The sequence below is a fragment of the Chamaea fasciata genome, unplaced genomic scaffold (genome assembly GCF_029207755.1).
Source record: "Chamaea fasciata isolate MVZ Bird 193981 ecotype frontalis unplaced genomic scaffold, bChaFas1.0.hap1 SCAF_1, whole genome shotgun sequence".
NCBI lineage: Eukaryota > Metazoa > Chordata > Aves > Passeriformes > Sylviidae > Chamaea > Chamaea fasciata.
Genome location: NW_027094086.1, coordinates 40,059,725 through 40,131,813, shown reverse-complemented (window position 1 = coordinate 40,131,813; position 72,089 = coordinate 40,059,725). Strand labels below are relative to the sequence as shown.

The 72,089-nt window shown below is 38.9% G+C and overlaps 1 protein-coding gene across 1 annotated transcript; it reads right to left on the bottom strand.

The window, feature by feature from the left end:
* Positions 1-19,437: 19,437 nt before the first annotated feature.
* Positions 19,438-65,814, bottom strand: ATP6V1H (ATPase H+ transporting V1 subunit H). The gene is made up of 14 exons (XM_066181405.1): positions 65,688-65,814; positions 64,195-64,321; positions 56,614-56,716; positions 55,124-55,213; positions 49,923-50,036; positions 47,046-47,150; positions 45,935-45,988; positions 43,702-43,799; positions 42,044-42,236; positions 38,896-39,074; positions 37,951-38,076; positions 35,685-35,786; positions 31,143-31,256; positions 19,438-19,788 (listed from the first exon to the last, which is right to left on the bottom strand). Exons 2-14 carry the CDS (start codon positions 64,296-64,298, stop codon positions 19,728-19,730), a joined length of 1,443 nt encoding a protein of 480 aa, XP_066037502.1. The 5' UTR covers positions 64,299-64,321; positions 65,688-65,814; the 3' UTR covers positions 19,438-19,727.
* Between the last annotated feature and the right edge of the window lie 6,275 nt (positions 65,815-72,089).

Below are 72,089 nucleotides of genomic sequence, written 5' to 3'. Positions count from 1 at the left end.
ATCCAGCTCATGCTTGGACTGATGCTTCGTTATTATCCTCCTCTCTAAGAGGACAGAGAGTTCAAGACCATGTTTTGTTGAAGAGTCCAAGAAAGCTTTCCTCAACTTCAATATATAAAACTCTGCCTTTATTGAGGATGACTTTGAATTACTACTTTACCTCTAAAGCTGAAAAGAAACCGGAAAAAATATCTTTGAGTTATTTTGGGAATAGGTGAGTCTGCATTTATTCCCAAAAAAGAGCAGCAAAAGTAAGTGTGCAATTTCTTTCTGACTAAATCTTAACAGGCTGAAGGTAAAGCAGGGAAAACAGACTTCTAGCAAATGATTTTGAATGCCAATAGAGTTTCTTGCTCCCAGGAATAATTTTGTCTCCTTGACATCCTTCACTGGGCTGTGTGGAGGCTACCTGCCAGTGTCTCTCCCACACACTGACACAGAGATGGCTCCAGGAAATTTGAGCATACAGGGATTGGGAGGAAACAAAACAAGAGTTTCTTCACTCAAGAGGTGGTTATACTGCAGGACTTCATCATAGAACTTTGTGATTATGAAGAGACCTGGGTTCAAAATGGCTCTGGACAAATTAATACAAAACCAATTAAACCTGAAGATTATTGAAGACAGAGTTTGGTGCACACAGAAATAAACCCCCTCCAGAAGCTCCTGAACTTTACTGGATACTGGCAAAGCACTCCAGGATATTACCAAATTTACCCTGCCCTTCCCCTCTTCTCTGGCTTTCTGAGATTGCTTGGTCTTCCAAATGGACCTTAAGGCTCATCCTTCCTCACAGTCCCATGCTCTTCCTCTCTGCACTACTGCAACCAGCCAGGAATGCTCTGGAAAGGCATCCCAGCCTGATGGGAATAAACAAAGTCACTAAAGGAGCCATAAAATCACATTTTACTTATGACAACATAACTTCTCCAAGCAGGCTGATCCTACAACAGATCAAAGTTCTCTGAAAAAAAGATTTGCTTCCCAGAAAAAAAAAAAATAGATGACAACTCTCACAACATAATTTTCCAAGTCCTGACAGGAACCCCTAGATAAATATTGTCCTAAGTCACTTGTAGCACAGTCTTCTTCCCAGAGTGATTTGTCTGAAGAATAGGCTTAAAATATCCACACAGCTGTTCAGTGCTTGGGCAGCGAGTTACAAATATTTATTGATTTAGCTTTCCAACAGACTCAAGTGTTCAGCCTATTATCTAGCATGAAAGTATGTATTTTCCTCTTGAGTCCTACCAGGAAAGCAGAGGATTTCTGTCAATCTAGTTTACTGCTATTCTCTTTCCTCCATGGCTGTTAGTACCATTGAGACTCATATGCCAACCTTGTGCACAAGGATTAATTTTACCCTCTGGCCTGCTACAAACACAGTGAAGTTGGCTGGTGCCTTCCTAATGGACCTGCTTATTCCTCAGAGTACTCTCCCAACTAAACATAACCCAACTAAATATTTGTAACCAATATCCTTCCTGAAAACTGCATACATACATATTTTTATGTGACTGAAAAACCATTACAGGGAGAGGTACAATCCAGAAATGCCACCAGACGATTTCCCATACAATTCATTTTATTAACTCCAGCTTTGTTCTGTGCCAGACATGAAACCATGAGAGCTGGTTTCCTAAGTACCCGCTGTACTTCATAAAACCAGAATGAAAAAAATAAAAAAACCCACAATGATGGTATATTTTTCCTCATTTTAAAAAAAGGTTCAAGATGAACAGATAATCAGAAAATTTCCTTTGAAACTACTGCGTTTTCATTGATTCGATTTCACAAGCTCCCTGTCCATTGTACCCTGGCAGACACTGCACAGTGCATGTTTATGAACCTATTACCTAAATCTGATGTCTTACAATCCCTGAGGATTTGTCCACATAAGTTTAAGACAATGTTTATTATCTGTAAGTACCTTAAGGATAGGGGTTTTAAATTACTCCCAGCCACATGTAACTAAATTGGCCAAAAAAATTGCTATGCTTTTATGTTCAATTCATCATACACCTAATTTTAGTGCTGTTATCCACAAAAAGGACCTGAAGATGCTTCGCTTGCATTCACTTATTAGGCAAAAGAAACATGATCCTGTTGTTTCTGCACCTCTGTCACCTTACAAAGTCCAACCAACCAGCAATATATTATTGAAAAGAGAAAGCCAAAATCTCTTTAAATCTCAATTCCCTTGTTGCCTTTTTTTTCAATTTTCAACTTTATTAATATGCCTACTTTTCATCTTTTAAATAATTGGCCATTGCTCAATTGCAAACACACCTTTCATCATATGAAAAGCCCAAAATCTCATTATGCCCTCTCCTCCTGCATCCATGGAGAGCAGCCCAGTAGGCACTTGTTAAATCTCTCCTTTGAAGTACTATTGTTTGGATGTCATGGATGTCTCTTCCAACCTGAGCTTATGAAAGAGACAATAACGCTTTTCACTCTCTCGTTTCCACACAATTTAGAGACAATTTAAAGCAAGGAAATGAGAAACGATAACTCTATAAATTTGAAAAAACACAGATCTGGACTGTGATCCCCTCTGTGATATCAGTTTCTGCTGCTCCTGCTCCTCACAGCACTCTGGGAACTCTGGAGTTCAGCCTCCAGGCAGAGAGGAGCCCAGGGAAGCTGGTTTTATCCCCTCAGAGACACTGACCCCCAGCAGATGCAACCACAGGCAGCACAGAGTTGTAACAAGAGTGCTGCTGTCTGGCCCTGCATCTGCTCTGCTGCAGCTGGGAGAAAACACTCACCCTCCAGCATTCCTTTGCCACAGCCTCCCTCCAAACACAGAGGCAACCAGCACAGCTTCCAGCACCCACGGGCTTAGGTGCAGAGGCAAAAAAAGAGCCAGAGGGTTGATGTGGTGTAGCCCTGGTTTGTGCCTGAGGTGTTTTGGTTTTCTGGAATTCCTTTCCCAGGGAATTTTCTGTAAACAAGAGACATGTTTTTGTAACTGTAACGTTGTTTACATTCTTTTCCCTAGGAGGGACTTCTTCTTCATGTCCCTCTGGTCTGACCAATGTGATTGAAGAGGTTTGTCTTTGTTTCACCAATCGAATTGGTCTATGTAGAATATTATATAAGGGAGACACATCCCAAAAATAAAAGAGTCATTTTCAGCCTTTTGAAGTTGGAGTTTTTGTGTCATTGTAGTGTACAACAGCGTCAGCATGGCATGATTTGTTACATTGCAAATTCATGCACATTGTTCATCTAACACCAGCCCTGTGCACACATAGCTGTGTCAGGTGCATCTCCTGGAGAGGAACCACACCTCCCTGTCCAATTTCTGCAAATGCTTTTGGCACCTTCATTTATCAGTTCAGCCACAAAGGCCATGCCCACATGTTCCCAGCAGGCTCACCTGCCACACCACCAGCCACCACTTCCTATGCTTGCACAGGAAGAGCTCATGCTGTAAATACAGCATCTCCCCAGCATTTTGCCACAGCAATATAAAATGGTTGCAGATTCCTCCAGTAACTCGTCTCAACCCTTTTGGAGTTCTTCTGTATTCCTGGATTTTTGCTATGCCTTCGTTGTCACAGCCTTTATTCTCATGCCTCATTTATTTGGTTTTGTACCTACAAAGTTATTTTGTTTACTTCAGTCTGCTTCAGTCTCCATGGTCTTTTGTGCAGTGCCAAATTACACCTGAATATGTATATTTAGATACATATAGATCATATCAAGATGTATATATATCAAGAACACAAGAGACTTTCATACAGAGCCATCATAGCTAGAAACTGAAGAATGTCTTCTCTCAGGTATTTGGAGCAGATAAACTGTTAGGCGAATATTAGACACCTGTTTTGGGGAACTTCATTTTGAAGAGGAGTTTGAAGACATAAATTAATGCCTAGTTAAGGTGTTAAGAGTAAGATAACCCTTGCTCTAGCGTTAAATAGGCTGTAAATCCCACTAGAAATGTATAGCATAAAACAGAGTGTCTTGGTTTAGATAGGTATCTGCCAGGGAAGATTGGAGTCTGTCTCCCTTGGAATGTAAACCCCTCCCCCCCCCCCAGCAAATTATTATAAATTTGCAATTAAAAGGCTGTCAGGCATAGATTTGGGGAATAGGTAGAGCAGTTCTTTACTCGGGATATAAAAATACAAATGCTGTAGTACAGAAGAATAAGCAAGCAAACAAACAAACAAGAAATCCTAGAAAACTCTGACAGAGTCAGAAATAAAACTTGATGCCCTGTTGGTCAGGGTGTTGGAAGCAGTCCAAAGTAAGCCCTCCTGGAGTGGCAGATGTGGTTTTGTTGGAGTAGAGATGGTGCCGTCGAAGAAAAGGGTCCAATAATGGTGAGATGGGTCTGGTCTTCCTCCAGGGATCCGGTGGAAAAATTGGACAGCTGGTGACACTTGTGGCTCTTTTTACCTAGGTGAAGATGGTTTGGCTCCTCCTCCCTGGGTAGAGCATCTTACAATGGGATGATGTAATGTGTCATGTCATTGGTGAGCTTTAATGGTCCATTAACAAAAGATATCTCCATGGGGGTAGTGGAACAATGAACAGAGATAAGCAACACTGAACCATCTGATAAGCAACACTGACCCATTTGGGCAGAGATAGGCAACACTGCTCCACCCGGTTTCAATAGATGGAATAGAATAACATTTTTTGGTTACAAAACCCAAGACACAGAGAGAATAGTAATTTTTTTTCCAAATAATGATAAAATAGAACAAGATTCTTTAGCTTGAAGTCCATAGTCCATGTCTTCTTACTTCACTGTAAAATTTAAATCATAAATTATCTTTCAAAATGTATATGGTGAGCATATGTTTAAATTTCCCATTGAATAGTTCATTTGGGTTTTTTCTCTCTTTTTTTTTCTACCATTTAACAGGAAACAAAAAACCCCAAACTAACTTCTCTACAAAAACTTATTATTCCAAATTTTTTGGTGATTCATTAATCCCCGTTCTGCATTTTCAGCAGAATTAAATTAAGAAAATATATTCTCTCATTCAACTAAACAGAGTATTTGAGACCTGACCAGGTAAAATACATGTGCCAGCATGTTTTTCCTCTGTATTTCAAAATGAGTAACAAAGTGATAGTGCTTTAGTAAACCTCAAAAAAAAAACCACCCAAAACATAAATCACTGGTTTCAAAAGCACTGGAAACTCAGCAAAATAAACATTATTCTGTAACACTGAACTCCCCATCATACAAAACACAAAGAAATGTAATTCTGTGAAGAGCTATAGGGAACTTTAGAATTTGAAATTTTTTTTATGAAAAACACCTCAATTTAATAGGGAGATGAATAAACTGGAGAACCAGAACTTTCCTTTCTAGAACAGAAAATCAGGGATGAATTTTGAAGACTAAATAAGGATTATATTGCTAAAACTCCGTGGAAAATCATTTATTTCACCTTTGCTATTAGTGAGTTTCCATATTCAAGAGATATTCAGAGAGAATATGGCTTCAGCCTTAAAAAAACCCAAAAAAATCAAACCAAAATTGAAACCACCCCCCAGTAAAAAGCAGATTATCCAGCTCATTGTACAAATGCAAATGAAGCCACCACTAAAGAGCTGTGCAGAGGATTCAATTCTCCTTTTGACCTTAGCTCTTACATGCAATTACCTGCCTTGTTTTAAATAGTTGTTCCCCAGCCAGTGAAAAACACCTGCTGTTTCCATAGATGTTAATCCCTCTGCAGCCAAACCAGAGCTCTGCTGCAACAGCCTTTTCAGAGAATATAAGAATTTAGGATGCTGTAGACACCCATTTTCTTGGGCAGCCAGAGTTTACTCCCTTCCTAAATCATATATCATATCATCTATCATATATCATCTATCATATATCATCTATCATATATCATCTATCATATATCATATATCATATATCATATATCATGTATCATGTATCATATATCATATATCATATATCATATATCATATATCATATATCATATATCATGTAGGTATACCCCCAGAAGGATGGGATAAGTCAGACATGGCAAAGACACCGCAGAACCCTGGAAAAACCCTTATTCCCCTATTTTGTGCAATTCAGGTCACTAAATATCACAGAAATTCTGAAATCAAAAATGCCAGAGGCTCCAGGGTGAATTTATTGACGTTTTGTAAATATTTGTGGACATTTTACTTTAAAGGGGTTTTCCCCTAAGGGAATGGAAAAGTTTTTCCATACTAAGGGAATGAAATAGGTATGCTATAGCAAGGATGGGAAGGGGTGGTGGTGGCTAATGAGGTTAATAATGTGTTGGCTAGTGGAGCAGCTCAGTGGGATGTTTCCCAGAGAAGTTGTGGATGCTCCGTATCTGGAAGTTTTCACAGAGTTTTGAGTAACCAGGTCTAATGGAAAGTGTCCCTGCCATGGATGGCAGGGGACTTGAACCAGATGATCTTTAGAGGTCCCTTCCAATCCAAACCATTCTGTGATTCACTCCGTTGGCTTTGCTCAGTTCATGAAGACTCACAAAAAACTCAGGAACTGAGCATCCAAGTCCATCTGCTAGGACTCAAATCTCAGTGAAGTACCACAAAATAAAGAAGAAACTGCTGCTTTGCAATCTAAAAGGTTAAAAACCTCACAAATTTGCAAGAAAGGCCAGTGTGGATTTCTGCTTATGGATTATTGTATCCTTGTGGCCACAAATGCAGAGCTGATACCTTTTCCACAAAGAGGGAAAAGTGTGTAGTAACCAAAAATTATCTGAATGGGTCTTTTTCCCTCCTAACGCTGAGATCTGTCCCCCACCAAACTAATTCAACAAATTAACATTTGTCACTATCCATGACTGTTAGTAATTCATCCTCTGCTGCATTCTACACACCTAAAGAAAGAGGTTGAGCAGTAAACTGCTGTCTTGAACGTGATCACAATTTTTTTTAATGGCCAAACAGCTCATTGCACATGCTCAAGTTCTGATTATAAATAAGAGTGCTCGACTTCTAAACACCCAGGCTCTGCAGCTAATGGAGCACATGAGGGGTGAGGGGCCCTGCTCCAGGCAAACACAGGAGATGCTGTCAGTGCACTCAAGGCCAGGCAAAAAGGGCAATGGCCCCATCGGGGCAGGAAGAAACTGCTGCAATAGAACTAATTTGCAAAAGATTTCATTTCACATCTGAACTCACAACAGATACAAAAACAGGTTTTTGTGTCTGGGACTGGCATTTTAGATACCACTTAGGTCAAGAAAAGTTTCCTTCTCCTGTTCATTTACTGTTGCTTTCCAAGCATCAAATCCTTCTCCTTATCCCATGGCCTCCACTTTTTCTCTTAATAACAAAGCTGTTTTCCTCCAGTCAAGATGGATAAAAAGTGATAGATTTTGACCTATGTAATTACAGCCGCTGATCTAGCTCAAACCAATGGCATTAGTTAATCACATAACTGCTGGCAAAAATCCAACAAACAAAATCCAGTTCTAAACAGAAAATTAAGTCAAATAAATTGAAGAACAAATCACCCTGATAGAATCACAGCCTGCTCGTAAGGCATTTCATGAGAAAACTTCATCTCAATAAATCCAATAAATTCTGTAGTTATCCACTCAATACCACTTTTATCCAACTGGATGATATTTTACATTGTATTTTAGAGAGAAATAATAAACTGCTGCATTAAAAATCAAGACAATATTATATCAGCTCCTCTGTGTTCATGAAAGTCATTTCCAATCCAAATGTTAAATGGATTAATTTATATTGCCATATAAGAAGAAATCAAGTTTACTTGGCTGGATTTAATTTTCATTCTATTTAGGGAGACTTTCCATTAAGTCTGAAAAGCATTTAAGCTGTTTATGAACTTAAGTCTGAATGAAAAAATCTCCAAGCCTCAAAAAATGGTTTGACTACTCACGGCTGCAAATACCCACATTCAAACACCTCATCTGCCTAATTTGAACTATCAATTTTAAACAAGGTAGCTCTTCCCGGCTGAGTGTTGTGACCATCAGCATGGAGTTCTTTGGGAAGTGTCTCCATTTGCTTTGCTGGAGCAGATCCATTCTGTGTAGCTGATTCACTGACTCAGATTGGACCTGTTTTCTGTGTCTATAGCAAATGCTCAGACTATTCTGTCCCATTCTCTGCCCCAATATTTAATTTCCAACGTAAGACACTGTCATGCATCAAGAGACAGTCCATTTCCAGCACTAGCTCCACCATCCCCTTGGAGCTGGATACAAACTACAACCAACCACAGATACGATTTCTAACTGGGGACCCTCCAGCCACCAGATCATTCTCTTGGAGAGCCTTATGTTTGCATCATTAATTCAATTCAACAGCTAGTAATTACCTCTTTTTAAGGTAAATGTGCAGGATGGATGGTAACATGATCAGAGTAGTTACCAATACCATTATTAAACAATTTATTTAAGGTAAACAAATCACTAACAGCTCATCACCTAAACAAAATTTTTAAGACTACAAAAATAAGGAAAAATCCTGCTGCATTAACAATCACCCTGTTAAACTTCGGAAACTCCTCAAAGCAAATCAGTTCAGGAAGAAGACTGCAAGTCCTCTTAATTAGAGTTTGTTATGTAGCTAGATCCATGCAAAAGCAGTCCTGTATTTCAGGAAAACATGTTAGAAGACTTCTAAGTCTTGCAAACAAAACCAGGAGTTAACTTCTCCTTAGCTGTAAAACTAGAGAAAGCAGGAAAGTTTCATCTTCTCTCCTAAAAAAATCAGGAAAACACGCATACACACATATTAAGATATACATATAAAAATTACCCTTACATACAATGGTTTTTCAAAGCTTCAAAAACTTTTATAGAATCATACTAGTTATATTCCTCAGGAGTGCAGATGACCTCATTCACAGCAGCCAATACTTAAGTTTTATTGGGTTATCATTCAGTGAAGGATGAAGCGAATGAATAACACAAATGGGGGAGGACAAATAGACCCCAAATACTGATGTGAAATGGAAAAGGCAATAAGAAGAAAGGCAGTAACTTTTTCCTCAAGGACCATCAGATTAATAAGGTAGCACAGAGTTCTCTGATTGAACACCTATTTAATGCTATATATCTTCCCGTCATATCTTCATCTTGCTACGCATGAAATAAATCATGAGGTCACTGTGATGGCACTAATGAAACAAGAATACCTGTGTGATGTGAACAGAACAAACTTGCACTCAGATTTTAAAAAACAAACAAACAAACAAACAAACAAACAAAAAACTACTCAAAGAGGGTAAACAGCTTTGGGGGAATGGATTTTCAGATAAGAGAAGTTACTTCCCTATGATCTTCCAAAGAATATTGCCATGGGAATGGACTATAGCAACAGGATATAATACCTGAATGACTCAGGATGTTAAGAGGGAAGTGAAGATTGATATTTTGACCACTGAGCTCCTCAGAGGCAAGAGAAAAGAATAAATTCAGGTAATGGTACTGAAGTGTATTGTCATATCACAGGATATTTCTTTTTGTGTGAAATAAAGACAAGCCAGCAGACTCAGTCACAAGAAAATGATGAAGTACTACACTAACAAAAAGCAGCATTGCTCTCCTGCAGAAGCAAACAAAAATAGTTGTGTGAGTAAACAACATAATTAAGGCGTTTTTAAATGCAGATCTAACACTGCAACCTTTCCCAGCCAGCCATGAGTCTGACCTGGCAAAGACAATAAGAACACAGCATACCCTTGTGGTAATTGAGGCCCCAGTTACACACCACCTTATGAGTTCTGCCTGTGCCCTCACGCTTAAGATTTTTCTTCTTGTGAGGAGGTGTCAGCTCCATTATAAATAACAGACATTCAGTCATGTCTCATAAACCAGTTCTTTCACCTTGGATGTGAGGTTCATGTCAGGACTTTCTAACACCTCTAATGCATCAAGTCAGTGGAGCTCTTAACTTTTGCATTCTGGCTCGAGGAGGAAAGCAGAGTTTGCAATATTATCAGGACCCATTAGAAACAGAGATAACAGTGTTCCTAAGTGATTTCTCTCTAATTTACTAGAGGAGGTGTCTGGGGGAGAGCTGTTGTCACAAAAGTTTCAGCAGCTGTAGGAAAATACCAGCCCAAGAACGAGTTATAATACCCAGGATGAGGGCACAAAATGAAATGCAGGGGGTTTCATTTGAAATATGAGGAAAAACTTCCTTATTTGGAGTGGGGCAGCACTGGAACAAGCTGCCCAGAGAAGTTGTGGAGACTCCTCTGGTGATATCCTAAACCCACTTGGATGTGTTCCTGTGTAACCTGCTGGGGACTTGATGGTCTTCAGAGGTTCCTTCCAGCCCCTGCCATTCTGTGACTCTGTGATCCTTACCACAGCTTCAGTAGATCTCGAAGCAACAAGGTTTAAAGCCACCAGAGGAATGGGTTTCTGGTCCAATCTCCCAACAGAAAGAACAGGAGAAAGGATCAACACTTAAGACAAAGGCAGTTGATATTGCATTCTCTGAGAATGGGGGCCCAGAATCAACAAGTCAGGCATTTGCTGATCTTTCATGAACCTCTTTTATAATCACAAGACAATTCTCTGCTTCCACGAATTCTAGGATTCACAATCCTTCAGGGACAGTGGTTAAGCCCTAGGAAATACTGACAGAGAAGCAGGGGAGTGACTGTACTTCAGAGCCCTCCCAGCTCCCAGTGCAAACCTCCTCCATTCCCTGCTGCACCATCACCTCATGCACAGACACTTGCATGTCCTCTGGTTCAGGAGAGAGAGGCCTCTGCAAGAATCTGTCCAGGGAAACCAGATCACTGAGTTAGCCTTTGAAAGGGGTGAAATCAAGAATCACTTTTACTGTTGGGCAGTGCACCAGAGCAGCTAAACACAGCAGATCCCTGGTGCCCTGCTCAAGCTGCCATAGCAGTCTGGGGAGGACAGGGTGACCAAGCAATGCCCTGCACTGCTCATGGGGTCTGCTAAAAGAACTGGGCTCTTCTCATTAAAACCTTCTCGTTTAGCACAAACCAGGGACCTCCTGATGCCATGCCTCGGGAGGGAGGCTGCACAGCAAGTCAGCTGTGGAGCCTGCTCATTTCCTCTGGCATGAACCCAGCTGTTTTCATAACAAATTGCATCAGAACACAGATTGCTTTTGTTTAACCTCTTTGGCTTATTACACATCCCAGACTGAAACAGTGATGATTAAACAGCATTCCCAAGCACTGCTTTAATTAAGCAGCATCACTAAGTTATTTATGCTACACAGGAGCTCCTGATAATGTTGCAACTTTTAGTTTTAATTTCTTTACTGCAAAGTTGTGCTGAGAAAAAACATTTTCCTCAACTTTGGTCACCACTTAGTACTCACCAGATACTCATTTTCAAAAATGCTAGGAAAAGGGTATGCATTTCAGCTAAAGTAATGTTTATTAGAAGCAAATTCCCAAACATTTAGAGAAGCTTTATGCAGAGCCCATTGTTAAGAGCCTTTAATGGCAATTATTGTATTCAAAGGACAATAGCCAAAAGGTACTTTATATGGACAGATGAGTTACTACCTGATCTGGCAGCAGAGGTTCTTAAAGCTCAGAAAAGTCAACGAAACCACTAAGGATTTTAGCCTTTGGTCATCAGTGAGGAGGCTCTCTGAAAGCAAACCAGAAATGACTACATACTTCGGGTATATAAGGCATCCCTTTTCTTTCGTCCAAGACCAATACCAGGAACAAAACCAGGATGTTGGGGCTTGGGAAAGGCGAACTTACCAAAACAAGAATCCAGGTAGAAGGTAGAGGAAACTGCCCATTTCCCCCTAGTACCCCCTCACAGAGTCCAGACTTCCCCAGCACCTGGACCTGGATTATTACCAAGGATCCTCCAGGCCATCTCCCTGCCACAACTCCCCAGCCAGGCTACAGGCACACAGCAGAACCCTTTAGCTGCACAGACTCTTTGCTGCCAAGTATTTTTGGCTGCACAACCCATGCAGCTCCTCCTGCCCCAGTTTGGTGAATGATGACCTCTCAGGCATGGCACACACATCAGCCTAAAGGCAGAAACCCACGAGACTGTTATTGGCCCTTTGAGTCAGTCTCAGAAGTATCATTTGATCAGGTCTGACTATTTCCCACACTTCACAGGCACTTCAGTAGGTAATGGCTTACCGACCACTTAAACAAATGACAAGTTTTATCTGCAATTTCTAACAGCATCACATAATAGAAGAACTAATATAACCAACACTGAAAAATAGTAGCTTTAAAGGAAGTACTAACAATTCTCACCCCTGGAAAAGCTGCATGGAGCTTTTCAGCTATAATTGCACCAGGAGAAAATACCACTTCTCCTGGGTTGCATGGTGTTTGTGCCTCAGGGGGACCAGGTTTTCCTGCAGAGGTGGTGGAAGAGAGAAAAATGAAGCTGCAGATCTGCTTAGGGAAGGGAACATATTGACAGCAATTAAATACATTCAGCACAAACCATGGCACTCCTGCTGCCTTGCCATGCTCCCAGAGTGCCAGAAGGTTAAGTGAGAATACAGAGCAGCTCCTCCCTGCCCTTGGAGTCGGCACTTGTATCCAGACGAAGCACTGAACCAGCCAGTTAGCCTGGCCACGTACAGGGGACAGTGAGACAGACTCGTGGGCACTTCATTGAAACCTCAGCACCTAGTCCTCAAGGGGTTGGGCTTGCTGCATTGTTTTCTTAAGGCAAGGCAGGTGGTAGCTACAGAAAGGGGGGAAAAGTCAACAGTATCAATTGTTGTACCTCTCTTGCAAGGCCATACTAGCTTTTGACAGCTGAAGGGCAGCTTGAGAGCCTCCACTTGCTGAGCTCTTTAGACACCCCTTTACCAGAAAAACATCCTCAGTTGGGGACAAGGGAAAAGCAAACAGCTAGAGATGTTGCATCACAGATATTTCAAGCTAAATATGGCTTGAGACACTTACCAGTGGGAGAGTTAGATGGCACAGTGCAGTCTTGACAAAGACTAAGATTTTACTTCCTTTTGTGTAAATCATTGACATAATCTACACAAGCCGCAGTGGAGTTCCTTTCAGTGTTTCTCAAAATGTGGTTTACACTTCCCTGCTAATAATTTATGGCAATTAGGAAACTAATTAGGAAAAAGTTACCTTTTTATTATTTTTTGTAACTATTTATTTATTTATTTATTTCAGAATTTTATTTTATAGTGATAATACATTACCTAATTCTGTCAGGCTACTGTGTTCAGGGCACACAGATTAAATTTCAAGTATCTGTATGAACTGGTTTTAAAACCCTTTTTAAAACTGTGATTTGCTGTATCTGCCTACAACAAAAGTTTAAGCTATAGTCTCACAGCCAGCAAGAGATATGTGTTTGCACCCCCATTGTTCCAGAAAAAAAATCTGTCTCCTTAAAATATAAACTTAGAATCCCAAATTTTCATAAAATGTGCCAAAGATTATGTAGCAGAAAGGAAAGCCAGAGCAGACCAGAGGTCATCTCAGTACAACATTTGAAAGTCTTCAGTTGTGTACAGTTGTTTTGCATGCAGCTAACCAGCTAACAGGAAATTCAGACTGTGCATTGAGAGCAGGGACACAGGATGGAGAACAGAAGATGAAAAAACAGGTCAGCGGTTTGATGGAATGATCCATCACCTGTCCTCCATTCTGACTCACAACATCACAAGAGTTCATGGAAGTTATCAATTACTACAGTGGATTAGGAAACTAAGACCATAAAAGGAAGATTCCAGAAATCAGCAAAATTCCTTTGATCTCCAGAAAGGGCACAGAGGCATGACAGGATAAACAGACTAATACAAAGAAGTTACAGTGCCTGGTCCCTGCAGGGCAGTCAGTCATAAAGTTTAGCCCAGGCTAAAGGCTATTCAGATATGAAGGTTGGAGCTTCCATAGACATAAAATCTAGGAAGCTTATTGTATTCTCTTGAAGAAGGATTTCATCCCATTCCAGATTTCTAAGGAGAAAAGAAATCACCAGCACATATGAAATCTGAGGTGATAAAATTCAGGACATTCAATGTCTCTAAGTGGGAAAAAATAAAGAGAACAAGCTTGCCAGATTAAGAGTAATATGACAAAAATCTTGACTATTTTTTAGAAATAGTATTTGATAGAATTTGAACTAGAATATATATGAAAAACAGGTAAAACAAGATAGAAGAGGCATAAATAGTCTTTTCTTACCAGAGGAAAGTAACTATGTCTTTCTAAAACATTTCCCTTATTCTAGGTCTCATCCATCATCTGCTTGACATAGCAACAAAATATATTTAAATTGTGAAATTCTACCAATTCTAAAAGAAATTAGGATATAATATAGAAAGAACTAGATGACACCTAAGAACTGAAATTTTGAGGTGTGACATTCAGATAAACAACACAAAGTACAATTTATGCATGTCCTGTAATAGGACTTCACCAAAGACATCCCAGATGGATTTTAGTATTTCACCAGTGATCTTCTGCCAGGCACTTGGACAGAAAAGCTCCTTTCAAGTGCACCAGCTGAGGAAGCCAGATAAAGTGATTCCTTCTAAATGCATTGTAATCTTTGCAAATCTCAACGATTGAGCTAGCCTGTGATCTTCTAGCAGAAAAAAAAAAAAAAAAAAAAAAAAAAAAGCTGTTGCCAGGATGTCCACTCTGACAGACTGATAACCCAAAGCTGCATTTTAGTCACCTACACCTGACAGAACAGGCTTGTTTTGCACCCCTCCTTACCAATGAAAATTGCCTAGAGAATGATGACCTTTAAGTCCACAATTTATCATGTCTTCTTCCTATAAAATAGTCTGATGTTGTAGCAGTTCTGTGATTTCCAAATCAATAGGTTTTAACTGTCATTGCTGCAATCAGCTGTCCAGTTTCTTTGCCCATTCTTGGCAGAGCTGGATATGTGCAGCCTTTTTAAAATAGTTAATGAATGACACTGAAAAAGTTATTTTCAACTTGACAGCTTGTCTCTGCACAGAATCCAGACATAGCAAACTGAAGAGCCTTGGAAACGTATATTACAAATATGCTCAGAAGGGCAGCAAACATGGCTCTTGAAAATCCTAGTTTTTCCCTTTTGGAGATTTTTTTCCCTCTGTTTTCACACAGAGGGGAAAAAAATGTGCACTTCTGGGAGAATCTGTGAGATTATCAAGTGTGTATATATATTTATATTAAAAAAAAAACCTTTCTGTCCACTTTTATATGCAGAGGCATTTTTTTTCCTTTTTTCAGTTTTGCATCAAATTCAAACTACTTTCCCATAGTACAGAAGTTACCTTGGACATAACCAAGAAAGGGAAACAGAAACAAACCACTACAAAACAGTCATTAAGTTCTTTAACCGTCGCTGAATTCCTTTTTTTTTTTTTTTTTTAATTAGGCTCCTTACTATACAGGAATTTAGGTTAAAAGCAGCAGTAAGGCGAAGGGGCAGGCCATGAAAAATATTCTCAAACAAATACTGGCAGTTTTTAGCCCAACTTGTGTTCAGCAATGTCTCATGCATCTCAGAACCAGGTGCGCCAATGAAAATGTGCACCCCAAGGTAAAAAGAGTACTGAGGTAACTCCCTAAATGCAGCATCTAACATTTGCAGGACAGGTTGCTGCTTTCTGTGGTATTCAAATGATGATCCCCTTGGCCATTTGAAAAATCTCAACAGCAGTTCAGATTTTTTTAATAATCATTTTGGAGTCTAAGAGGAAGCAAATACAATTAATAACATACCTGGTCATCACGAGAGCAGGAGCTCTCTTTTCAGCTCTGACAAAGAGGAAAACTCCTAACTATCTGCAGAAGCTGCCAAAGGGAAAAGCAAAAGCTTTTGTATGGAGATGAGTCAACCAATTTCCCTCTGAGTCCTTGTCACTTAACTGCACTAAAACCCACATCATATTCCTGAAAAAGTATACACCCAGCAACTCCAAGTATCAGAAATCAGTGACCATCTTCATTTGTTCACACAGGTGCACAAAGGTATTTTTGAAGCTCAGATGAGATACTAAGAAGAGGTGTGAGGTAGCATGGTACACCTGGGCAACCCATCCCCTGCTAAGCCCGTTTGTTTCCAGCAGAGTGTCTCACACTGGCCAACAGCAAAATCTGGCCTCCTCTTCACCTGACTGCAGGCCTTAAGATCTCAACCAGCTTGTGAGAACAATAAACATTCAGTAAACACATGATTAAAGGCATTTTCCTGCCTTAGTTCTAGGTGTCAGTACTTCATCATGCATCCCTCCTACATAGAATTGTTACAGGTTTAAATTCTTTTCACAGTTGCCATGTCTTGAAAACTTACCCGAATTTATTTTCCTTTCAGATTTCAGACCAAAACCAAAGTTCAAAGAAAATCACTGAACCAGAAAAGTAAAAGAAACCTCAAATGCAAAACTTAAAAAGTCAGTTTAAATAAAGATTTCAAAGGCTCTGTTCCTTTAATTAAACTCCAGGAAAATTAAAGGAAAGTTAAACTCCATTTATTGTTGGATTAAACATTAGAGTGAAATCAAAAGTTAGGAAAACAGTGAATTTCACAAAGAAAAGATTGATTACCCTAATTTAGAGGATGGTGACTGTATCTCCTCGTTTTAGGAGCAAGTTAATCATTTGGTCCACGGCAACTCATCTCCAGCCATCTCTAAATCTTCATGCCACCAGAGGGAACAAAGGAAGCTGCTGGCACACATTTCTCTTCCTGACATGGAGCTCTACCCATGCTGTCATCACACAGCCTTGAAGCACCCAGTCTGTCACCATGGCATCTGCCTGCCTGCACCATGCCAGATCTTGGGAGAAAGAGGCTGAGCGAGTAAAGTGAGTAACGCAAACAGGTAAAGAGTAAAAACAATGCTCGATAGCAAAAGCTAGCAGTAGGCTCGTGAGACATAAAAACAGATTCTGCAGAAAGTTTTGTTAATTAATTAAAATTCAACAAAAAACTTTTGGTTGATTTTGCCGATTCCAAAGGGTAAAAGCTCAACAACTCTGTCCTCTTTTTTTCTCTTGGGACCACAGATGAAGGCCTTTCACTGCCAACAAGTATAGGCCAGCCATGGGATAGGAGATGAAGAACCCACATCTGGAAACTGCTCTGCAGCTCCCTGCCTATGCCAAGATTCCCCAGGACCTGCAGGACACCATGAGCAGTCTGACTCCTGCAGAAATCTCAGCTCTGGCAACTTCAGTCCAAATTACTGGCTCCACAGCAAAGTCCTCCATAATATCCTCCCCTGCAGGTTTCCAGGCTTCTTTAAGGTACAACTGTTGGCAGGAATTCACTCAGATCCAACCTCTGAGCCATCTGAACATTACCACTGGCAGCTGGAAATCTCAGAGCTTGCAGGCTTTCAGGTTTCATAGGCACCAGGGCATCAATAACATACAGGGATATAAGTGAAATTCAGAACCATTTCTTTAATTAGAAAGCTGTGGGACACAAGGTAGTAACTAAATGTAAGGGAATGCCAGATATCACACAGCTTAGAAACACATCACATGATGAAGAATTAAATTATGCACAGGGATAATACTAGCAAAGGAGGAGAGAATTTATTTGTATAATACATTAAAATAATACTCAGATGTTTCAGGTCAACTCCTGTAAGCAGTTTTGTTTCACATTATGAGTAATTTGGTTATTTCTAGTCCCTCCAGAAATTGAAGAGGTTTCCAGTGGTAGTATTTGTCATGTTTATTCCTACAATTCAACCCCAGTTCTCCTTACCCAGCAGTGCTTTAGTGTTCTCTTCGGAAAATGAAACAACACACTTGGTTTTGAAGGTGGGGAGATATTCCTTTCCCATTAATGCCACGTCACAGTTCTTGGACCCAAGATTACAGTTGTAATCATAGGACCAATCATTTATAGCAGTCATAGGCTCTGCTTACATTGACAAGTGTGACATGAAAAGCTGATTTGTAGAGCAAGACACTTGGTGCTAATTCAGCGTTCACTCCACATGCATTTCTAAAGGCTGTACTGCAAACAAAATCTTAAATGGTCCAGTAGACTGAACACTTGCCACATAGCCAAGACACACAGGATGTACAGTGTGACGTACATCGTGCAGGATGTACATCCTGAGCTTCCGCTTTATTGGAGAAGAACCCTATTCATGGGCTGATATCACCATGCAATGTAAATTGAAGTGTTAAATGCAGGGAGGACTCAGGTTCAAGAGCATTCAACTGATCTGAGATAAAATTGACAGTGTAGGTGCACGCTTGTTCTCCCAACTGTTTCCCACACCACCAGTATCCCCCAGCACTGTAGAATATGCATTAAGATCTAGTATATGAATATGTAGAATATGAATTAAGATCTACTAAGATAAACTGACTTTAGTTGGAGTGAGGGTTAATTCTTTTCAGGCTTCAGCATCTATCCTTGTGATACTGACTGCAATATCAAAGCCTTCGCCTCCTATATGCAAAAGTAAGCAACAGTTATTAAGCTACACAATCCAATTTTAATTAAGCAGACCAAGAAATCACCAGCCTGTAGTCCTCTAATTCTCTTTTCTCTCCATTCCAACAGTAGTCAAATTTTAATTACATATGATGAAAATCTAAGCTGGAAAAGGGAAGTTTTCCCAATATCTCTTTCCACTTGATGACAAAGTACTCCAAGCTTCCTTAGAGACTTGTACCTCAAATGACTACTGACAAGATTAAGGATTGAGTTATGTTCACTTGTTTTTTTAAAAAATTCTAATAATGAATCACAAGAATATTAACTGCTTGGTGTTGCAGGTGCCTGGAGCCAAGCTTCTAACTATGCAACAAAACTGATTTCATGTGCCAAGCCAAGATCACCCTAAATTTATTGATTACATATTTTATACTGTCAGAAGATACAAAACACAGAAAATATTAAGCCAAATTATCTGGCTTAATAACAAATAAATAAATAAACAAATACAATAGATTTTAGAATGATACCAGAACCCTAACATTTACAAGTATTTTCAATAACCCAAAACTCCATGAAATTACAAGTTCAGCAGTTAGTTCTCATTTAAAAAAAAACCCAAACCTACCCTCAACTTGACCTCTGATCTACAGCCTTAACCACTGGTATTACACAGCTGGACTAATAACCTTGAGGGTATGTTTCTGCTGATGGAGGAGTCCTCATTTTCTTTTCCTCTTCTCATTTCCAGATTTTCTGATGTAGTTTCTAACAAGAGAATTACCTCACCCTCCTCCCCCCCCAAAAAAAAACCAACCTCGCCCATACATTTGCTTTTATATACAATTTTAACACTATTTTGAGACTTGGTATATATTTTAATACTGATAATCAATATTTCTTAGGCTACTGCACTTTCTATGAAACATTAAGTCAAAGCTTTATTAGTCTGTCTGAGACATAAGGGGAAACTTGCTTTTCTTGGAAAGTAACACTGATAACCCACTAAAAGAAGAGAACAATTTTTCTAGGCTAATTATAAGATTCATTATGGAACAGATATCCTTTAATAATAGTCTTTATTATGAGAATAAATACATAAAACAAATGCAATATATTAGCCACATTTCTTCATATACATTCAGAATAGAACAAGAAGCTAATAGGCATAATCAGCAGAACTAGTTGAACAAACAAATTTTTAGTAAGCCAACAACACTAGAGGAAAGTTGGAATGTTTATGCACCCATAGCAGACAAAAAACATGTGATTTCAGTATTTTCTTTGTATTTATTTTAGGACAAACACACTGTAGTTGTAAGCACGAACTGCACGAACTGACAGAATTGTTTAGCTCCGTGCGGTGGCTGTTTGAGGTTGTTCTGACTGCAACTGCTTCCCAAGGTATTCCCTGAAATACAACAAAAAATTAGATTGAGAAATGTTCTGGAGAGTGGGGAGTGCAATAGTGGTGGGAATTATGAAGTTGATAAAGAAGAAAAAGCTTTAAGTTCAGAATTAATCCTTCAAATAATGTCTACTGTCAAAAGTCAACTGGAACAACAAGAGCACCCGAGCTTTAGATATCCATCATCTGCCCTATGAAAATAAAGTACAAATCAAACATCAGCAAAGCTGTCTAGAAATGGAAAGAGCCCAGTGGGAACATTTAGAAGACCTGACAACTGACACAGAACACCCATGAAGCAGATAAATTTTGCTTGTTGAATACGTATTTTAGAAGCTGTGGCAAAACATTTAGAAGCATCCCTTTCCACAACTCAGCTTGTGCAGGAGCACAAGTAACACAAAGGACACACTGGCAACATACAATCCATAGGCAAGCAAAACAGACACTGACTCAATAACTACATATTCAAGTTGAGAAAAAGAAAAGATAATCAATCCAGGCCCACTGTATACCAACATTAAAGAAGTGTTTTCCTCACCTGCACTTTGAAGTGCACTAAGCCACTTATTTTCTACCTCTCCTTTCAACACTGGAACATCACCCAGATTACCTGCACTTGCCTTGAGAAATTCCCTAAATTCCATGGAAAAATACTGCACAGTTCTTCTGAATGTTACAATCCTTCACTCTCTTGTGAAAGCAGATCAACACTTCACAAAAAAGAACCACAAAAAAAACTGAAAGCGGTCTTTAATAATAGTACCTGGGTTGCTGCTTGTCACAGAAAATACAATAATTGTACCACTGTAGCAAGTGAAAGAGAGGTTTCAGGACTCGTGAAACGTAGGCGTTCTTTTTCTACTGCTGATCATACACTTAGTACTGTGCTTTCTCACTACACCAATATTTCAACCTACACAGGTTAAGCACTAGAAGCATCTCAGAGGGATGATGTTCAGAAAGAAGTCTCAAAAAAACCTCACCTAATTCAAGGTGGTGCTTTTGCTTTGTTAAAAAATAAATTTAAAAGATCAAGTTTTTTGCACATTTCAAAAACTAGTTTTCAGCTTAGTGTCCTGTTGAACAGTTATTATTATTATTATTATGCATTGCAATTTCTACTGCACAATGAAGTTTAGCACCTCAACTGCACCACCCAAAACCACTTTTCTCAGTTTTAACATTAAGCATCCAGAAAAGCAAAAGTTCCTATAAAACATTAACTTCAAACACCACTAGCAAAGAAAGTAACACATAATTTGTATGCTGAACCATACATTATGATTTGGCACCTTCATTAACAGCTTCATCAGGTGGTGCTGCAAAATCACAGTATTTTAATGCTTGGGCTCCACTTAATAGATACAACTCTTGCTCATAACAGGCAGGTTATCACCCTCAAAGTAGTGGCTCCTGCTGGCAAAGAAGGAAATGAGCTGCTCTCTTGTGGTTTTGAAGGACTCAAAACTGTACCACCAAAACAAAACATGACAGTCATCCAAAAACACAGCCATCAGCTATGGAAGAGCTTCCACACTCACCAAACCTCTTTCTGCTCCGTGTTTTTGGTTGTCTTTTCTTTTTTCTTTTGTTTCACACCTATTTGCATGTACTGACTCCAGTATTTCTTCTCTGACATCCAGCCTTGAAAGCAACTGACACTTGCTGCATACATGGCTCTGCCCATCATATCACAAGCCCACAATATTATTTATTCCTAAAGCACAGATGAACCATATTGAATGTGAAATTCCCACACTATTACTTCCAAGTAGGAAAATCAATCAAGCTAATAATCCATAACACTCCAACTATTGCAAAGCTTACACTGCTTCAGATGCCTGACCAAGGCTTTCAAAAAAACCCACCAGAGTGCAGTGCAGTCAGCAAAAATCTCCAAGGCAGCAGAACAGTAGCACATTTTGTAGGTACTTAGTGCCCTCACAGACATTCAACTTCTATAGTAGGTAGAACAGAATCTTCCCTACAAAAACTTTTGTACGTGTCAGGTTTAAGTCTAAGGCCAAGGAAAAGCTTTCATCCCATTTCCCTATCCAGAATGAATACCTGCAGTTACATCTCTACATTGTCATGCTGCAAACCAAGTGAAAAATCCCATAATGTTCCTGCCTCATCACCTCTTTAGCCACCACCAAGGGCCACTGAAATGCAAAAACCTTGCATTACAAGCTGTTAGAATGATCACTTAATTTTCTTTTTGGTTATCACTTCCATTTGAGGGTCACTGGTTAACCCAGGATAAGTTATTGCTCTGTCTAGACTAGAGGAACATGGAATCATAAAATGGTTTGGGTTGGAAGGGACCTTAAAGATCATCTGGTTCCAAACACTCTGCCATGGGCAGGGACACCTTCCACTAGACCCAGTTGCTGGGAGCCCCCTTCAACCTGGCCTTGAATACTCCACAGGAAGGGGCATCCACAGATTCTCTGGGAAACCTCTTCCAATGTCTCACCACCCTCACAGGAAATAATTTATTTCTGATATCTAATCTAAAACAGCCCTGTTTTATTTTACAGCCATCACCCCTTGCCCTTGTGAGAAGACCCTTTCCAGCATTCCTGTAGGCCTCCCTTAGGCCCTGTATAGGCTCTAACATCTCCCCAGAGCCTTCTCTTGTCCAGGCTTAACAAGCCCAACTCAGAGCTTTTCCTCACAGGGCAGGTGTTCCATGCCTCTAAATCATCCTCATAGCTTTCCTCTGGACCAGCTCCAAAATGTTAAGTAGAAACCTGTTCTCCCTCTGATAAAACATATATTAAAAGAGTAAGAAGATTCAAATATATTTTATAAATATTGGAACTTCATCACATCAGGAAGTTAAGAAGCACTGTAAGCTCCAAAGTTGGACATAAGCGTCCATCCCCATGCTATTACAAATTAAGGGTCTAAGACTTTATCCTGCACTGATACTTAATTAAATCTTAAGAGAAAAACTGGGATTTTAAATTTTTAAAATTACTATTTAAAAATTTAAAACTACTATTTACCTCAAGTCACCTGTAAGAATGCAAGCATTCAATGCATTGCACTATAACAGCATGTATGATGAAAGGGTGGATCTTGTCATAAGATAACAAATGAGTTAAAAAAATATTCAAAATAGCACCTGAGATTTGTGATGCACGCTACAATGGAAAGTAATGAGGTAGGTATTAGACTTACTGGTTTTTCTAATTGCAAGCTATAAGCCCATTAATTAGACCACTGCAAGATACTCTAAACCATTTTCCTCACACTGTAACAGAAAGGCCTTTATAAAAAGGCCAGGTTTAGCCATCTTCTCACTTCCTTCAACATAAAACCATCCTTCCTAAAAGCAGATGAAGCTAGTGCAAACAAGTTTACAGATTACAGCATTCAAACAAGAAACAACTGACTCAGTATAAATTTACAAAAACCAAAAAGATATTACCTCTGCACTGTAGAAAAGCTTCAAACATGCAACTGTAGTACCTCACTTTTGAGACTAACTATAAAATCCTCCATTTCTAAATTAAAGTTCAGAGCAACAAGATTTGAAACACCACACATTTTCGCTTCCCTGGTCACCCAAAAGTCTGACGTTGAAGTATAAGTAATTTTCATTTGCAAATTAATCTTTTCATTCTTACTAGAACAACCAAGTGAGATTCCTTTCACCCCAGAAATTACCCCTTTTTCAAGCCTCTTTTTAAACACACATTTTCTGCTGTTTCCAAAGTGCTTTTTCCAAGAAGAAAAGGAAGCTTAGAGGTGAACACATTAATTAATTTTATCTCAAATTCTTATTCTAATTTGTTTCTTCATTTTAATTTAATCAGTTTTTGTTCCTCTGAGAAGAGAAACAAAAGAGACACTGACACCTTGAAGCAGAGATATACTAAAATGTCGTAATTGAAACAAATACTAAAAGTTTATTTAGGAAAACGCACACAGAACAGATCCAACATGTAAGCCCCTAAATTCAGTCAATATGGAATAAGGAGATAATTGCAAACTAGCTCAAGACACTACTTACAAATTTTATACTAATATATACCATATACTACAAGATCAATGTCAACAACAGCCTGTAATAGAAGGGAAAGCTATAGAACACATCCAACAGATCCTTAAAGGCCATGTGTTAAAAGAAACAAGCCTTGAAGTTTAAGTAGTACTGCTTTCAGTGCTATACTCCAAATTCCAGTGCAGTCAGATTTACCTGTCCTTTAAAGAACACTGAAAATTAACAGGAAAAGGAAGAAAAGTAGATGAAACACAGAATAAAGGAAGGGTGAAATTTTCGTATTTTTTTCTTTCCTAACATTTAACTCTAGCATCCTGGTTATTAAAGAAGAAAGTTATCAAAAAAAAATTGATAGTCTAAGAGTCAGAATGCCCTTCTTTGACCAAAAAAAAAAAATTTGATTTTATTTTTCTCTATCTAAACATAAACCTAGAGTCCGATACTTTTAAAAATGAAATTGAAAAGCTAGTTCTAAAGAAATCTTTTAAAAAGTCTGCCACTTGACTCCACAAATTCAAGACATTGACAACATACACTGTTTACAGACAAATGATTAAGATAGGACAAACAGTTGAACAAGTTCATAGGCTAGACAGCAGATAGAATAGTTTGAACAAATTGATCAGTTTTGCCAGCCTTATACTGCACATCTGCTAGAGGTCTAGTAACCTGGAGAGACATTATTAGACTAGGAAGAGATAGACCAGTTCTACTAATTAATTGTGGCTTTACAAGTAGGTATTTGAATTACACAATTGATGAATTTCCAGCTCTAAGCAGGCCAAACTAACCCTTGAAAACATTGTCTTGCAAGTATACACTCCACAGATTAACCATCTCTGGAACCTCTGAGCAGTACACATGAAGTGGCAACACCAGGACAAGATTACAACCATCTGTCTAGTCTCCATCTAATCCAATGTGAGACAAAGCTGGAACATCCACCCTTTAACCCATTCCAGCTGTGTAGGCCTGTCTTTCTAACGAGGCACTCAGGGTATTGAGGTGAGACAGTACTTTTTGTTCATTTAACTCTCAAGTGAATTGCAGTGAATTGCTTTCTACAGATAAGCTCCCCTGAACGTGGTTACTGCAGTGCCACATTAACACTGGTGGTGGCTGGGAGAGAAAGGCAAGTGGAGCTCCACAGGGGCCACTACAGGGCATTTGCCACCCCACAGAGCCACAGTCACAGAAGCCAGGAAAGAAAATAAAGAAGCCAGGCTCAAATCAAACCTGGAGTGATGTTAATATTTGGTTCTTGAAATGTAATATTAACATGTCTTACTGCTGGATCTGAAGTTATAATGCTGCATGTTTTTATGTATCTCATATATATATATATATATATATATATATATATATATATAAACACATGCTCCTCATTATCATGTTCTATCAGAAGGAGAACAGTCATGAAAGTAGTAAAGTAAAAAACAAAGCGACATCTTCCTAGAGAGCTGGGCTGGAAAGACTGCCAGTGCTGGACTGCTACCACTGGAGAACTGCTGTTCTCTTTTGTCATTTGTTTACTGAACACAATTTTCTACTTTGACTCAGTGGATTTATGCAATATGAAATATTCCAATTTAAAAATGGTATTAAAGAATATAAAATGTGTCTCTTATACCAATGCCTGCCATGAGTAGTTTTGAAGGTAAGTCATTACAAACCAACAACAAAAACAAAGAATCAAATTCACATAGCAGAATCAAAGACACTTTGATCAAATAGTTTGGGCCACCAACACACCAAACTGAAGATTTTTATAAATCATCTTTTTCAGTAGAACCATGGTGATTTTCACCATGTACCTCTCCTTGACCTATAAATGTGTCTGTGGATCTCAAGAGAGGAAAGATACTGCAAGCATCTTTGCAATTCTTAATACTTAGTTTAACAGATTCCACTTCATACAAACAACTAGAACAAAAGCCAACTGTTAAGACAAACAAAATATAGGACATTGTTTCCATATAATTCTTCACAGTAAAGAGATGCTCAACATTCTGATGCGCATATAAAAACTAAACAGTCTGAATGGTTGTACAGAAGGATTATGACCATTACATGAGAGGTGCTTTGTGTTTCCAAATGGAGCCCTGTCTTCAGATGTATGCAGTAACAGTAACAGACAATCTACAGATTATCTTGTGATTACTGAAAACATTACTCATAGCATGGTTTAAAGCCCTCCTTAGGACATGAAATGCAGCATTAACATGAGTCTTCAAACTGAGACACTACAAGAACCTCCTTTCCTCTCAGCAGTTTTCCTGGTTTTGTCCAATCTTTGAAAGAGTTATTCCAGACTTCCAGTTCACAACTTCACATACAAGCTATGAAGAAACAGCAGATCAATTAGCTCTTATAACAAAGTTATCACTTAAGCATTTGATTTTAAAAGAAAATAAACTATGAAATCTAATTCAGTACGTGCCTTTCTATCAGGAAGACAAAGCACGAGCAGTTTTTGACTTATAAGATGAGCTATGAGCTAACAGGCAGAGCCATTCTATGAATTTAAAAAACCCACTTGACTAAACCTTGTAAGGTGGTTTGAAAACAGTTTTATGTTTAATCAGAAGATTTAGTTACCACAAAGAATTTTGTTGCTTACAACACTTCAGAGCTTTTTATGTAAGAATGACCAACATCAATAGCATTTAACTGAATTGTCCTACCAGGAAACCAAATTTTTACAGAACACTTAGCAGAAGTAAATTATCAAAAAGTTACTTTAGTGACATGTTTTTCAGCATGTTTTTTCTTTGAAAAAAGAAAATGCAAACTGATCAGGATGTCTGATATTTTCCCCGCTAACACGAGCTCTAGAAATATTAAAACGTGTTCCTGCAAAGAGTACAGATCTCATGACAGAAAACATGAGCACAGTGTGAATCCCAGAGAGCATATGCCAAATAAAAAACACAGCCTCTACACCTACATGGAATGAAGTTTTACAAGAATACACATTTATGTGCAAATAAAAAGATGGAACACTCCACTAGATATCAAGTGTGCCAGTATTTAACTGGATTTTTGCCTAACTTGTCTCATTCTAGCTAAGAACTGTTCTCATTAAAAAGATTAATTTTTATCAGTCACTATCTTCTCAAACTTTTCATTTTGTTAACTTCTGTTAACTACTGAAAGGGAATTGTAGTGATTATGAAGGCTAAGAACCAGGAGAAACAAATATAGTGGAAGTCATTATCCTGTAAATATTGTTTCCTAGATTTAAGCCTACTAAGCTTTTAAGCATTCCACACTTTAGAGAAAGGAAGGGGGAAAAATAAGGGGTGAGGGTGGGTGCAAACTTCATGGCTGCCAGTTAACTACCACCACACCCTGCACTTCTCATCCTCAAATGCAGGCATTGTACAGAAGCTATCTACAGAGTAACAGTTTCTAAATACAACATATTGCAAATCCTAGGCACTTTCACATTTTTTTACTGTCTCCCTGCAGAATTCCTCATTTTAAAAGATGGAGAGCAAGTAATTTTGTCTAGGCTGTGCATTTAAAAAGTCACGTGTGAACCTGTTGCGTATTCAAAGCTTGTCCAATTTGTTGATTCACTCAGTATGCCCTTTCTGAATTCCACTTCCATACCATATTTGATCATGCTGAAGCAATACACCCTGACTCCCACTGTTCAGCACCTGCCAGCATACTCATACTCCTTATGTTGGCATCAAGGAGGAGGTCAGGCACCCCACACCCAAGCAGGTGAATGTCTGAGAGGAGCCTGTGCTGGAGCAGGGTTCTGAAAAGGATCTGCAGACCCATGGAGAGGGAAGCCCATACCAGAGCAGATTTCCTGATAGGACTTGTGACCCTGTGGAGGGACACATGCTGGAGCAGCCTGTCCTTGAAGGACTGCACCCCACAGAAGAATGACCCATGCTGCAGTAGTTTGGGGGGGACTGTTACCCATGGGATGGACTTTTGTTAGGGAAGTTCATGGAGAACTCTCTCCCATGGCAGGGAGCCCATTATGGAGCAGGGAAAGTATTCCTCTGCATAACCAGTGGGAGAAAACAATGTGTGACAAACTAGCCATTACCCCCATTCCATCTCCCAGCAGCTCTAGGGAAGAAGGTAGAACTGGGAAGGAGGGCAGGGTAGAGACAAGGTGTTTTTAAGGTCTTATTTACTCCTCACTATCCTGCTCTGGTTTTGTTTGTAATAAATTCAATTAATTACCTGTAATTCAAGCCTGTTTTGCCTGCGACAGTATTTGGTATGTGATATCTCCCAGCCCTTATCTCAACTCAAGAATCCCTTGCTGTATTTTCTCTCCCCTGTCCAGCTGTGGGGGGGAACAATACAGCAGCTTTGGTGGATGCATGCACCCAGGGTCAACCCACAACACAGGCTCTTACTATCAGCATGGGGTGCCATGAGTAACACAATTCAAGTCAAATTGAAACTCAGGATTAATTCCCATGTATAGGCAGTAAGTGATGCTAAAAAGATAATTTTGCTCCTTGCTTCATCAAGTGCATGATCATTTTACATGCAAATGTAAATTGAATATTACAATTGAACTTATCTCATCTGAAAAGCTGACAGCAGTTATTGCTTTTGCCAACATAGCTTCACCATTTAAGAAAATGCCTGACAGTCTGATTTCCCCCCATTAATCCCTGACTTAAAAACCCCTAAGGGAAAGCCAGTTGAGCAGCCTGTAATGAACTACTCAAATTACTTAGGAGTTAATTGTCTCGAAGTTGAGCTAACAGTCGAATGACACAGCTGTGTTTTAGGCAGAACGCTACTTCAGCTGCCCCATGGCACTCCCTGGATTCAAGTACCACAAGTTTTCCTTACTCTGCTGGCTCCAGGCACAGCACTTGCACCAAGCCTCACTGTGGCAAGACTTTATTTTCTAATCCTTCTCTCAGATAACCTTCAGGAAAAGCCTGACTACCTCTGTCACACGTGTCACAGGCAGTCATGACAAATTGTTCTGTGCCAGTTAAACTCAAGGAAAAAAACACAATTGCTTTGAGTGAAATAACTATAATTCCAGAATAAGTGGAAGCAAGAGGAAAAAAGTTTATTGTTTCCACAGCTCTGAAGAGCAAGGGAAGCAAAACCTTGAAGTTGCTGAATAATATACGACAATGCAAAGCATAGTAAGTAGGCACTTAAACCACAGTGTGCAGCAGTCAGGGGACTCAGCCTGTGTGGTGAGAAGAGACAGCGATGAAACAGAAGAGCTCCCAACACTCATCAAAAGCCAGATCTACACAAAGACAGATCTAGCTTCCCACACACAACAGTGTGACATTTCCTTTGCTTAAGCTATAAGTCCATGCCAGGGGGAACACTACTTTGGCAAGTAAGAGCCAAGGACAATGTGTCCCAGGGGCATGTTCCACTACGAATTAAACAAGAAAACATTCCCTACAGAGATGACAGTAAAAATGTGGAAGTGGCACTAATTCTTTTTACTGACACCTCTGAAGATCTGAAACTAGGTACTTTTGCCATCTCTCCCTCAGTCTCAAGTCTAAAGGTTCACAAACTGTGAAAAGCAGGCACAGAAATGTTTATACCATTAAAAAACCAAAACAAATCTAGAAGACCAGATGTGATGCTTTTACAGGCAGTGTTCTCTCACTGAAAGTCAGAAAAAGCCAGGCTTGGCATTCAGGAAAACTTTTACTACCAGTGAGTTTCGTGCTGGAGAAAGATGGAAGGTTTTCCTACCAGATTTTTACGACATCAGAAGACACATGAAATAAAATCTGTCCCTACTGCAGAAGGCAGGATCAGTAACTAAACTTTCCATGCTGTAATCTCTATTTAGTTGCAGCTGGTTTGTAATACTCAGAATGTTTCAAATGTATCAGAACAGCACTGTGAGAAAAGAAACGTATTAAACGGAGAAGCAGGGTGGAGCATAATATACAATAATGACCAAAAATTAGATTGAACATGACTGTGTGTTTAGACGCCATCTCCACACACACAGAAATTCCAACTGATTTTTCAAAGTACTCCTTACAGGTGGAGAGTACTAGCTGGATTTTTCATAGAAGGGTATTTAAACATGTGTTTCTCTTTTATAAAAGGTCCTCACAGTATGTGAGGGAGGGAGTAGGATGAAATGAAAATAACATGCTTGAGAGCTAAAAACTTAAACCCCATATTCTTCAGAAGGAAAGGGAGAAAATTAGCTTTGTTTTACTATGATACACTGCAGAGAGAGACAATGGGAGCTTTTTGTCAACTTAGCCAGCCATCACGGTAAGGAGGTGACAACCTGTCAGAAGGTGCTTGGCAGACCTTGCTCCCCTACCACTTTCACTTAGCATCATCCCTACTCAGCCTTTCAAAAAGTTCACATTCTGTCATAGGTGAGAACATTGACAGAAGTTATAGATATGTCCAAGCACTAAGCTTTTCAGAAATAAAAGGTTGTTTAAATCCAAAATTAAATTAGCTTTTTGTATCCCAACACTTATGTTCCAATACACTCAGATGTACTCCTGTATTTTATCTTCCTTTAAGGCAATGCCAGACTGAAAATATGAGCTCTGGTGCACTCACAATTAATAACCAGATTAAAAACTCCTAATTAGTACTTTTAACTCTCCATGCTTTATGCTTAGCATACCTAATTAGTGTGGCAACTTATACAAAGTTGCTGCATGAACGCTGAAGTTTTTCAGAGCTTCAGCCCTACAATGCTTCCCTATAAAGGTCCTGAGTTCTGTTGGAAATGCAGCATCACCCACCAGCAAGTTCTGTGGAAGAACTTGCCAAGACTTCAGGGTTATTAAAGAACTACTCAGTCAGCCCACAAACTTCTGCTATTCTGCAAGCAGTTCAAATAAATTCATAGAATCATTACAGAGTATCCTGAGCTGGAAAGGAACCACAAGAATCATCGAGTCCAGCTCCTAGCCCTGCACAGGGGCAACCCAAGAATCACACCATGTGTCTGAGAGCACTGTCCAACACTCTTTGAACTCTGTCAGGCTGGTGCTGTGACCACTTCCCTTGGGAGCTTTTCCAGTGTCCAATCACCCTCTGGGTGAAGAATCTAATACCCAATCGAAGCTAAAATACATTGTTCAAGTGAATTACTTCTGTGACATTCAACCATGTAAGGTTGAATGTCAATTCAACTCAATTCAACTGCTTCTAAAATACACAGAAAAGCTAAGTTCTTACCATAAGCATCAAAATAATCTGCTGTTTAAAAACTGGTGTCTTCAAACATAAAAATGTTATTTCTCCCCTAAAAGAAATCTACCATCTTGAATCCACTCTCCACAACAAAGATTTCTCATGGTTAGTAGTATGTTAAATAATCTTCACATACCAATTGTGAACCATCAGCTTCTGCACAGCCAGTAGTGCATTGTAACGAACTTGCTGGTCTTCGTGATGCATGTGGTTCATGACCAGCTGCTTACCACCAAGCTGTTCAATCACTCTGAAAAACATGAGAGAAGCAAGTTTTTTGACATTACTTTCAAGTCTGGGTAGCTATCCTATCCAACCATTTCACATTCAAGGCATTAAGAGGTTAAGTTTAAATTATATAATATTTATTTTATTAAAATTATTTGTGTGCCAAGATACATATATCACCTGACAGGTTACAAATACAGATTATCTCCTGTAATAACTACCCATTTTTTTAAAAAAAAGACTTTTTAAGAATTCACAACATCAGGAAGTGTTTACATTGGATTCCTGTTTGCTACCTCGAAATAAATAATGAAGAAAAGAACCCTTTTCAGAAAGGGTTATTTACTTTACAGCTGTCTAAGAGGGTTTGCAGGGTAGGAGAGTAGTGCCATCCACCCCATAAATTGATGACAATCAGGCCACTTCATTTCTTGCAAGAATAAAACCTCAATCTCTTTTGGCACTGTCTAATACAGAAAAATGCCTGTAATCACACCAACATCTATTAAATCACCCAACTCATACACATAGTGCTTTTTGACATTCAAACTGTGCTAGAGCAACAGCTACTTCCTGAACAAGATGCAGAACTGGCTGTTAAGGTACCATTCCCAGAAAAAGGATATGCTTCAGCTTCATCTTTCAAGACAAACTTCACCACTGTATTCAGCCACAGCTTTTTAACAGCTATAACAAATCCCCTATGAAATATCAACAAAACCTTGTATTACATGTCACAAACATATAATTTCTTAATACAAACAGCAGAAGGCAACACACTTAAGACTTGAAAAAGTGTCACCATCCAGATGACTTCACATGCAGCATTTCAGTCTGTCATAACAATAAATCTGGAGGGAAATAGCAAGGAATATATAAGCTGATTTACTCTGACTTTCATTTTTTTTTTAACATCAGTTCTCTCACAGGTCACTTTGTAGTTAAACATGCTATCCTGTGAAGACACTATCATTTGCTTCAGGCTTAACCTGATGATGTCCTGCCATTCTAAGCTTGCATTAGCTATCAGCATGTAGTACTGCTCTTTTCATGCCCAGATTGATGCATGGCTGCTGCACAACACAACATATTTTTGCAAACTACAGAACAGGTATGAAGACATAGCATGGAGAAGAAAAAGAGAATTTTCAATTTCATAACTCAGTCAAAACCATCCTCTGAACCACAGGGAATATTATTTCCCAATAATATTAAAACATTTATTTCATAAAGCAGGAATGGATTCAGGAAAGTGCAGTTGTTTCAAGCTGGAAAATCCTTGCCAAGAATTCAAGAAGTTATTAGTAATGTAACAGATTTAAAAATACCTTTATGCCTGCCTTATGCTGCCTCACCTTTTAAATGAGTTAAATATAAAACCACTGCATACAAAGGCAAGAGTATGAAACACAAATAATAATTTTTTTTCTTTACTAAAAGACTGACTTAAAACACTGGATTTTCAGGATTTGAAAGGATGTGAAAAAGGCATTAAACTCAAAAGCTTCCTTATGCTAGAAGAATGCAAGAACCAAAATGAAAGGCTAAAAGCCTATAATCACAAATGGTAATAGGCTCTTTCAGATGACAATACATCACTGAAATTATGGCTGAGAACATGAAGAGTTGAAGAACAGCATTACCATTCTTGCATAATGCTGCCTACAGATAGAAATCACTTCCCAGCCACAGGTTTTCAACCCAAAGGTCTAAACAGTGAAGAAGGTTCACAGTGAATAGTGAACCTGAATTCCTTCAAGTTCCAAATGTGTCCAAAACACTACATTTAGTTTCCCCTCTCCGCAACTGCTGGTTACTTTCCAGAAGTAATAGAGCCCAGTGGAACAGTTACATGTGCCATCTTCTGCAGTGACTGCTCCCCATAACATCACTGCACCAAGACAAAGTAGTGGCATTTCAAAAAAGTTTCTGAATGCTGAAGATTCAGGTTTGAACATGACCCATTTAGAGGGAGAAAGAAGACACAGAAGATAAAGACAAATTAATACAATTCAGACTATTATAGCAGAAAACAAATATAAAATCTACACTATTTATCTGAAAGCCAGGGTGAAGAAGGGAATGCAAGTTTTTTTCTGAATCCAGAGCTAAGGAAGAGAATGGCTCTAGGCGTCCATCTCTTATATATGTAAAACACAAAGCCCACATTCATAGCATTAAAGAAATTCTAAGTGTTGATCATACATAACAATAACCCTTGGATCACATGGAAGCTGTGCTGGAGGCCTGCATTTATTTTTAGTGACAGGACGCACCAGTGCTATACTTTATTTCTGCTGCTACACTCTCAGAAACTGCATCTACTGAGCCCCATGAGAAGCCCACAGTGCTACTGTCTCAACAATTTGGTCCACAATGTGTAATTTTAAAAGCAACTTAAAATTATTTAAGTGTTGAAGAACAGCCATGCACTATTTCATTAACAAACATTTCTTTTGTCAGACAAAGGGAAAGGTGAGCCAGAACTGTAGCTCTAGGTCTCCAATGGGTGCAGCAAGTGAAGTCAAGCAGTTTTAGTATCCAATTCATCTCTGCAACTTTCAAGGGCTAAAGGATGATCCAGTTAAGAGTTGACAATAAACACTTAACAGAAACAAAAGTATTTAGGACACCCGGATTCTTCTGCTCTTCTAAACCAAGGAACTATATCCATTCTTAAAGTGAGTCACGCAATGAGAGTGTGAAATACCAATCACACGTGGGAGCAGTACATGACTGTATATCAGAAAACCATAAGAAATGGTCCATTATGTTGGAACAGATACATAATCCATAGGTATTTTAAGATCTTACTTAGTTCCAAAATTGCTGAAGTCATATTTGGTAAGAATAACTGGATTACAATTGAAATTCTTTAAAAGAAAGAGATTGAGGCATTTCAGTTTCTTCAATGGAACAGGAAGCTAAATAACCCAAGTCTGTAAACAGAAAGCGGCTAAAATATTAGAATTTGAGATAAGGATGTGGGTTAGAACAGTATCTAGGACACTTTTTATTTGCTGATGACCACTCCTTTTAAAGACTGGCACATTGCTGAATAGGCTTAACAGCCTGGGAGCTGAGTGGAGCTGTAGTCCCAACAGCTAAACATTTTCCCCAGCTACAGACAGAAGGATCCAGGTTCCGTTTATCCACACTTCTGATTTCAGAGCTTTGGTCCAGCAACTGTATGGCCATATTAGCCCACACATTCAGGTAAACGCATGCAAGGTATTTAAAGATTATGGCAAACGTGTAATAAAATGACTTCATACAAAGAGCAGCTCAAAGCAAGAACAGTAAGCATCAGCCAGTTCTCCAGCTTTGCCACTTGCAGGCAGCACTATTAGCCTCCACCTCACTGGAGGATATCTTGCCTCTCCTCCAAATACCATTTCAGTTCTTACAAGGGCTGTGAGTATTCCTGGAGTCAACACATCTTCCTAGCATACATATGGCCTGAAGTTTCAGTCTGCTGTCCATGATTCTACTACTGTCAATACAGCAGTCTGCACAAGATGTGTTCACGAAATTCCCAACAAGGCTAGAAGGCCATTCTCATATTATCTACTGAGCTGGTTTTAGCTGAGGTAATTAATTTTCCTCTTTGTACTAAAACTAGCGTTTATTTCATTATTGCTGAGCAGCATTGGCACTGCATCAAGGCTTTCTCTGCTCCTCACCCCACCAGCAAGGGGGCTGGGGCTGCACAAGGACTTGAGACAGGACACTGCCATGGCAGCTGACCCCAGCTGACCAAAGGGATATTCTATACCGCATGGCAACATGCTCTGTGCATAAAACTGGGAGAAGGAGGTGGAAGGGGGGGACCATTCAAAGTGCTGGTGTTTGTCTTTCCAAGTACCCATCATGCATGATCAAGACCTTCCTTCCCTGGGGTGGCTGAACACCTGCCTGCCTGTGGGAAGCAGTGAACTAATTCCCTGTTTTGCTTTACCTACTAAATTGTCTTTATCTCAACCCAAAAATTTTCTCACTTTTACTTTTGTTTCTCTACCCCATCCTGCTGTGCGGAGAGAGCAAGTGACTGTATGGACCCTGAGCTGCCAGCTGGGGCTATACCATGACACGCTGTGCAGGAACCAGGAACAGACTGCTTCTTTGCTACAAAAATTAAGTCACATGTCCCTCTGTATGAGCGATGAGCCAGATTCCTGCAAAAATCAAAGGCTTCCTCCTGCTTCAGTGATCTCTCTTCAGTGGCTCCCTTCACAGTTAAGAGACATTGAAACATATTAAGTCAAAGATCCAGTTTGCAGTTTCTCATCTGATCTAGTTTGTGTTTTCTTATCTTCCAAAATAATAAAAACTTAAGCATAACCTGCAATCCCTTTGCAGCATATTTTAATCCAAATAAGCAGAAAATGCCACAGGCACAGTCCATACTCCAGCTACTCTCTAGGAAAACAACATACTGGCATTTTCCTACCGTTTCCCACGGGGGTAGTGTCGTACATATTCTCCCACGTCATGAGCAGCTACAGCCAGGACCTGTGGATCATCAGAAACCTCCAGAAGCTTTGTCAGGATTCTAGGGAAGAATGTGAAACAATCAAGTCCCAGGTTTTGGGTTGGTTTTTCTTTTTTTTTTGTTTTCATTTTCTAATCAGTGATAACTTAAAATAACCAAGCCCATAAGCATAAAAATGTTTTACAAGTCACCCAAACCGTAAAGCTAGAACTTCTTCCAAACATGCAGTTATACCTAACAAAACTGAGAACCTGCCCTAATTAACAGAATCATTTAAAGTATTCACTAGAGTCAGTTTAGTGAGCTCCATACACAAATACCTATAACCAAGGATTACAAAATCTCTCCTTTTTATACTTTGGCTTCAAGACCAACAGTTCTGAGTTCTAGATAGGCTTCATTAAAAAGTAGTTCTGTCCTAACTCAAAGACTGAGATGAAAGCTACACAACCTTGTAAATTATTCCAGTGTCACAGGTTATTTTCTTAGCATGCATAGAAACACTGAGCTGTAAGAAGCAGAAAACAGCTTCTAGACTCTTAATACAGCCTGCATTTTTTAATTAAGTAGTTAAACTACCTTTAGTGGAAAACAGCTACAAGTAACACTGTTCTCTAGCCAGCAATGAGAAGGGGGAAAAATGACACAGATTATGAAGGTTAGGCACAGCTGAAAAGGTGAAACATACAGATCACTGGAAAATGAGAGTACTCTATGCTTAGTGAAATGACAAATGTGTTCTAATCAGTGAAAGTTAAAAACAAGCTGAAATAGGTAGGTTAAAAATCCAACTGGAATTAAAAAAGGAACATTCTGGTAAAATTAAATTACCACAGCCACTGCCTCCCTAGAGGCCAGGAAGTGACAGAAAAAGCACTTCTCAAATGAAAAACACAGAAGTTCTTTTGACGAGAAGAGGAAGCAGAAACTTGAACCGTAACACTAAGCAGAAGACACCAAAGATCCATACAATGATGTTGAACAAAATACAAGCCCAAAATCGAAGTAGGCAGTAACGGCAGAAGGTATGAAAACAATTCTGTTTAACAATAGTGTAAGAGTATTACATTTAGAAAACTAATAAGCAGGCAGATAAGGAAAAATAAAATCACATGGCTCAATGCAAATAAGGATTCTCTGTCAAATGCTTTACAAGGCAACAAATGAAGTTCTGAGGTGCAAAAATCTCCCCATTATGTTGTGGAGGATGGTGGGTGGGTTTTTTGTGGATTGGTTTGTTTGGTTTGGTGTTGTGGCATTGAGTTTTTTTGAGTTTTTTTAAGAGCTAGGGGTGTGTTAAAGGAACTACTGAAGATCACTCTCTTTATAGCAGCATAAGCACAAGAAATTAAATCCTAGAACCAGGAGAAATAAATACAGCAAAACATTGTCATCACTACAGGAAATACTAAGCCTCAGCATCAACTTCATGCCACAGTTGTCAGCATCTAAAATTTTTAAGTATCTAATCATACATATTCAGCAATATGCACTTGGGGAAGAATTTATCAGACAGTTTTGGTGAGGTGTTAAGCCAGCCAAAATGCACATAAAGCTCGGGGTCACCTTGCTCTTGCCATGTCTTTTAACACCTCATATGCTCCATTTGACCTCCTGATTTCTGTTAGATCTGGCACTTATTAGCAAGCCCTGAACTGAAAGAACACCATGTGTTATCAGTTGATGACAATGAATGTGGAACAACTAAGAGCCAGGCATCATTTCAGGACATAGTTTCATATGCCAGACAGCCAGTCCTTGACTGCAAATAAATACGAGTTCAGGTTCACTTCGTCTAACAATCTACATACTCTAGTGTCCCAACACAAAATAGGCACATTGCAACATAATGCATTGAGTCAAACTTTTCATGGAACAGTACCACAAGTTTCAACTTCCAAATATCCAAGACAGGTGTTCATTACTCAGATCAACATCACCACACAATACAAAACTAAGATTAAGATACAGTAGAAACATTTTTAATCAAATCAAACCTGCATGCAAGTTAAGATAAAGATATTCCCTCTATCATAAATAAATTTTGACCAGTAAAAGCAAATAAATAGCCTGGTTTTGAACAGAACAAACTATACATTCTGAAATAAGCAGGATGTTTTGACTTGCTTTCATTCTTGACACTACTTTGTGCTAAAATGCAAAACCTGTATTAGATTCAGGCTCATTTAAACACAAAATATTAAAGGATCACTCGAAAACTTACTTGAGTAGTTCATAATTCTTCTCATTTAGTCTTACAGCATTCTCCCGCCAAAACTTCTCAGATTTGTGCACAGGACTCCACTCCAGTCTTCCTGACTTCAGCTCAGAGCTGTACTCATCAAAGGAGCTGCAACACAAGACCTAAATGAGATATTGGCCAAGCTTCTATGAACACTTTGAACCATATGGCCAAGTCTGTCCATAACAAAGCTGGAACTCACATTGCTATGACACACTTGGAAGTCAGTGCTCTGCAGAGTATGAGAATTGTTCCCTGTCTCACTATTTTTTAAGTCAGAAAATGCATGAGAGGCAAGAAGAAAAAATTGCTTTCAAACACAACCCTCTATCTGCCCCAAAACACTATTCACAGGAAATAAATAAAAAATAAAGAAAGCAAAAATCCAAGTCACACAAATGCAACGTTTTGGAATTTCTCTGTTTTGCTGGGTTTTTCAGTTCTAACTTCCCCAATCAAGGATTTCAGTCTTTACCTTCCATCCACTTAAACCTTTGACACTACCTACAATATGCACTTCAATTTAGGCACAAGACCAAGAACTAGGTAAACAGCAGCAAAAACTTGAGTTAATCTGGACAGTAGAACTCATTCTAACCAGGTAGACTTCAGTTTTGACTGGAAATCCTTTATGACCCCTTTTGAGTCCTTTAACAATTTCTCAGCTACAAAGATCACAGATCTATTTTCTATTCAGCCTCTAAATACTGACATGCAAAAGGAAACTAACAACCAACACGTCTCTATATGCTCTCTAAATACTGACATGCAAAAGGAAACTAACAACCAACACGTCTCTGTATGCTCTATCTTACTAAATAGCATTTATAAATCATAATTCTGTAAATATTTTAGCCTTACAAAAGAAAAAGGTTCTACCAACACTCACATAACTGTATTTTTTAAAGTGCACACTGCAAAGCATACCTAAGGTCCTGCACACTCTCACCAAGCTTGTCCAGTAGAAATTTAATATCTTCACTGATGTCTTCATCATCGTATTTCTGCTGATCCAAATTCTCCAGCTGCTTTAAAACCTTACATTGAATCATGGCAAGAGCATATTCTTGGCGAGTTTCTCTCTCAGTAGATTTCTCTAACAAATTCTAGGGAAGTAAAGATGCATTAATTTTGTTAAGAACAGTCTACTTTGAAACAAAGCACTATTTTAAAGACACTTTTACTGGAACTTTTTATTTAGTAAGTGACAAAATTGACCACATCCTGAAATGACCTCTTTCTTCAATAATAGAAAGTACTAATTCACCTGTCTTGAGTATTTTCCACATAAAACTGAAGTGACTACAAAGACTATTCAAAGAAAAAGGGAAAGCTTATATGCCAAATACCAAAACCCCCACCATAAACAACCACTTTTATCTTGGATTATCATTTTAGCTTTCTGTGCAGCAATAGCATAAAGCAGAGAGCCTTTTAAAAAATAACCTGAAGTCTTATTTTCAATTCAGAATTACCATCTGGATTAGATCAGCTCTTTTCAAGTTTGGGAATATTCCAACTAGACATTTTTATTTAAACAGAAGCTTGTTGGTAAGACTGGAATTATAAGCACAGAATGCAGTAGTCAAGTTCCAACACCATTTATTCATTACATTTCTACTCAATTTAATCAGCTTTCAATTACATTTTTCAATCAGATCTGGCCACCTGCACTCTTTGATAAAGCTGAAAACACAAATTTCATATAAAAGACAAAGTCCTTAATAAAGAGAACATGTGTTCATATAAATAAAACTTAACATCTGCCAGAAATAAACAGTGAAATTATGTGGAAGGAATTTGACTGCATCACTCTTGTCACAGAATATTACACTTGAGGTTTCTTAGATATCAGACATTCTATTAGTGACTGAGGCAGAACACTGCAAATCAATTTTGAAAGTTGCAAACTAAAAATAAATCATATTACTGCTCTTAATGGCCATATACAAGTAGCTTTAATTTGGAAAAAAGAGCCACCCCAGTTTCTACTTCAGGAAGAGAACTAAAAGGTAATTCACAGAAAGTAAGGCTAATTTACTTAGAGTTAAAACTGCTAATGAGAGCAAATGAAAAAGTAATGAATCTTAAAGAAGACAATTAAACAGGTTCAAGGAGCAGGTGGATAAAGGTTCTAAAGAACTCCTAGTTAAGATAATTGCAAGCAGATGTGGAAACTATTCCAAATATTATTACCTATCTCATACCATAGTGAGATACTCAAGCTTTTCATAGTGAATTTGAAAGGATAAGTTACCAAAGTAAAAACACAAACATATGACTATATAGAATGGATCAGATAACTACTCAGTAATAAAAAACCAAAATCTTCAGGTATAAGACTAGTTCTGGGCAGGAAACGAACACAGAAGGGAATAAAAGTGTGAAAAATGAGGGGATAAAATAACAGAGAGAGAAAATAGTAGATTCATAGAGAGAGGAGTGGCCAATACTTGTTGCTTTATAGAAAAAAATATTACATTTGCAGATATATATACGTCAGACAATTAACTTGACATGAAAGTGAAATAAGTCGAATTAAGAGAAATCAAGTAGAAGAGAGGACATCCAAGTTGCAAGACTCATGGAGCACCTTCTATAACACACAGACTGATCTGGAGAATCATCAAGCCTAGTCTTTTATTCAATTCCCTTCCCCAACCCCCCAAAAACTGATACTGTGGCATCTCACACACGAAAAGGACTACTTTGCCTCTGCTACCTATATTAATTTTCCTTCAGAACTCACAGCTCTGATGTCTAATTTCTAATCTATTATGTTCCTGGCTGCCAGCTAACAACTCATCTTCACGCCAACACAAGTCCTTAATGTTGGAGAAAGGAAACAGCTAAGTTACACTCCCCCAAGCCTGTTACAGAAACAAGTTATTCTTTCTTAGCCTTTATTTTAAAAAGTTAGCTTCATTTTTGTCTCCTCTCACAAAACACAGTAAATCTAAGAACTAGCAATTACTTCTCCTACTTTATATGACCTCAGAATAAGAAGAAACTGGATATTAATTGCTGAGCTTCTCAGCTTCTTTTTTCTCTTTTTAAGTTTTTTTCCAATTTGTCTTGCTATATGTCCCTGCTTAATCCTAACATTAAGATCTTTAAGAATCCTACAACATCTACAGAGTAAGAATAGCTCCTACTTAACACTTCATACCACTGCTCTCCTTCAACAAGACAAACAGCAGATTCTCATGATCTGCCTTATCCAGAACTCTTTCAGTGGCAGATGTTTTCAGACAGAGAGACAGAGGAAGCACCTTCACACAGCTCATCATTGCTAATCAGCAAGTCAGTAAGCAACAATTTCCCTCTCCCCATTCTAATGTGCCTGCAATACTTACTACTGGAACACAATCTACGTCTAGGAAAACAAACAGCTTACAAGACCTACATTTCCTACTCAGGATACCAAGTGCTGCTTGAAAACAGCATTACAAGTTGTTTCCTGTATTACTCAAAAGACACTTGGCAAGCATGCACATAAAACTAGTAGCATCCATGAATATAAAATGGTATTCTCACAGTGAAAACATCAAACCTAGGTACTCAGTTCTTCCTAATTATCTTAAATAGGACCAGGAATTTTCAGGTAATGCAGACACAGTAAGTCAACTCATCACTCTTAGATGAGCATTCTCATCTGCCATTACAGAGCCACCTTGAAAAGATTTTTGGACTAGTAAATAAAAATAAATTCTCAGTTGGACAAACATATGTATTCAAAATAATACTTAGTTAATTAGGTATTTCTAAGGTTAAAATTTTTCAGCTATTAGTAACTCCAGGGTTTTACAGTTGTACCAGTAGGAAAAAGAATCTAGAATTAAAAAAGAGAAATCACTAGTGCCTGCGTTAACATTGGGGTTTTTAGTAAATCTTATTTTAGGGAGGCATTGAATAGCAGTTATTAGTAATAACCTGTATATTACCTGTAGCAAAACCTGCAGTTTACAAGAAGAAAAACCCAGAGAATTAAGCTTTCAATCAGCTTATTGATATGGTCCAACACAAATAGCTGTGCATCAGCAACATTTGAGACGTGCTATGAACAGATACTCACCCGAAATGCTGCAAGGATGATCCTGGTTACTTTCTCCTTGACAGATTCCTGAAGAATATCCGACAGCACAGGGACAATATTGTACCGACGAAGATATTCACACATTTGAGGGCTAAAGGCCAGCAACCACACACAGAAAATCATCTGATACTGGAGCTGGAAACCGCATTTGTTGCTCAAGACACCCATGATGCTAAAAAATTGACAGAGTACACATTTAATTTGAAATAATGACTACATAGCTTGCATTGCTCCAATCTGAAAGGTTAAAAGAAATGGTAACAAGAACTTATTGGAAAGAGTGGCTAAGGATGAACATTCAACACACACTTCACAGTAACCTGCATCACTATTTATCATTGTATAAGCAGCTCATTCAGAAAGCTATCTTTTAAAGAGATGGTTATTTTCTTATTAGCCTTAGAGCCATAAAGCTGCTTTTCCCATGTGAACTGATATGGTACTGTATCCATCTTCTGGTTCACCAAGACAGTTTTTCTACTGGTACGTTTAAAGCATTATTTGTCATTCTGGAAGAAAGAGAAAAATCTCAGCTACTCTTTCAGACTTAAGAAGAAACAAACAGAACAAAATCTACACAAATTCAACTTTGTTCCTTAATCATACTTATCCACAGGAGTGTCTGAAATGAGCTGAAGTATTCATTATTTAACAGCAAGTTCTCAGAAAATGGCTCATAGATACAAATATACGAAGTACTGCTAGGAAAAAAAAAGTATCACAAGATCTTCCAGAAGACACCATGCAGAATTGCTCAACCAAAGTTTTGAGAATTTAATAAGCAATTTACAGGTTGTCTTGGTTTGGGATCCCAAACCAAGACACAGGTCAATTTTGAAAGAGCTAAGTCAATTTAAAATTTAAAAAAGAATCTACATTCAAAATCATTCCTATCAAGTTTAAGACCAGTTCAGACATGGTGAAACACAGACTTATTGTAATACTTTAATACTTGATTAAAAAGCTTCCTTGGTCTCAGCAGTGTCATCTTGCGCATCACTTAAAATTTCACTTCACTAAGAATTTTGACTTTTCTCCATTTCAGTGCTAAGGGGTATTTTTCATTAAAGTGCAAATTATGTATCAACCAGCCCCAGTAAAGGCATAAATGGCAGAAAAATTATTTAGAGGCAAGCATTTTTTAAATAAGATTAGTGCTGAAATCCTAGCCTAATGCAAAGCTATTTATTAGGAGAATTGGATAAAAGAATGACCTACTTGAAGCCACACGCAGAAAAAAATTTGGTCTTAGCTCTAGAAAATGTTTCTCCTTTCACTAATATTTTCAGACAGAACAATTCCAGACTCGAAGACTAGGATGATTAGCAGAAACTCATTTCATTAGTTCTTGTTATATTAAAAAATAAACAGAACACCTTCAGCTGAAGACAAATGGTTATATTCCTGTTCAGCTACATACTTAAGCAGTTCTTCTTGAGCAGGAAAGTTGCAATAAAGCCTCAACAGTGCAAGTTTCATTCATCTATTTGACTGAGTTAATGTTTGAAAACAAATCTCTTTTGTATGCAAACAGAACAACTGTCCATTACAAGAGAGTTCTATTCCAAAAAAAGGTCACTGGGGAATGTACTACTGTAAGTGCATGTATTTCCACATAAATTGAAATAGGTGCTCACCAATTTACTCCATCTGCTTCTACCCATGCAAAGCGGTATTCATTGACCCTGAGCATCAGCTGCAGACAGCCAGCAACACATTGCACATACTGGGAACTCTGAGTGAAAAGAACAACACATCACTTCTTACCAGAAGAGTCAGGTAGTAAGTGCTGAAGTACAGTTTCCCTAATTAGGCTTTACTGGCGTAGAAGGAGAGAGTTCTGAATATTAAAGAAGTGTTATGCAAGTGATACCACTTTACATTATTAGAACATTTAAACATGCCTTTCTTCAGTATCTATGAATGAAAGCTGTCTTCTGTTTGAATAAATTTGCCAGAGCATGTTTTTCTCTCTTCTTGTTTAATTGTCAGCATTACCTTCACTAATACATACATTAATCAGATATGCCACTGATAAAATGTTGTTTGCTTTTTTCCTCCCTATAAGCCTTTTCCTTGAAAGTCTCATGGTAGCTCACTCACATAATACAAGATCAAGCCTTTCAAACATTTAATGAAGTAAAGAAGTTAGGCAATCCCATATGAAAAGAAAGGAGGCAATAAACAGAATTGAAAATAAAGAGTAACTCATTCTGTGTCTCTCATGAGAGATTTAAGTCCTTTATATAAAAACTAAGTCTGTGCATCTGAGCTCAAATCATCTAGAACATCAATTTCCCTTATAAAGTATTCATTTTCACACTCCATGCAAATAAAACAGTTATAAACACACAGACAGCTCTCCCACTACAAATAATGCATTAATTTATCTGCATCACCAACCAATTGAACTTGAAGTTTTCTTTTTAGAGAGTCTGTCATAAAAGCATTGTCTTCCAACACCATTATAACTGAAATTTCCTAAGAGATTCCAGCTCTCATTTCCTGTATAAAATGCTACAACTGCATCTCTAATTTATTCTGAAATTAGCCAGGACCTGCTTGAAAATCCTGCATAAGCTAGATCTGAAATCCGAACACTAACGAAGTTAAGGCAATACTCATCCACTTTAATTATCCTAAAGCATATTTGCACTCTGCTGCTCTGGGACCCTGCCATGCACAGTACATCCATGCACTGCCACAGTGCAGTGAATACTGATTTCTGAGCAAGTCAGAGGAGCTCATGGCTCCATAGTAAGTGATGCTGTGTGCTGTAGAACTATTTACTCTTTTATGGTTGTATGACAGAGGGCTGTCAGTCTAACAAAACCCAACACCATGGAACACAGACCTGCAAATGAAATACTGAAATACTTCCACCTACATGCCCAGGCCATTGTTTTACGCCCTAGCCATACTCATGCATAACAGTCTTGCATCTTTTCTACTTTAAGTCCCAGACAGCGGTAATTTAAGAGGTTTCTCCTCTACAGGAAGCAAACACTTTAATGCCATGGCTACATTTCAAAGAGCAACAAGTCCCAAGTTAAGTCTTCTGAGAAACTGTGACCACTTTCAGGCTGCAAAAGGAACAAAAGACCGAACCGAATTCTACTCCACATTCAAAAACTATGATAAACTGCCTCATCATGCCACAACACCACAGAAAATCCAGTTAGGATGATCATTTGCATTTGTTATACTGCCACAGCTCATCTCCAAGCTTAGCAGCTATTATAGCTACGTGAAATTCAATATTTTTTAAAAAAATGATGCAAAAAGGACAACCTATTTTCCTCTGAATTCAAGCTATTCAAATATGAAAAGCTTACAGCTTTGAAAGCACTCTTGCAATTTCATGCTACAGTGGTTTAGGAGCAATATCAGCTTTAATATCTGATGTGCCCTTTTCTAAGTTCTGCACAGCACAATAGTCAAAAGCTTCTTGGTTTCAGGTTTCTTCTACAAGTCCAACAGTTCAGTGGTAAACAGACAGTACTGAATCACAGAATCATCTGGGCTAGAAAAGGCCTCCAGGATCACCAAGTCAGGGACTTAAAATTGTTTGAATATTAAATTAATTTTTTATAATTTTTTCAGGTTTTGAAAAAGAGAATCCCAGATACATCCACAGCTTTAACAAGACAAACTAACTTGTAAAATATACACTTCCACTGCCAATATTCTATGTGAAATCCGTGTTTAAAAATACTTTTGTTTCTTGGCGCCATCACCTGGCACTCTGTTGTACAGTTCTGTTCCAAGTACTTCTTATCACTGACACCAGAAGGGATCTGCACCTTAATCCGAGGAGTGAACATCACCTGCCCAAAATAGCAGATTGACAGATTTCAAAGATATACTTACATCACTTGTGGAGACTGCTCCTGTATCCACAGAACCCCCTGTACCACGTAGTTTCTAGGAAAGGAAAAAATAAAAGTTTAAAATCAGAGTTGTTCTTCACTCTTAAGGAACAGTTGTTACCAAGTTTCTTTTAGTTCTCCAATCTTTCTAGTCATACAAAAAAAAAAAAATAGAATCTATCAGATATTCTTCCTGCTTAATATATTACCATAATATATTGTAATTATTTCCCACACACACTTCTTGTCTAGAAGAACGTGCTTGGAGCTGATCTGGTACATCAACATTTTTAATTACTAAAGTGTGGATTTATTCAAGACATTTATTTATCTTAGAATTTGCAAACTGTACTCTTGCATCTTTCTGAAGGAAATTCCAACTTTAAGATTCTCCTTCCAGAGGAAAAAAATAAAACTCCTTTTTAATAAACCCAATTTAGAAAACTATAAAAATATACCATTAATAAATCAACTGAATGTTTCTCAGCTCTCCAAAATCCACTTCTACCACAACACTAAGAGAATGAGTGACAAATCACTGTGCTTTGAGGGAAAAATGACCAGAAATTAATACAAAGGAGAATGAATCAATCTTTGAAGGACAAGCCAGAAGTAAGTGGTTCAAATGGAGCTAATACCATAAAAACACTATCCAAATAATTCAGAAGTTATTCAGTTTCAAAACACAGGACTAAAAATAAAGGCTTTGTACTACAGTAAACTGGAAAAAGATTTTGATATTCAGTTTCTGCTGCCATGTGACCTTTCTTCCCAGCAAAAAGCTCTGATAACCAAAATAGTAGAGGCAAAACAAAAAACTCTCATATCATATTTTCTCAGTGTCCAAAAGAAAAAAACAGCGTTAACCAACAGAAAAGGCAAAAAGCTTTATTATTAATTTACATTTCAAGGACTGGACTAAAACACTTAAAATACTAAGGCAAAAACTAAATGCTTGAATAAAGAACATTTAGCTATAAAAATGACAAAGTAAAATTTCATTTAAAAAAACAAAATCAAAAATATACCTGTTTTTTCAAGAATACGAACATATACTTGTGCAAACAAGTTTCCGAAGTTACTGTAAAGTTTAAAAAAGTGCAGCTTTTTACCTGTGAACTAAGCTGAGTTTTAATCCAGTTGAAGTAGTAATTCAAGTCACTGCCTTCCATGAGCTCCCTCCCCCAAGCAGCCAGTTTGGCAATAATTCTTGCTGCCTGAAAAAGAATGCAATAAACCGATTTTTCAAACCCAGCAATTTCAGGATTCATTGAGAAGTTCTGTAAACTCTGGAAACCAGTTTTAGACAAAAGATAATCCCTAACAGAAATCTACCTGTTTTCTATGTAGAGGACTCTTTGTGACAGTTATTGGTTACCTGTAGCTGTTGAAGTTCACAAGGCACCAATAAAGAACTCAGAAGGAGACGGAGGGAAGCGGACAATGGGCTACTGCTGTAGGACACCACTACAGTCAGAAATCAATCAAAAGCAAGACACTTGATGGCCTAACACATGCAGGCTTGATTTAAGCAACTATGGCATATGCCACACAAATGGTAACACAGTATTGAAGGGTTTTTGTACTTAAATTGAAGGAAGTCATCTTCAAGAAGGGAGAAGTTTCAAGCCCAGAAAAAGAAGTGCAGAAAAGCAAAATCAAATGTACAATTTAAGAATGAAGTTGGGGACTAGAAATGTGGCCAGGTTAAGAATTTTCCTTAAGGCTATGGCTTTAAGAATACTTAAAAAAGAGTATATTTATACATCAGCCTTTCCAAATTATATTTGAAGTAAATCAACATTGCAGCCTGCAGTTAACTTCCAAAAGCATTTGAGCCATCTTACATATAGAGGCAGTGCAACCAAGAAATGATTGAAGCAAGGGCTGATTTGCATGCACACAGTTCCATGATGCACTGAGGACTTTATTCCAGCCACCTTTCCACCTTACTGCATTCACATGTGCAGCACCAACACCACTCATTTCTAGAGGGATTCCAAGTGTGAGTCTGGAACGACAATCACTAAATTGACTGAAATGTGTCAAATCCCCTTCTGAATGCAAGTAAGTCACCCTATAAAATCCCTCCAAATTTAAAACACTAGATATTCGCTCTCTAGTCAAACATTCTTCTGAGTTAAAACTACTGCCTGGCCCCTGAATGAGAGACCAGTTATGCTTAGCTGAATTTGAGCCTACACAGAGGATGAGAGTTTTTGTCTGTCTTGGCAGATGTAATGATGTGGCATCAAAAAATCTTCCAGTGTGTATAGTAAGGAGAAAAATAAAATAAACCAAACAAAAATAACACCATCTTAAAACCTGGGTTTGAAAACATTCATGTGCTTTAAAAAGCATGCACTGTACTAAAAGGTATAATAAGGAAGTAAACTTAGTGGATCCACTTTAAGTGGATTCACTTCATATAAGATTATCTGTGTCTTGTTAAATTATTTGTATATTTTTGCAGTACCTAAAGAAAACAATATCTGAGTAACACAAATCTGAGAAGAGAAATGCTGACCATCCAAATTTCTATACCATATGTTTAAAAACCACCATTCCAGGATGACTAAATAGTTTGTACTGCAAGGGTCTAAAAATTATGCTTTACCTGCGTATTTGGGCAGTCAGCATTGTCTGACTGCTCAAACTGCAGTTTAGCAGGATAGGTCTTCAGTAGCACTACCACAAAAAAAAAAAACAAACCCACAAAATAAACTGCATTGGCCAAAAAAAACCCTCACCACCTCCTCCCTCAGCTACACCAAGAAAACTGATTCACATCCATGCAGTCAACCAATTAGACTAAATAAATAAATCAATAAAGCCAGACATTTTTCTTGAGACCATGCCAGCTCACTGTTCAAGTTGCAGTACAGCCCCAAACACAGTTGCACTGGCTACAACCCAAGGCAAACAGCGCGGCTTGCTCAGTGTCCTGAAATCCTTGCACCACTTCTGCCCCCACAGCCTAATGCAGGCCAGGCAGTGAGTTTCTAGTTTGAGTCTCTGATTTGACTCTACCATGTCATTCCAGAACAAATACCTGCAGTGTAGAACAATTCATAGCTGTGCAGTTCTCTCTTCCTCAAGCCATAATAAAAGTTTCACTATTGGAAACTGTGTTCTCCTCTAGGAATTTACAATAATACAAACATATTTTTGTCCCACAAGAAAAAAAAAAAAAAAGCTGCTGAGTTGAAATGGCCAGTTCTCACCACTGACAACAGAAAAATATTAAGATTTCAGAAAAGCTACTCCATATACAGGAGCAGCAAATACTAGTCAAAGTGTAGCAGAAACCATACACTGCACATGGCTGTACTGGGTTTTGCTGGGATGGACTTAATTTTCTTCACAGCAATCCATATGAAGCCGTGGTTTATACTGGTGTCCAAAACAGTGCTGGTAATTTATCAGTGTTTTAGCTGCTCAAGAGCAGCACTTGAACAACATCAAGCACTTCTCTGTTTCTCACTCTACACTTCCAGTAAGTCAGCTGACAAACTGAGCATATGAGAAAACAAGGTTCATCAAGGTAAAGATATCTCCTTTGCACAGGATGAGAACTCAAATTCTAATATTTGTACAGCATTGACTGGCAGTTGTGATAGAAGATTTTCAGGTATGTTTTACTGCATTTATTGTTCTACAATCCCTGCTTCTCTGAATCTTTAAAACCTGCCCTAATCTCCCAGAAATAAAATTAACAGTGGCAAGCAAATTAACAGTGTCACTTGGATTTTTAAAATGTGATTAGGTGAAGCTTGCATGTGGTTAATCTCCCAGAAATAAACCAAGGTCAATTAACAATGTAACTCTGCTTTTTAAAATGCAGTTAGGTGAAGACTCGTCTAGACTGCAAGAGAAAAACTTTCCAGTCCAGTCAGAAGTTTAGTTTCAAATTCTAAACTCCCCTGAAGAAAAACAGAACCAACATTTTTTCTCTACCATCTTCAGAGACAGGTTCATTTCAAACTTACCATATGCACAGTGAAGAGATCTTGTCGATTCAACATTGGCAGAAAATAGGACCATGCAGTGTTTTTACCACGTTTTGCATAATCAAAGAAGATGCAAACACGCTGATGATTTTCCTGTAAAAATTGAGGGAGAGGAAAAGATGACAGACTTGTAAAAGCATTTGACATAAAGCAGTTATTTGCTCCTTGGTATGTTGGCATAGATCCTCAGAGTGTATCCCAGCTTGTAAGAGCCCATGGAAATTTTTCAGTTAGATATTACTTGTGGATAGAGTCATTTCAGCACTCCAACATGAAGCCTGGAGATTTGGGGTGGAGGAAACAAACCCTGAAGCCTTAGTTGTATCACTGTACTGCAACACCTGCTTGAGCAAAAACACATATAGTCTTTTGAACATGCAAGTGGAGTGAGGCAAATGAGAAACAAGCTAAATACTGTCATTTTTTAAGAATAACACTAATCTTCACCTAACCAATTATGCTTGAATAAAGTCCATACAAAGTTTTCAATGTACTGCTACTTCCACACAAGAGCCTGCTGTTCAACTTCTTCTGTAAGTGAAACCTTGGAGGTGTAGATGAACCTTTCCATTCCTCTCAATGGAAAATGAGCTCTTCTCTCCCAGATGAGGCTGCAACTGATTCAGCAGTTATCTCAGGCAACTACGTGTCTCTAAGCGGACACTGCCACCAGAAGTCTGTTTTCCAGGGCTCCTACCCTGAGCCACAATAGACCACAACTACCGGAGCCTGGGCACTGAGGATAGCCTCTTTAAGTATTTCCCCTAATAATCACTATGCAAAGCAGCTATTACAGTTCTCCTTACAGCAGGCCAGAGAACAGGCCATGCAATCATGAAGGAGAAAGGAAAGTTCTGCTGTTTCCTAATAGCCTAGAATATAGACAGACAGTCCCAAAAAATCTCACATTTGAATTCTGGCTTTTCCTCAAGCATTTCCATATGGTTTCCAGCCTGGTAGATTGGAAGCTTTCCTTTGAAGAGATGTGCCCCCATTAAAGCAAACTACCACCACCAAGTACACAAGTCCTCTCAAGGAAGGCAGATGAGAAACTCACAAAAAGGACAGTATCTCAGTCTCCACTATCCAGACATTTTAACTTCCAAACTCCCCTAACTAGAAAGGCTTTTCTCCATCAATTCTGCATGCTGATATTAACTCTAGGGAAGAGGAACCAGCTATGCAAGCCTCCTTGTTGGAATATGATCCATTAAACACAAGAGTGTATCCATGATTCAAACAGTAGCATCTTACTAAGCCTTAGAGCTTCAACCTTGAAAGTAACAGTCCTTACCTCAAAACACAAGTTTTCTTATTTTTACTCTTCCAATTCTCTTCCCCATCCCCCTGCCAAAGGAGAGAGTGAGTGGCTGTGTGGTGTTTAGCTGCCAGTTAGGGTTAAACCACAACTGTATTGTACCACAAGGGCTGCAAATTGCTGCCCTGATCACTGACTGGGGGAGCTCAGATGTCACCAGTTATCTGCCAGTTATAACCCTTACAGTGACCCATTCTCTACATGGCAAGCGTGGAAAAGCACCCAGAAATGTTCTCAAAAATTGTTGTTCAAACTATGAAATAAATAAAAGTAAGATCTCAGGAACACAGAGCCTTTGGTGGAGAGCTTTTACTCTCTGAGGGCTTGCTTGATGAGAAATGGCAGTTCGATCATATAAATCACTGTTAGCATCTGCATGTGCTAAACAGTCCAGCTAAGAAAGATCAAAACTTACCAGATCAATGAGTTCAGTTTACAACATAACTAAGGAGGAGACAGACAAGTCTGGAAGCAGAAATGTTGAAATAATTTCAACATGCTGTCAGTCAGAAGACTTGCCTGGTTTGCTCCTAAGGTGCAGGATCAAGAAAGAAGGGAAGGAGTGGAAAACTTCCCACAGCTCTGAAATAGGTAGTTAGCACCTTCCTAGGAAGCTACTGACTACACTGATAAAAGGAAAATTCTGAAGCTCTCACATCAACAGCTGAATAATTTAGTAGCTGTCATTTCAGAAGAAGCATAATGAAGCTCGGGTGGTACTGCTACCTGCACCAACTAAAGATTTCATAAGTAACAGACTGTGCAGTGCAACAAGGTCACTAATGCAAAGACATTGTTCCAAGAATTTATCAGATGAAGAGAGTAAGGAATGTTTCCTCCAGGATGGCAGTATGCTAACACACTCCACCTCCAGAAGTAAGCAGAATGGCAATAATCTTACATGGTAAACGCCACACTAATTTCATGTTTGCCAGTGTTCAAAAACAATCTTTCTTAGAAAGGTCATCAAATCAGTAAGTTGAACTGCTGGAACAATCCTAGATACTCAAGTAAGTTTTTGGTGAGCTCAAAACACAGTTGACATAATTTTCACCACCTCACAAGCAAAGCATAGAAAGATAATAGAAGAACCACAGTCAGTTATTATCAGACAAAAGCTGAATACTGCTGCCAGTAATAGTTTCTAGAAGTTTCAGCTATCAAAAGCAGCTTGAAATATTATTTGTTCATCTCATGAAACTGCAGCAAACATACCTTCTCAAGGCAAATTTTACTCAATGGCATCATGACAGGCCACGTCCTTGAAGAATTTCTTGCTTTAAATTTTTGAATGTACTGAATTAAGACGAATCAGGCAAAGACTGGACACTTTATATCCACAAGAAAAATGGGGCAAGACTATTCACAGGAGCACGTACTGACGGGACAAGGGGGAATGGCTTCAAACTGGGAGTAGATTTAGGTATTAGGGAAAGACTCTGAGACACTGGAACAGGTTGCACAGGGAAGCTGGGGATGCCCCATCCCTGGAGGTTTTCAAGAATAGGCTGGATGGGACTTTGAGCAACCTGGTCTAGCTGAAGGTGTCCCTGCCCAAAGCAAGAGGGCTGGGACCACATATCTTCAAGGTAACCTTCTAACCCAAACCATTCTATGATTCTATGACACTGTCAGTTCTTGTGCCCGGGCAGTCTGCAGAGACCCTGCCCTAAACTCGCAGTCACACCATTATTGGCCAATATGCTGCTTTCTGACAAGCATCTTACACCTTGAAAACGTGCAACCAGGGGTTCATAAGGCACCACTGACTGTAGGTTCCAACCCCTGAACATGACCAAAACAAATCCTGTTTCAGCCTTGCTGAGTGAAGATGTCATAGATTAGGAAGCTCTGAGATAATGCCATGTGGATGTCTGCACAGAAGCCTTCTATGGCAGCATCCCTGAATCCCTGAATAATGCAATCATGCACAGCATTGCAAAAGTCAGTGCAGCCTTTTGGATACTGAAGCAGAATTTCTAAAGTGAAAAAGGCATTCAACTTCAAACAAAAGCAAATACATAGTGTGCACTAAAATCCCTATTCTGCTGTATTACTATAAAACCTGAATAATTTAAAGCCATTACATTAAACATTAAGAATTCCATACATGCCACTCCTAGAGCAGGGTAAGGCCCAAAATACAGCCATGTCATATAGTCAAGAAAACACATACATCTAACCACTTATGACAGAAACAATAGAGCAAAAAAGATTACTCAAAACTACTTTCTGCGACTACATAGAACTATTCCATCTGTTCCAAAGTGAGCCAGTGAAAGCATTACCTGTGGGGTATTAATTCCACAGCACAGGAGATATCAGCTATCATATACTGTAGCTGCAGGCTATGTGCTAATGCCAAAGCACTTTAACAAAACAAGACCTATGAACACTCACAAGTTCTGAAAAGGAGCAAGTGAAATGATGACTTCTCTGGCCACTGATGCACAGAAAGCAACACCCATTCCTCACAAAAGTAGCCATAATAAACAGAGTCCTCACACACTGAGCCAAAGTTTGTCATCCAACGTGTAAACAAAAACAAGGTATTCCCAACTCAGTACCCTAATCAAAGAATGGCACTGAGGATCATTTCTGTCTTCTCTGCTTCTCCATGTTTGTGTCACACTTGAACAAAAGTAAAACTAAATGAGAAAAAGTGATGAGGCTACAGATGAGTAAATTGCTGCCACCACCACTATTACCCTATTAGCCTAGATGTCAGGGCACTCACTCAGGGCTCTGTTGTGCAGACAGGCACATGAAAGAACACCATGGTCCTCATGTCATACAAACTGTGAAGAGGTTCACACTTTTCAACTTGCCTGTTGAAATACTGAATACTCAGAGCTGGAATTAGAACTCACATCATTCACCTCCTAGGGCAATACCCTGAAACAATATCACTAAACACACTTCACTGTAACCTTGGATTAAATATAAAACAGGAGAAGAGAAACTATCAAACACAGATAGTTAATTTGAATACTAGGAAAAAGCCTCACAAAACTCAATCCATCTTGTTACATCATTCCAAATGCCTTCTCTTAGCCAACTTCAGAGCAAGGAAACATAAAAGCAGGATTATCTGATTGAGAGAAGCCTCTTCTTGAGTTGTCCCAATCAGCTCAGCAGTCCTAAATAGGCTACTCTTACAAGCCACTGTTGTTCACAGTTACAAAGAGCTGTATGTTACACAGAATTAAAAAAGTTCCTGGTTTAGAATTAAACCATGCAGAATTTCAGAACATGTTGTCCCAAAACAACCTAACTTATGTTGGAAACCTGAAGCTGAAGAAGTTTCACCTTCTTGCAGAGGGTGGCCAAATTAACACCTTCATATGAAAAGCTTCAACGACTTCAAGTGATAAGTCATATCCTCCCTATACCATAGGAAAGGGCTGAGGTCACAAGTCACTAAATTTTAGAATTGTTTAGGTTGGGAAAGATCTTTAAGATCACCAAATCAAACCATTAATCTAATACTGGCAAGTCTACTATAACATAAGCCGATATATCAAATGTAAAAAGTATTTAGAAAAAAAATCTGCAAATTAAGATCACATAAAATGAAACACTATGCAACACTAGCCTTAACAACCAAGTTTTGAATTAAACATAGTTGAGAACCAACAGACAAGCATAAAAGTTTGTTTTACTTCCAGAATTTGAACATATTACAAACTATGTTACCCTTACAACTTTAGGTCTAACATTTAATCTCTGAAGACAGGATCTGAAAATTTAATAGAATATTTTTAACACAGTATGACAAACACCTGAAAATACATTAATTACATTAGGGAAACATTCAAGCATGCATTTAAAGACTTAAAAATAATACAGATTATTGACCTACTTGCAGCATATCATCAACCATAGTCAGAATGTACTGAACAGTCTGTTCCTTGGAGATATGAGTCATCAAGTTTATAAATGTTTTAGCACACTAGAAAAATAAGAGACATTAAAATTAATATTAGCAATTGTCTTTGCTCCTTTTGATAATATAAAACAGGACTTTATTAATTCACAGTTAAGTCTTACATAAGTATTGAGCATCCGAACATCTTATTCAATTGCAGTAAGAGATGAATACATTTGACATTATCTCACAAAGAAAATTTTCTGTCACATTTGTTGCTACCCTTTATAAATTGTTTTATGGCTTTCAAATTAAATAAGTACTTGCTAGTGAAAGTCAGCAATATGCTTGGTTGAAAGTCAGATTAGAAAAGCCTCCCTCAGAACCCCTTTTTTATGGTAGTGAGAAGATCAAGTAAACTGACAGAACAGCTATTAAGAGTACAAAAAAAGTTTCAACAATTTGAATGGAGGGAGGAAGACAGGTAACTCCACTGTTCACTTACTGTATACCTTGTAGAAAAAACTTTATTCATCTTTGAAGAATGTTACAATTTCAGCAACAGGCTGAAATAGTTACAGCATGATTTTTTACACTTCCTCCTTCCCCTTCACCATATTCAACTAAAACAGAAAAAAATCCAATTCCAAACTGCTACACTGTAATTATATAGTGACATATAAGGTACACCACACATGTTTTTGTTACTATGCAAACTATTATCCATTAGATAACAGTAACACAGTACAATCTGGAGAGAAAAGGAATACAAAACCTAAACAAGCAGCCTAAAATTTAAGTAGAAAAAATGGCTGGAAATGTTTGTGTGTTGAAAGCATCTACTCTTCACCTTCCTCCCTGCTTCTCCCAATTCTCTTGATGTCTGACATTCTGTGCTAGAACCTCAGGCTGAGATTCTTCTGATTCAAATACTATTAAAAGTCTCTTTGGGCATCCTGCCTGGACTCTATAAGAGCAAAGCGCTGATTCAGTCCTGAATCAGCTCTGTCCAATGCAAAGGTTTCATATCTTGCCATGCTTAAAATGACAAGAGACACCCATGTCTAACTGAATACACCTTAGCAGTCAATGGACTCCATGCTGTAACTAGATTATAACTGCTAAGCCAACTAAGCAGCAATTTTACTGGTAGCAGCTGTCATCAGCAAACTATAAAGAAAAAAGCTCAAAAAAAAAATAAGTGACTCAAGCACAAGTATGCATGAATAAGTAAACTGGGATGAGAGAAGACCTGAGCTATCTTATCCCACAATAGACTCAAAGTCAGATGACATTTAACAATTATTTAGTAGGTTTTAAAAATAATGAAATAACATCCAACCTATATCTAAGGAAAAATAAAAGAATCATGATAGCAAGCTTTATACTTATTCCATAACATCTTAACTGTATACAGCCAACAATAAGAGTTGATATGAAAATTTCCTTCCCCCCCAAAAGAGACTTCATTAAAAGAAAGTTACTTGATTGCCTTCTGTTTGCAACAACTCTTGTTTTTCTTCTGGACTTCTTTTCTGTTCAAATCTTTGAATAAATTCACAGTCTTCACCTGAAATCATCTGACCTCTGAAAAACAAAATATTAAACTGTAAATAACATGAACAGTAAGTGGGAAATAACTGCACTGGTTTCACATGGCAAGGTTTTGTTAGTAGGGGACTGCTTGGGTGGCTCCTATGAGAAGACACCAGAAGTGGCCCCCATGTCAGACAGAGCCAGTTCCAGCCAGCTCCAGAACAGACCAAACCTGGCCAAACCTGAGCCACTCAGGAATGACAGCAGCACCTCTCTGGTAACATATTTAAGGAGTAAAAACTGCTGTGCAACAGCAGCCATGAGACAGGACTGACAGTCTGCAGACTGCCAGATCAGTGCACAGGGAAGGAGAGAAGGTGATCCACGTGCGGGAGCACAGATTCCCCCACAGCCAGTGGTGAAGCCCATGGTGAGGCAGCTGTCCCCCTGCAGCCCATGGAGGTCCTGGGTGGAGCAGAGATCCACCTGCAGTCCATGGAGGACATTCATGCTGGAGCAGGCAGACGTGCCTTACAGGAAACTGCAGTCCATGCAGGTTTTCTTGCAGGACCTGCTGGAGCAGTCTGTGTCTGGAAGACTGGAATCTACAGAAAGGATCCATGCTGGAGGAGTTTGTGAATGACCATAACCCATGAGTGGGACACCTCAGGATGGAGCAGGGGAAGAGTGTGAGAAGGAAGGAGCAGCAGAGATTGAGTGCTCTGAACTGACCACAGCCTCCATATCCCATTCCCCTACACCACTCAAAGCAAGAAGGCAGAGAAATTGAAGCCAAGTTGATCCTGAGAAGAAGGGAGGGGGTGGGAGGAGGTTTTTAGATTTTTTTCCTATTTTTCATTAATCTGCTCCATTTAATCAGCACATAACATTAATAACAGTCTAATCCAACCAAGATATAAGTGTTGAAAAACAAAATTAATTGTTTCTTTAAGATTGCCATAAGCACTGAAGAAAATTGTAAGGAGAACAGAGATCATAGTTCCTAATTTATTTTTAGCGTTCACTAATTACATTTTGAGTTTAAAAACTGATATGTATGCAAGTTCGTCCAAACACAGAGCAAGGGGGATTGATATAGTGAACTGCTGTGGACACCGGTAAGATAACAGATGTCTACTTAATCTTCTCTTCAACTTGATATTCAAGTAGTTACTGCCATCACCAGTGCTATCTCAGAAAGCTGTTGACTCAGCTGAAGAGTCAGACAAACTTGCAGAACACTGCTGGGGTTTTTTTATAATATAAAACTTCACATCACAAGAAATAAAAAAAAAAAAAACTTGTCAAAATAGCACATTCAGGTACTCTTCAAGTAAGAAAAGTAATTTTAAATCAAGTAGTCCTAAAAATATCCAAGATTTTAATAGGCGACTAGCTTTACTAGGTAACACCATGAGGGCTTCAGGAAAGAAGAAAATCATGCACAGTCACAGGGGATGAGAGCATTAGACATTCCTGCCTCAGTTATTTCCAAGACTCATCTCCTCTTAACATTTCCACTGAATGAAATGCCTCTTCATCTTTGCAAAGCTATGTAGCACAGACTCTCCCCCCATCTTTTACATATTCAAAGTCAGTTTTCAGATGTTCCATGACTATAGATTACATTAAAACCATTGTAAATTTTACAGGAAGTGTTCACTTTTTTTTTCCAATTGGCTCACCTGGATTCTTGAAATAGAGAAATAAACCTATAATGTGTTATTTTCTTTCCTCTTACTTAAATGATTATGTCTTGAGTATGGCCTCATCACAGAGACATCTTTTATCTATTTACTATTCAAGCAAAGAAAATAAGTAGTCCAGTGCCATGTGTGTTATTCCTGTATTCCAGCTGCTTTGTTACAGATATCCTCATAGGCACTGAAGAAAGGCAATCAAGATTTACTAGCTGGAAGATTCCTGAAGCCATTGACAGGGTGGTCCTTGCCCAACTTCTGCAAAAACTTCAACTAATTATAGATGAATCATATGAGATTAGCTAATGATGACCATGCTGCTACCATGCCTTTTAGACTGACCTACCTTCATTCTTGCCTATTAAGGATGGATTTGAAAAGTTAGAGGAAGAGGTGGACAATTCATCTGCCACAAATACTGGATTTAAAGACCCATAACTAGAAGCCTCTTTTGCTTCAAATAATGCTGACCAAGCCAGGGACTCATGGATCACACTGATACAACAGTAACCAGATAAGCTGCTTGTTCATATGAATATTGCCATTTACAAAGCACTTCAAAGACAACATAAGATGAACCCTTAATTTTCAGCTTTAATGTTGGAGAAAGCCTCAGCCCATGAAGAGAGATACTTCTTTACAGTCAAGCTATTAGAAGGGGTCATCTAACTGCAAAGGAAAAAAAGCTTTCAAGCTTTTGCTTTTATCCTACATTAGGCCACAGGGAAAAAAGAAAAAAAAAATGTGGGGATTGATATTGTTGTGAGGGAAAAAAAAGGCATTAAAGTTTACTCTTTACCACTTTGTTAGCACCATTCAAAAATACATCTTCCAACCTATACAAAACATTACAAGGGATCTGACAGCTTTTTAAACAAGCTGTTGAAATTTTATCAAGGAAGTCATACATCTGATTAATTGTTTTAGTAATTTCAAATGTATCTATTTCCATTCATCTCATTTTAAAACTGAAATAATTGATTACACAGTAAACCTTAACCAGTAGTGGGGGGCAGGGGAAGAAAAATCAACCAAAAAATATGAGAAAGTGCAGAACAGCCCCAGACAGCTGATACTGAGTCCCATGATGCTATTACACATTTTCCTCACCCCCTCTTCAAAGCAACAGAAATTTCCCAGCACCTTTTAGCAAACAAGCAACCAAAGCCTCCTCCCATCCCTCTTCCTAGCAGCCATTTAATTTGTTATTTTCCAGGATGTGTCTACTGCCTTTTGCCAAGATAAAAGTCACTTTGAGCTTCAGCTGTGTCTTGGTTTCAGCTAGGATAGCTAATATTCTTCCCAGTACCTGGTACAGTTCTGTACCAGATCCAGTATGAACCCTTTATATTTTTATATTATTTTTTCATCTTTTCTGTCCTGTTAAAGTCTCTTTATCTCAACACACGGATTTTCCCTTTTTTTTTTTTTTTTTTTTTCCTCCTGTCTGAGCATATCAGGTTTAGGCCAGGAGCCTTGTAAGCACCTTTCAAAGCTCTATGCCTGGGATACCAAGAGCTGCCTCTGAGCACTTGCCAGAGGAGACGAAACTGAAACTCTAGGATTTAGAAAGCACGAATTTGCAAGACCACAATTTTTAAATCCTCCTGATCGCTCAATATGATTCAGAAACTTGTGATTCCTTCTTTTAATTATGCATTTCCTCCAGCAACTCTTGTTCCTTTTTTTTTGTTTGTTTGAATGATTTCATAAAAGACACTCTGAAGGTTAGGGTATTTTTTTTTTAGTTTGTTTTGGGTTTTTAATATTAAAAAATTGACTATACATGCAGCATATACAAAGCTCATATGAAGCCATCATATCAGGGCATAATTTCTTTTATCCAGGTACCTACAGTACTCTGCATGTGCCTAGAAACACTAAATTTATCCAACTGCTCAACAGTTTTAGCATTACAAAATTACAACAGTAAAACAGACTGAATGTACTCTACATGACTCAACCAGATTTGAGAAAAGAGAAAAAAAAAATCAAAAAAACAACAAAAAAAACCCAAAGAAAAAACAATAACAACAAAAACATAAAGAAAGCCACACACACACACACACTAAAAATTAGGAAACTTCTATATTTCCTCTAAGACATGACTGACTTTTAAAGTCTGAAATATTTAACCTGCTTTAGAAGGTTCTTCCACCCCCAGGAAACTAGAAAAGATATTTCAGCATCAGAATTCACAAACATGCATGTGAAGTATTTGAAAACACACAGGAAACTACGTACAAATTAGCCATCAAGTATCTCATCTGATTAAATATAAAGCATTGTCAAATGCTGTGTATCTAGAAAACCTACAGTGCAGTAAGGTGCAAGTTAAACTCTGAAACAAGATCAATTTTCCACAGAACTCATTTACTACCCTAAGAAAGCAAACCCAAACCTGCTCCAAGCAAACCAACACACCCTCCCCTGGCATTCTGACACCCCGGGGCAAATGCTGAAAGCAACCACACAGACCAAAACAGCAGCTTGCCTTTTCACCTCACAGAGGGCACCCACACCCCTAAACTGCTACAGGTCTCAAGATCCAAAGGCAGCAAAGTCCGGACAGAACTTATGTAGCCTCCACAGGCAGACCCACACAACACCTTCCACTGTTACAAGCTTTGTTACTTCCTTCTCCCTCAAATACAGACCCCAGCTGGAATCCAACATAAAGAAAGGATAAATTGTAGCACCAGAAAATAAATTATCTTTTTCCACAGCCTTATTTTGTAAGGAGAAGTGAACACACTAGTAAGCTGCTAATACAGACAATTGTCATATCTAACAGTATACAGAAAAAACATCAAAAGTCAGCAGTTGTGTGTTAGTTTAGTTTGATATTTAGTTTACAGTTACAACCTTCAGAGATGGAATAAACACTGTGTCAGTTAATCTTTAGCTTGAACTGACTCTACAAGAAAAGTCAGGCTACTGAAGTCTGTCCAGCTACAAATAAGCCATTTTACTTTTGTACTGAAGAACAGAGAGAGCAGAAAGGAACCTCAGAATGCCCTTCTGTGTGACCCTGAGTCCAGTGCTGTTGTAAGTGAAGCAATCTTTAAAGCACCTTTATACACATACAACTGCCACAGCCAGAGGAGAAAAAAACTTTTCATCAGAATTTCTTGTGAACTTCTTTGATTTCAACTACTTAAGTACTATCTATAGTTTCTTCAACTACATAAATACTGTCTTCAGTTTAAGAAGCATAAATCATGTTTAAGAAGCATAAATCATCACACCTGAGTTGATGTGTTAACTTCGGGAAAACAAAAATATTTCCTCTAATTTAAAAACATCTGATGACTTGAAGTAATGCCTTCATATATTTATATGCAAGTTTACCACAGTAAGTGCACACAGTCAGAACAAGAAGCTCAAAAGAAAGAGAACTGTCCTTTCAAGCACCCCATTTTCCTTCTGCTCTACAAACCAGACCAAACCAAACCACTCTGACCTGCCTCTAACAGGTGCATCAAAGAAAGTACTTTCCACTCACTTAGTTATATGCTTCATTCCAGAAATAAATCAATATAACTGCATTGGCTGACTTTCCAAGAAATCTCTTAAAGCTCAGCCTCAAAGACACCATCACATCCAAACCATTCCATTGTAAAAAAGGACATGTCCAAATCAAGGTATGAGTTTATTCTCTTTGGAAGCACCAGAAGTTTTGATGATATTTCTGAATAATTCATTGTAAGGAAACTCCTCAGCCATAGAAGTAGTTATCATCAAGATGCTCCACAATCCCTCTGGCACTATTAAAGTCAATCCTTGAAAACAACTTAGGCATACAGCCAGGCTCTTACCAGTAAATACAAGACACAAAAATTACATTTATTTCAGAGTACTAATAAAGAGGACACACTGTTATTGACACACAAAGGACACCAAGCATCAAAAAGTCACACTCGTCCTCTCACAGGATCACAAACAATAGCCAGATGCACTACTAGAGCCCCCCAAACCTGGCTAATTCAAAGAGAGGAAATAACTAGTTTAAATTCCTTCATAGATTCCAGAACAAGATCAAGTCAAATTCTAGAGGTAAAATCCAAAAAAGAACCCTGCCCTCTGGTCAAAAGGAGATATACAAAAATCTGCTGCCAGATTTACAAACAAAACTCCCCGTTTCTTACACTGCACCAGAGAAAGAGAATCGAAGAATGAATGAAAATTATGAACAGCAGACCACACAATCAAACAAGTACAATGTAAATACAAATACTATGTAAATGCAACTCCTTGTCAAATAGAACCATCCCCTCTATCAACAAAAGTCCCAGATTTTTCTCACCAGCCCTATAGAAACACCAGAGAAGCAGTGAAAGAATCTCATATTCACGGCCATGAACAGTGAACAACTGTACTCCCACTTTCAGCCCAAGTAACTGCAAACCAGCTGTTCACTGCCTCTGGAATAGCACAGGACCAGCTGTCAGGTATCCTTGGGACACACTTCCTATCAGACAGACAAGAGGGCACACAGTAAGAGCAAAAGCCACTTAGATTGTTTGAAAAGTGCTTGGGAGCTGCCACTGGCAGCTTACCACCCCCACCTTTCTGTTTTGCCTTCAAAACCACTGAGTATCACACTCAACCAGGAACTGACCCATCATAAAAACAGCCTAGCAAAAAGAAAGTTTTCTCAGATCAGCTCCTTTCTGCAGATTTATCATGCAGAAATACAATTACATAGAAAAGAAGAGTACAATCCAATTAATGGAATAAGCAAGTCTGAAATAACACAGGACAGGGCAAAGCAGGTAGCCATTATTAGTAAGCTTCCACTGGGTTAGCATTTCTCAGCTTACATGTGTACCATTTTGCAAGGTTATTTAATATATGACATATTTATATGTACCACAGCAATCTGAAAAAAAAAAAAAAAAAAACCTGTGTTTTTTTAAGTGGTATAATGTTGATAATCACAAAGCATCACCAGTGTGGTTGTACCTCTACAATCATGAAGATTTCTGTCACTTTAGTAACAAAGGAGTTAACTACAAAACAATTTGCTATTATAAATAGTAATTACACTTTGTCACTATTTCTCATACCTATCTGTCACAAGGAACAGGCTACAAGAATGTTGCATTTCACTTCAGATTTCAGAGGACTAGTGAAAGTCTGTTTCTTCTCCCCATTTCCTACCTCACCCATAAAACTTCTCCTCAGCTTGTTTCTGCATCCTCTCAGGACAGTATTTCTCTTGCTCCTCCCAGTGCCATCATATCCATGCCAAAGGAAACCCTGAGCTTGCCTGGAACAGCAGCACACCTCTCCCCTGACTGAAGTATTTGTTTCAGCCTTCTCCCAGATTTACTTGCTTCAGTTGTCCTCCAGTATTAATGCTCCTTTACTTAAGGTACAGCTTATTTTCCTGGACTACCACTCCAGTTTTGCTAGTACAGTCTGTATTCCCACAAAGAGCACCTCAGCAATAGACATCCCACACCTACACTTAAGACAATTATTACTGTAAACTCTTCTTAATTCAGCAGTCATCCAATAAGGCTAAAATTGAGACTTGTGCTTGAATTATCAGGGAAAAAAAAAAAAAAAACAAACCACAGTTTTACCACTCATTTGTGGAAACCAGTACTATTTCCTATTGCAGCATTCAGTTGACAAAAGCAGAGTTCCCCTTCTGGTAATAAGTCATAAGAAAATTTTCCAGAGCCACTTCCATTTAATGTAGACTTTTTCCAACTACCTCCATGTAGACAGAACATTCTTCACCACAACATAATGCTCCACTGCAGCCTAAAGTCTCAAGAAGTCTAACACTTAAAAGAAGAAAAGAATTACTTTACTTACTGGAGATATGACTGCCAGTTTACTTTGTTTGCCCTAACTTCAGCAGCCTTGGCAGCAATGATGTTTGTTGGGACAGCAGCATCTACAGCACCTCGGATATCCATCTTGACTGATAATTAAAATGTACCTGGAAATGAAAATCAGATTTGAGACCTCTTATTATTAAACAGCAGAGTATTTGTCCAATGTTTTAAAGAAATGAAAAGAAAAATCTATTTCCAGGTGTCCCAGTCCTTAACACTGCACTAGTTAGTTTCTGAAAAAATCCAAGTTTTATAAAGTTTTTAAAATGTGGGTTAATGAAAACAAACAAAACTAAGGCATACCTACACATTCAACTGCAGCCAGTCAAAACTTTACTACAATAAAAGACACAGACCATTACTAAGTAACTCCCAGCCTTGTGAATCCTTAAGCAATGAAATTAAATTATTTGAATTAAGGTGGCTCTTCCATCATCCAAGTAGCCCTACAGATAAGAGAACCTGTCTTCTTTCCAAATCTTCTTTCCAGGGTTAAACTTCAGTGCATATCCTCCCCACCCCCCACACATCCAGACTGATGCACTTCAGCTATTTGTCTAAGAGTATTTAGACATTAGAAACATGCAAACTACAGCTTCAGGAGAAAAAAGAAAAACAAAACAAAACAAAAAAAAATAAACAACCATAAGTATATAAATTAGAACCATCCTACACAGACCTAACAGAAAAACAAAGATCATTAGCACAGAAAGAAAATTGGGAAAATAAATCCGAACAGGAGCTCTTTATCAGGATATACCACATTACCACAGACGGTGACCTTCACCACTTCTTTCCCTTTCCTTTACGGTTTCAATCTCCACCTGACTTTGATGTCAAAACAAGAAGTGTGTTGGCAGAGACTTCAGATCCAGCCGGAGCTGGAATTCCTTACAACCTGAACTGCACCCAGCCTCTCCTGGCAGCCTGTTTCTGGACTCTTCTGGCCCCCCTCACAGACCAAGCAAGAGCAAACCGGCACATTCGGGCCTATCCCTAGCAAGCCCACCTCGCTTTTATGACTGAAGAAAAATACAACTCCAACCAAAGAAAGGGAAAAAAAAAAAAAAAAAAAAAAAAAAAAAAAAAAAAAAAAAAAAAAAAAAAAAGAGGAACTATCCTGGGCAAACAGCAGAGGACAAATGCCCTCTCTTTGAAACCACTTCTCTGAGCAGACACGCACACAGAGGGCACGACTACGTCCTTCACTGACCACTGAAGGTGTCCAGGCTCTTACTGACCCACCCGGAGCCATTCAAACGCTGCCCGAGGGCAGAGTCGGTAGCAGCGGTTTCAGGCGCTGCAGTTGAGCCGAAGAAGCAGAGAGTTGCCTGCGACAGGGAGAGACCAGGCACGGTCCCGCCGCTCCCTGCACAGGCTACCGGGCACGGCCGCCCCCCGAGGGCCGCCACAGGCCGTGCCCCGACCCCGGGACCCACCGCGCCAGGGCCCGGGGCAGCCCCCACTCACCGCAGGGGCGTGCAGGGATGGAGGGGAGGAAGGAAGCAGAGCGAGAGGAGGGCGCGGGCGGCCCTGGGCAGCCCGGGCAGCACGGCGCACCCACGGCCCCGGCGCCGCCGCCGTCGTCATGTGACACCGCTCACGTGAGCGCGACGGCGGCCTGCGAGGGACAGCTCGCCCCGCCCGCGGCCCGGCGTGTGACTGCGCGGCTGTGCTGGCCGAAGTATGTGCATGTGTTAAGGGCACAAAAATATACACACTTGTATTTACCTACACGTGTCATAGAGCCATAGGATGGTTTGGAAGGGGCCTTCAAGATCATCTGATTCCAACCCCCCTGCCAAGGATGCAGCCCAGAACAGGGTTGTCATTCAGGGCTGAGTGCGCCTTGCCGTGTCATGTTGAGCTTCTTGACAAGCAACACCCCCAAATCCTTCTCCTCAGAGCTGCTCTCAATCCATTCTCTGCTCAGACTGTATTTGTGCTGGGGATTGTCCTGACTCGCGTGCAAGACCTGTGTATACATGTATGATTTTATGCAGGGGGTCTCATCCCGCACTCGGAAGACAGGAATAAAGCATGTGCCCACAGGTGCCCACCTGTGCTATTTGCAGAATTGGCTCAGCTTTTCCACCGACACAGCGCCAGTCTGGCTGGGAAGGTAACTTGAGACTAAAGGCCCAAGTGTTTCAGAACCTTTGGGTTTAAACTTCTATGTTTCCGAGAAGAAAAAAATCTCAGTGCCTTCATTTGCTGAGTGAGGTTTTCTAGTCATACCGCGCCGAAGTGCACAGACATACCACTCCTGGTCAGAAATGATCCAAAAAGTCATTCTGCTAACATATAACGAGAAAACAAAAATAATCAAGGTTGTATGTGTAAGCAGATCAAGACAGCCAATGTAGAGCTGGCTTAGAGCTGGTCTGCTGCTAACTTAATTTTTCTAGGGTCTCTGTATTTTCCATTTAGAGGATACACTGTTCTTTAAATTATGCCTGGCCAGTATCTCAATGAGGGGGTTTTTAACTCCAGGACAGTTGTCACTGTCAGTTATACTTCTTCCACAGAATTTTTCTTTTCAAATAGATCTTCCTTCAAACCACAAAAAAATCCTGTTGGTTTCTTCATAGCACAAACATAAATCCCAGGTACAGTCCAAGTAACAGCATTTGCATGTTTTTATGCTTCATCAGAAGAGAGCTCCCCGAGCCCTGTGCACACTCTGTGTCGTCTAGTCTGTAATAAATACATCCATTAATATGATTCCATGGATTACCAAACGTGTGGGACTTGGAGGTTTAATCTAACTAATTTGGGTTCTTACACATTGCTTACAGTGATAAGAAATGCTGGCACAGCTCCTGATCTCTACCATAGAAATCTCCACACAATTTTGAAAAATCTGTTGCTTTGAAAGTTTACTTGCATCTGATTTTTGCTTCATAGCTGAGAGTTAGAATTTGGCCTTATTTTAACCAGTTCCCCTTTTAAAAGAGTGTTTGTAACTTCTGTCCTGTGGCGTTCAGTATTTCCTGCTTCTGCTCTGCCTGTTTATGGCCTGTCTCACTTGCCACTCCTTTTGTGTCCAGTATCGGGCATCTGGAATAAACATATTCACCTTTTCCACAGTCATTCCAAATCACGTTACCAGTGATGATACATATGGCTCTACCCATTTTATAAAGAAACCAAAGGCAAAGGTCTTGAAAGATAAACAGAACAAGGCTTGAAGCTTTTTAAATGCAGTTTGCATAAGGAGGGCATGTACTGGTTTTGGCTGGGATTGAATTCATTATCTTTACAGTGACTTGCATGAAGCTATGTTTTGATTTGTGCTGAAAACAGGGATGTTTTCACTACTGCTGAGCAGGGCTTGGACAGCACCAAGGCCTCTTCTGCTCCTGCCTCCACCCCACCAGTGAGAAGGCTGAGGGTGCACAAGGAGTTTGGACAAGACACAGCCAGGACAGGTGACCCCAGCTGACCAAGGGGGTATCCCACACCGTATGGCATCATGCTCAGCATATAGAGCTGGGGGAAGAAGAGGAAGCAAGGGGAGATATTCTGAGTGATGGTGTTTATCTTCCCAAGTACCTGTTATGCGTGATGGAGCCTGACTTTCCTGGGGATGGCTGAACACCTGCGTGCCAAAGCGAAATGATTAATTAATTCCTTGTTTTGCTTTGCTTGCATGAGCAGCTTTTGCTTTCCCTGTTAAACTGTCTTTACCTCAGACCATGAGTCTTCTCACTTTTATTCTTCAATTTCTTTCCATTCCATGGGGGAAAGTGAGCGAGCAGCAGCATGGTGCTTAGTTGCTAGCTGGGGTTAAACCACAACAAGGCTTCAGAGGCCTGTACAGTGATCCTACAAGTTACCATCCAGCACATCAGGCTTTTCTTCCATGAAACTGCCTCAGCTGTTCACAGTGATACTTCTGCCCAAACACCAAACTGTCCCAGCAGTGAAAACACTGATGACTTTGTGCATTCTCTCACCTAGGCCAAGTATGGCATTCTTCCATCTTCACCCTTCCAAGCTTAGTCCAATAGTTTAGGTAAACCCTTGGAAACTGGATCAGCACCTCTTAATGTACATTTCCAGCTGCCAGTTTTAGGACACAGAGTTTCTCCTCACCATATGCCCCTATGTCTAGCAGGGTAACATCCTGAATTCTTGTTTAGACATGCAAAGCCATTTCTTCTGCCAGGGATCACCCATCTCAAAGAAATCATCCAAAATGCTGTAGTCTTCTTTGCCTAGCATATTTCTCCCAGCCCTTTGGCTCCCCTTCTGGCTTAACCCAAGTGTACCACAGTACTCTGTCTGAACCTGAGTACAGGTATGCAGAGGATCGTGGTTCTCTCACTTCTAGTTCCTGCTTCCAGTATTGTTTCAGTACCTTACTGTGAGCAGAAAATAATTAGTTCATGGTTTCAGTTTGGTGCCCAAAGTGATCTCTTGTTTGGAATATGCATCAGGTCATCAGTGGCCTTTTTTGTTTATAGCAGACTATTTTCTTTTTGCCTAGTTCCAACACCTGCAAGAGTTTATCACCATCCATTCAGCCTAAAGTCTGGCTAAAAAGAGATGGATTGCTATTTGCAGTCAAAATTTTGATACTACAGCAACATAGTAATTTTTCTGTGGAAGAGGAATCTTGAAAGTGATTTGGGATGTTGACTTCATCATAAATTTCAGACTCTGGCTTTACTATTCATTTCCCAGGCTGTTGAGAGGCCACAGTAAAATGTTTCCCTGTAACTTTTCTGTAACCTTGTAGTGAGGCATACTGGTTGAAAGTATGCATCTACTAAATTAGCAGAAATGCAAAGAGGAGAGAAATCATTGTAGTAGTGATTTTTTTTTTTTTTTTTAACACATATTCCAGGGAGTATTTAAGGAACTATGAGAGTAAGCATGACAACTGTGCCGGGCAATGTAATAGAATCTCTAGCAGAGGAATCAAAGTAGTGAAGCCAATGTGCCATGTTAAAGATTGCAAACAATATATTGTTCCTGAATATACCTGTATACAGATACATTTAATTTACATATTCTTCTATGCCATGCAATGGAATAAAGGCAAAACATTAACAGAAAGTTACTATTGCTCTGTAAGGGACAGTCATGTCTCACACCTCTTCATGAAGAGCTATTCATGTGTACAGACAAGGTATGTAAAGTATGGTACTCCATCCAACAACTCTCCGGCGTTAAGAGGGCAAGTCTGGGCATTGATTCATAACGCTTGAATGATACACATACAGCAGAGGGAAGGAAGAAATTAGCAGCTTTCGTAATACAGAAGGGTCTTCAACAGAGTGTAAAAAGCATCTGATTGGAGTCTCTTCTGTTCAGCACACTCAAAAATGTTTGAGAAAGGAGGTGAATAGTGTAGTGGAGATTTTGCTGATGACAGTGTTACTCCTTTGACAAGTGCACAGTGGAATTGTGAACCACCTTGTTGTCAGAGGGTGGGTGGGTAAGCTACCAAGATGTGCTCTTACCCCCCATCTTCAAACACTTGGGCACATCTGCAAATTTTCACCTGTGTGAGTCCCATGAGGCACTCTCTGTGTGAGGCAACTTCATTGCATTGCAAGGGAAAGCTTTGAGAAAGAATTGCACAGTTATTACAGGAGCCTGTCTTGTGTGCCTGTCACGCCTACGACAGCAAAAGGTAATTCTCAGCAACCAGTACAAACCCATCCTGTGTCATCAGCTTGGAGCATCCCATGGTGCCTTATTTGTGCTGGTTGATTCTCTGGATCTTGCTAAAGGTAATGACTTTAAAAGTGCCGTGTGCCTATTTTTTGGCAAGCGTCTGTCCTTTAGGAGTCAGGTGTGCGAAACAATTCTCATTTAGCTATTTTTGGTCACATCAGTGCTTGTCCATTAACTTCTGGCAGTGCAGATTCACTTGAAGTTGCTATGTTTAGATGCCTTTATTGATGTGTGAAACAGAGTGAAAAGTGAAAAGCACATCAGCATGCAGGAATAAAAGTCATCAATTTCCTGGATCACAAAGAATAAGAATGCTCAATAGTTTAATACTAGAAAATGAATGCAGATGAGTCATCCTCACACTAAAACTGCAGACAGCTGGATCGTGAGAGTGTTTTTCTGTTCTCCTTTCTTTTTTGTAATAAGAACAATGTATTATTGTTTATCACATATTCTCCAAGTTACAGAGGTGTTTTGCACACCTGCCATTTAACCTTTCAGCATTCTGTACATCACCTGGCTCTTGTGTGTCTGCACAAGTATTTAATATGTATAGAAGAAAATGCTTAGAAAGTTTATCAAAGAAAAACATGCTTAGAAGGTCAGGAAGGTGAGCACACTTCTCTAATTCACAAAATATTAAAGTAATTTTTTCTCTCCTTTCTAATCGTGGAGGGTTGAAGATAACCTCATTGAAGAGGCCTCCTTTCATGGCAACAGAAGTGATTTTTCAATATGAGAAGATGTGGAGTACTTTATTAGATGGTTGAATGAATTAGATGTCTGTGGAATTATAGCAAGATTGGCCCATTGTGAACTGGATTTTTACTGCTTAATCTGTCTCTGTTTTCTCTTCTTATTTTATCTTCATTTTATTGTACGTGTCATGGTGGGAAAACACTGTGAGAATTCTTTTTAACAAGTAATGCATGCTTCCTGCAGATGATACAGACTTATCTAACTTCTAGGTCATAGCTCATTTGATAGATCATATATCACTTGGATCATTTTTCTTTTAAAATAATCAGATTCTGGCCCAAAAGATCTGGCAAAGCTAATATGCCACTGTTGTGCATATGTTATAACAGGCAACCTTCTGATTGCTCCACCACCTCTCTGAAATTAGGTTTTATGAGCTCAGTGAAGGAACCACACATAATTTATCTGCAACAGGAACGGTCTGTTTGAAAGAAATGTAAACTAACATGTTTCTGAAATAAATATGTCTTCTATTTTTTTCTCCTAGTGTAATGAAACTATGCTGCAATGCCAAAAAAATTGGAAGTGAAGTGCTATGCAAAAACAGGAAGGCCAGTGCAGGACTGTTTGTAGCCTTGAGAAACAATGCGTCTGGGGTTACAATAGTAGAGTGTGTTACTTTAGGGAGTAGGGACGCACGTCTCTGTCTCATCTACATTCCCTTCTCTATTGAAAGCTCAAGAGTCTCCAGCCACTCTTTGAGCCTGCAGCATCTCCTTTCACCATCAGCCTCTGTTGCTTTGTGCCAACAACTTTTGTCTCTACAAGGGGGTCCACACTTGGAAGTGTAGAAGGAGTGTTCTTCTTTCAGAAATTGCTGCAGTACCAGGTGAAATAAAGCTCACCTCTGGGTTAAATTAAAAAAGAAAAGAAAGCAATAGATCCTCTAACTTCAGCCTCACAGAAAAAGGTAAAGTCAGAACAGTAGCTTTTTGGAGAAAAAAGGAAATGCTGAGCTACTCAGTGCTGCTGATGGTAAACCTGGCTAGAGGACAGGAAAAGAAAAAAATAAATAAAAGCTGTTTTCCTAAGCCTCAGCAGCAACTCTGACAAAGTCAACTTATTACTGGAGCTTATGCTACAGCTTTCTGTAACAGAGTTTACTGTATGATGACTTCAAGTGCAGTTTACCTCATCAAGCCTCATTGTTCTTAGCTTTTCTCCTCATCATTTACTGGATTTCTCTGAAAACAGGACAGAAATGTGACCAAGGCAGCTCTTCTCACAAGAGATGCTGTGTGGGCAGATATGTTATATCTACCTTGTATCTACAATGCTGAATTATTGCAACTTTGGGCTCTAGGTAGAAAAAATTGTTGGGTTAGACATATTTTTCAGCTTGAAAAAGTATGTAAACAATAGCAAGTTTTACTTTGGCAAAATCTGGCAGCCCTCTATACAGCTGGGAGAAATAATCTATTAATA

Coding starts and splice junctions, on each gene's coding strand:
- ATP6V1H (XM_066181405.1), bottom strand. CDS start 64,298: ATGGATATCCGAGGTGCTGTAGATGCTGCTGTCCCAACAAACATCATT. Junction 55,214..56,613: donor TGCAAACAGAAGGCAATCAA/GTAACTTTCTTT, acceptor TTATTTTTCTAG/TGTGCTAAAACATTTATAAA. Junction 31,257..35,684: donor CACTACCCCCGTGGGAAACG/GTAGGAAAATGC, acceptor CATGTTTTTCAG/AGTGATTGAACAGCTTGGTG.